Below are 66955 nucleotides of genomic sequence, written 5' to 3'. Positions count from 1 at the left end.
GTTGAGGACAAACCCATACCTCAAAGAAAATTCATGCAAAGCATGCACATTTTTTTTTAATTCATTCTTCAATTTTCCCTTTTTGTGTGTTCCCCAGCGTGCCCTCACTTGCATGGGATGTGTCCAGGATCAGCTACCCAAGAATAAGCTTAATCACAAAATTACCTTACAGTCACCCCTGCAAAACCTCCTTCTAGGCTGATCTCCTTATCTTGTGACCCAGAAGCTGCAAATACCCACCATGACATGACCTGTTTTGGAAGATTCTCACACATTGATCCCTGAAAACAATCCAGAGGTCTGTGCACTTGGTGCTTGGCTTCATGCTTCCCATCAGCACTGTATGAGGAATTCCCAGGAGGTGCTCCCTAAGACATGGTCACAAAATTCTGGGTGACACATCACCATCCTCCCCATGTTTCTCAGGACAGTGGAGAGGCTAAGCTGCTCACTGCCATGTTGGATACTGAACCTTCATCCCCACTTGAGCCTTTGCTTCCCTCTCTACTTTATTCACCAACTACAAAACACTTTTATTGTTGGGGAGACCTCTTTGGCATTGTGTTCCTTCATTTCTTTGCCTATGCAATCACTCAGGTGTAATTCGACTGTGAATATAAAACAACCCCTCATTTTTGTGTCTTTGAGGGAAGAAAAAACCCATATTGCATGTTAAGCAACATTTTCCCTCCCTGCTAAGTACCCACCCTTCTATCACACACTTACTTTCCCAAAATCAGTACCTCAGTGGCAAATGAAGGCAGTTTTAATTAAGGCAGTGAGTTGAGAAATGAACACTCATTTAATATCTGCTGACTATGGGCAACAACACAGACAGAAAAGTAAATTATAAGGAAGGAGCTGCAGGTGTCAGCCTTTAAAAATCTTCCCTGAATTCCACTTGTGAATCAGGTAAGGTTTCTGGAGGCTACCTCAAGAAAATGCATGTGAATGAGTCTTTTAAGATGTATTAGTTTAATTTCTTCACACTTTTATCTGGATATTCTCATTCAGAATTTAAAACAAAGTCCTAAAGTGGCCTTAATTTAATTTATTTCATTTCAAAGGAGAACTAAAGCAGATTGAGTTAAGGAAACTGAAATTCTGGCTAATACTGTTCATGTAATAGTTTTTTAATGCAGTTTAATTCTTGACTTTTCAAATTCACATCTTTAATTTGTTGGGGGTGCTTTTCCAGTGCAGCCCTGAGAAGCCAAACACCAAATGCATTACTGAGAAGAATGTCATGATAGTCTGTAAAGCTAAATATATCTATATTATTTTTGTCCCTGGTTAATGGAGTCTACAAATATTTCCACAGACATCGCTACTCAGTAGAGGCAACTTCATCAACACATGCACCGGTATGCTCATATGGCCCATATTTTTGATGCTTCTGTTAAAATTTGAATTTTACTGTAAATTGCACCTGGAGTTTGCATAGAAAGTGTGTTATATAAGAGTATTCTTTCAGCTGTGTATGATATTTACCTTTGCACGAACTACTCACTTCTATGCAAACTTGCTCAGTGTAAACAGATTAGTTCCTATTCATCAGATAAACTGTTTTTAGTTGTCTGTAATTCCCTGACTGTCCAGACCTTCTCAGACAGCAATCATTATCTCTAAAACCCCTCTGAGATTCTCCAGTATTACATACAGACCAGCCACAGTGTAGGTCAGGTAGCTATGTTGAAAAAGCCGTGGGGAGCACTCAAGCATCATGGCATTTTCTAGTCATAATATTTATATCCCCAGTTCGTGAAGTTGATTTTGGTAGGCTCTGGCTTCTCTCTGTAAAGCATTAGTCTGTCAGCAGGTATCTCAGAGGTGTTGGCACTGGATGAAAAAGCCCTTTACAGCTGTGGTCCATCAAAAGTCACAGTCCTGGCAAGCACAGCCAGCCAAGTAGGGAGCCACCCTGGGCTGGTAGTAAGTACTTCTTCCTCCCCATCTTCCTTCAGACATAGCGTTGCTGGTAGTGCCAGAGGCCACACAACAGCAGCACCTGGGGACTCTGGAGTATTGTGAAAGAGGAGCCTGGAGAAGGATCTGTGGGCTGTCCATGAGCAGGAGTTATGGACTTCAGCCACTTTGATTTAATGCTTTTTTTCAGTGTAGTCCATCTCTTCTCATGAATACCAGATGAAGAAGTCAAACTATTTTGAGCAGTGAGATATGTCTGCCTCAAATGTATTTGCCTGGTAAAGACATCTGTTTGCCAAGCACTTATCCATCTTTCAGGTAAGTGAACTTCCCAATTAGCTCCTGAGCATGGTATTTGCGTGAAAATCATTCCATTAACAATGCTCTCTTTGTCTCCAGCTGCTGCACTTCAAATTTGATGGCATTGTGTGTTGTTAGAAATTTGAACAGAACAAAAAGCATACAGAGAGAACAGAAGGCACACAGAATTAGCAATTATTGTTTGATGAATACAAAGTGATAGTGCCAGCTATAAAAGCTGAAAAAGTTGTGCTTACAGTTCTTTAACAACTTGGAATTAAATTATACACAATGAGCATCTGTTATCAGTTGATTTTCTCCCACACTCCAAAAACTTCAGTCAAGATTGTTTGCCATTTCTGGGGCCAAGGCTGAGGAAAAAATATATCACTCTTTTTCTTCTGCCTTATGTAAAGTACCAAGACCTTCTTCCAGCTCTAGCAACCTCAGATTTCTGCACTTTTATTCCCATGAAAATCCAGGCAAACATTTCCAATAAATAAAAAAGTGATGATTGCACTTGTCTGCTTTGCACAGACCAAGGCCAAAGCCTCCTGCCTGTGGTTATTCCCCAGCACCCAGGACAGGGCAGCTACAAAATCCCTTGGGGCACTCCAGCCCAAGCACCTCAGGGTGACCATGCCCCATGCTGCTGGGTCATATCCATGAGGATGTTCTGCTGGGCAGCAGGAAATCCCCTGGAGCTTTTTAAATAGACTTCCTCCAGCATCTCACCCTTTCCCGCAGCATTTATAGCCAGCAACAGGGAATAACTTTTCTGTGAATTGGAGGGCAATAAAAGTGCTGAACAGCTATAAAACATGTGTCAGAAAATGACATCAGAGAAGAGCCAGTTAGAGTAAGATGCTGGAGACATGCTCTTTGTCTCTCCTGGTCTGTCACAACAAAATGTAAATGTAGCTTTGGGTCATTCCTTCTAGCTGTAAAAAGCATTATAGTCATCTTCTGACTTATGGTGAGTGGTGGTTGAAAGAGGGGTTATACTGTGTCTGCTTTGGACTACACATTAATTTCAGAGTGATTCTAGGGATAGAATTAAAATGACATAGTATTACTGGGATATCCGAGTAAACCTGATTTTTGTCTTAGTGTCTGTTTTAGCTCCATGGCATTCTGTGTCCACAGCTATTAGACACAACGTAAAAATACTGCAAGATACAAAATAGTCCATTCCCCAAAGTGGAGCTAAGCAAAGAAGTAAAGAACCCAATGGAGTGCTATATCTTTTTGGATGCAGTTGTGGGAATGACGCCTTTAAGGAATTCAAGGAGCCAGATAAGTTCAGTCAGAACTATGCACTGTGCTCTCCCCAGTATGTGTCTGCTGGTGGTGAGCAGAAGAGCAACCTTCCTGCTCCTAATGCTCGTTCTCAGTTTGAAAAATACCCAGCCTGGGGCAGCTCGCCGCCATACAGTGTTGGAAAACAAAATACCCAGCCTGGGGCAGCTCGCCGCCATACCCACTGTTGCCTAGAGTGGGTGGGTCTCTGGTGTTGAAAATTTAAAAAAAACCCAACTCTTGGAAAGAATCTGAATGTTTATTGAGGTCAAGAGCCAGCAAAACACCGAGCTGGCCACAGCACTCTGCCAGTGCAGCTTCCAGCTGGGCACTGGGCTCCCCTCTGGGCCTGGTGCTGTGGCAGTGGTGCTGTGAGGGACCATGTACTCTTTATAGTGGCTGTCTGTGGCCCCGAGCACAGGAGCAGCTGGAATGGCTGCCAGCGGAGCGGGCACATCGCACTCTGGCAGGCCCAGTGCTGGATGCAGGCAGAGCAGAACCCATGGAGGCAAAAGGGCACACAGGCTGAGTCCTTGACATCTTCCAGGGAGAGGGGGCATTGATGGGCTCCTCCAGGCCTGTCTGTGGTCATGCTGCTGTTCCTTGCTCCTGGAGGTCGGGCTCAATGGTGCCCAATGCCGTGTCCTGCCAAGAGAGACATGCAGAGTGCTGGAGCTTTTCTGGTGCTGAGAAAATAGGAGAAGAGAAAAGCCCAGAGAGCTGGGGGGGAACCCACATGGATCTCCTCAGCAACTCCCCAGCTTTCAAGCCACCTGGGGCAAGATGTCTGGGGCAAATTGTGCTGAGCTGTCAGGGGGGACGTGAGAGGAAAGATGGAGCCTCCAAGCCCCCAAAGCACCATGCTCTTTACCAGACACCGGCTGGATTAGCACAGGGCACAGTGCCTGCCAGAGGTGGTCAGAAAATCTGGGCAATGTTCAGCACTACTGAAATCCCTGGCACTCTTTGTGGTATGTCTGGTCCCAGGACAGGCACCAAGGATTCTACCCAGCCCTGCACAGCTGAGTAGAGAAGCTAGAAGTGCTGGAAGTGGCTTTGAACCTCAGGGTCAATGTGTGATATGGGGCCAGTGTACTAAAGATGGAGACATGGAAAACAGGCAGCCCCACACTACAGTGGGGCAGCCCTGGTGAGCTTCCGAGTGCCAGTGGAGCAACTCAGCTCTTCCAAGGGCTTCACTGGGGTAGAAGTTCCTGACCCTTGTCACTGAAGGGAAACGCTCTGAGATGACAGTAAAGGTTGGAAGGGACCTCTGGAGGTCACCATGTCCAAGGTCCCCACTCAAGCTAGGTCAAAATGTACAAATACAGGTATTAGAGAGAATTTACTTCAGAGTAAAGAATTAAAGTTTTTATCTAATAAAATTTTTATCGTATTCTGCCAGGTTCCGTCTTTTTGGTCCTCCTGGTGCTAGTCTGCAATTGAGTGATCAACAAAAAATACAATTAATTGCTGTACTGGAAACTGGTCCTGCCATATTCAGCATTTATCCTTCGTGAGCAGCAGCAGTTGTATGCTGTATGTGTTAATGAATTCTTCATCCACCAATGCTGAAGGATGTGAACATCCTCAGTCTAAATTTGAAATAGACTAACACATACCCTGAGTAATTGCTTTTCCCACTTTTCTCTGTCTTCTGCTCTGTTACTGCTTGCCCTGTTACTACTTCCATGCAGAATTGGTAAGAGCCAGCCTTCCCTGCCTGGGTAACCAATGGCAATACTCAGCACCTGATGTGCTCACTCATATGTAAAAATATATGTTTATTAATTATTTCAGTAATACAACTATTTGTCTTTCTACTACTACCTGAACTTCTGTGCCCTGTGAAACTTATTTTCATGCTTCTGTAAATAATATTCTTAGTAGCTATTAAAATTATTAATATTTACATTATTATTTTTAAAGTTATTACCTCTGATTAGCACTCCAGAACTTAGTGAAGAACTGTGAAATATAAAACTTCTAAATGTTTCTATTTTCTATCTACTCTAGAAGACCAGTAATTCAGTAACCTTTTTAATAAATATAAATGGATCTCTCATTATCTGTTCTCCTGAGACACTGAAAGTGTTAGTAGAATTCTTAGGTCCAACCTTACCTTTTCCAAAAATCTATGTGTCCCTATATGTCCTTCTGATTTCCATGGGTCCCTGATGACTCTTTGAGACATGATGCATATAAGAACACTTCTTGTCTTCAGTTTTTTCAATGAAAACTCCAAAAAGGAAGATTCTTTATAAGGAATAAATGTTACATTTCAAAGGACATTTCTAGATTTTACAACCCCAGAATATAAGACTTTGAAAAACATTATACTTTTAGGAAAATGGAGCTTTATCAACCACATCTTTTATGAAGTGGTTGTTTTGTTGTACCACAACCAAACACTGCCTATTTACTAATCATGTCTTAAGGCTCTTGAAAATAATTTCTAATCCTTTTCCTTATTGATCCATTTAGGCTTTGAATTATGTGCCAATATGCTCTGATTTTCATCACAGTCACAAAGCCTACAAACTCATAAACAGAGAATCTTGGACAAATCACTTGACTCTAGAAATTGAAGATTTATATGCATCTATTTACAAAAAAGTAACACTGCAAGTAAAAGCCTATAAACTAAAGGGAAAGAAAATTGTATTACCTATTTCTAATGAAATTCAAGGAGTAGCGAAGAAAATAAAGGAGGAAAACTAGATTAGATACTATAAGTCTTTCTTTTTTCTGTAAGAACTCTTGGTAGATAAGATGAGGATTATTTACATCTGAAAGTATAATTTAATTGTTTAATCTTCACTGTTGTGGTTCCACAAAGAGTTCCTAGTCACATGTGTTGGCCATGAAACATGTATGTCTTGGAGGACGCGTAAGCAATGGAAATTGTATAGCAATTCCTAAAAAAAGTAAAGCAAGGCTTCTTACTTCATATAGAAGTACAGAAAACCTAAGCTCACTTCACTGGAAACAGAAAAATCTCTTCCCTTTGGTTGTTTCTTTAGAATTTATAACATTTAGAAGAAGGCTTGAGTTTAATGACAGCAGAAGGGATCATAACAACCCTACACAGTGATGTCTGCTGCCTCAGATCTGCTGATGCTCCATTTTGAGGGGGATTGATCACCACATAAAAATCAGTCCTGTGAGTTATGACTTTGCTTCAAAACTGTTTTGTGGTTATCTGATGTTTCCCACTACATTGCACTGTTGCAATGACAGACATTTTACCCTGAATGAAAAATAGATGAAAAGTAGCTGGAAATGCAGTTTCTTTGGTTTTTTTTTCCTGAACAATATCCATTTTTTTCGCTATTCATAACCTAAGTTGTTCAGCTGATCTTTGCAAAGAGCAGGTATAAGTTTTCATAGTGCTTTTGTGTACATCATGCATCACTTTTTACATAGCTTCAGTGACATACTATAAAATGGGAAGATAACTTCCAAACAATGCTCACAAGTTTACCAACTTTTCCCTGGTAACCAGCAAATTTGGCTAGACATTTAGTGATTTTCTTTCCAGTGCCATATGTCAACAAAGTATGACTCATACCAAATTCACAAAGCCCCTAAGAGGATAATATTAACTCTGGCTGAAGCCAAATAACTCAAAGTCTTTGTGTGTGAGCAGGAAACACAAATTTTTGTTAGATTAACATAGCAATGAAGGGGCTACAGCAAGCAGAGGAATGAGCTATTGGGTTGGATATGCCTCGTGGTTTCTGAGAACTGACAAAATGTCTTTCAGAGCTATGGGTATTATCACAGAGTCAGTAGGTCATGGCAAAAGTCCTGCTGATTTAACTGAACTGCTGCTGATTGGATGGATGTTCCCAGATATTTAACTGCTGACTTGCCTGGAATTCATCCTGATAGGTCAGCCTGCAGGCACTGATCCTGAATAACACAGGAGAATTTACGATAGCTACATTGGCTGTGCAGTACATGTTGTGTACTGCAAGCATAATAATAAAATTGTGTTACATTGCCAATAACCATAAAGAACATACACATGAAACCATAGTAGCTATTGAGAGTTCGCAACTTTTAATCTTTCTCCGTTGTGCCAGTAAAGCAGAAGTAGCTTATTAGTTCAAGACGTGCACCTTTTTTCTAGCATAGCTGCAAAATATTTTTAGTGCATCATCACAAAATTCAAGAGAAAGTGTATACTAGTTTAAATAACCATATACTGAACATACAAGCTATGCAATAGTTCTTAATGCAATTCTTAGCCAGTAAGGAGGAAATGTTAACACTATTAAAGGAAATCACAGCGGCTTTTAGCTCTTGTACAGTCCCCTGCTAATTCCCTGAAATCTTTTTAGTTAGTAAATATTTTATTAAAGCTGGAGTATTTTCACCAACACGATTCTTTTTTTCACTCACAGCTTTTACTGCTATTACACAATGAAGTCACACAGCCAGCAGTCACTTGCCCTTATCTGTGATGCTCTGTGTACCTCTGCGAGGCAGAGGGAAAAGGGCGTGTGCAGGAAAGTGAAGTGTTTGGTCTCCCGCTGCTGTTCATACTGCCCCTGGCTCCAGGGTCCTTGGAGGCCTCCAGAAAAAGTTTAAATTCAATTTCTTCTCACCTTCTGAGTATCTAGATAGGCATTGTATAAATACATAGAGATTGAAGCTTGTTAGGTGACAGCATTATAAAAAAGAATATTGTAATGGGGTTCATTACTAAGGGGCTCACCCAGATTAACTTTTTCACCTCAACTTCTGCCTGGCAGTTATGATAAATGAAAACTCAACACTACCAATTACTGAACAGGCATCTGATTAGTTTTATACCATACATTTCAATATTTTATTTACCATTGTGGCTAATGTGTTATGTATATTTTTCAAAGTAGTACCTGGGAATACCCTACTCCTCTATGATTAAACACTTGTAAGAATTGCTTAGCTTTGCTACTAGAGCACAGGAGCAGAGTGTTTAGTAAATGTAAATTGGTGTTTCACTGAAACATATTCATGCAGAAAGTTGCAACAAACAGGTACTGAAACTAGTCAGCCCCACAACTGTACACTCAAATGGGGGTTAGAAAGAACACAAGGCACATATGTGCTGAAAGCATATACCTCCAGGATTATTGTGGCAGCATGAAAAACTAAGGATATAGCTTTACAGCATGGTACCGGGGAGATATCTGCAATAGCTGAGACATTTGAAGCAGCATGTTGTAGCTCAGGTCACATATCATGTTCCCTAAGCCCACAAACGCTTCATACTGTATAGACAAAAGCTCTGTTTAAAAAAATTGACTTCAGTTTAAGAAGTGATCAACACCACAGAAACTGTGCTCAACAGCTTTGCTTCAGCTTTGCCCAAAAGCCCATGCTGACCCTCTATGGGACCTGTCTTGCACAGTGTAGGGAGGACAGTCTACAGTTTCCTAAATTCATGGGCCAGACTACCTGAATGTCTGTGATTCAAATCACCACTGCTACAACCTGTCATAATTTCTTTGCTGAGTTTTGCTCTCTTGTCCATACTTCCTTTGACCTCAGTGCCTAGACCTCCATTTGTTAAACTCATATTTATGGGTAAAGCACCCACAGGACAGCACAAGGTCAGTGAAGTGTGTCAGAGAAACATATGCAAAGCTACCCAACACATCTGTGCACTCACTGGGATATGTAGCCCCACAACAAAATCTGGAAATGCGTGGGACTTGCCCACGCACACATCAGGTTATCATACTCATCTCCATACTCCACTTCTCCTCTGCTTTGCAGGCAAAGCCACAGCAATTACTCAGTCTCCTGAGAATCTGGTCTCAGTGTGTATTTAGCTGCACAGGTTGCCAAGAATTTTAAACCCAGAGACCTTTTTCTATGCTTGCACGACAGAAGGCTTGGTATGAAAAGCCAGTGAGTGCACACCCACCATTTCAGCTTCCACTGTATCCTGATATTGCAAACTGCTTCTGGACCTGAGAAGTCATGGCAGAGACAGACTATTGTTATGAAAGTAATCTGAAGCTAACACATCCCACACCCACAGCCACCACTGCCAATACCAAACAAATGGTAAATGAAAATAAATGAAAGGGAAGTGTGTTGTAAGTGAAATATTTGCAGATTGTTTATACACAACAGTTAGGTACTTTCCAGAGATGTAAAACAGGATCATCTTTTTCCTGAAGAAACTAATAAACAAGGGCAGAGAAATGCTGGAGGATTTTTATGTACAAGATAAAGTAGAAAGTCACTGGAAATTATTTCATTAGAATGTAAAGAAAAAATATTTTTTATTATCAGGGAGAAAGTTGTTAAACAACCTCTGAATGCAGGCAAATTATCTTTCACCCAAAATTACCCTTACAAAATTTGTCATCACATACCATGTTATTAACTGCCATGTTTAACAGGGAAAGAACTTCTTGTTTTTAAATTCTACTAATTTAAAATTAATCAGTAGATCATCAGCTGCAATAGCAAAGGCCACTGCAATGTTGTAAAATTAGTACTTTCCCAGGCTGCAAGAGAGATTTCCTGCAGAAACCTGAAGGGAACTGCACAACAACGGCGCTGCTCTGCACCTTCTCCAGGACATACACAGCATGGAACAGACATCAAGATCTGTCTTCTGCAAATGTCTGCAATCTCACTGCTTGCCTTGGTTTCATCTAGGATATCAACTTCTGATATGGTAAAAAATGTTTACAAAAAAGCTTTATGTGTATGAAATTTAGGTACCAGTACTAAGGGCAACTCATTCTTGCTATCAAACCCTAAGTGTATTTTTATTTCTGTTACTTTAAATATTTTTCATCTGCAGGTACAGACCGGTTTCCCCCTGGATTTTAGAGAGAACACTCTCCCAAAATTGCCGTTAGTTCATATTGATCAGCAGCTTATAAACTGGCCATTTGTGTGACTGACCTGCTGCAGTATCTGCTGCCATACTGGAAAGAAAGTTTGATGGCATTTTTCTGATCCATGTCCCTGGGAGGTGATGGCTTGTCCTAGCTCATTCTGAGCTCCTGGCAAGGTCTGGGATGACAGTTTCAGAAGAGAATAAATGCCAAAGAAGAAGAATTGCTGGCCTCTTTTTGTACATGATTGATTTGATAGTTTGGAGCACGGAATCGTTTTCCTTTGTGTATTACTAGCAGAAAATTAATAGCCCCTTTCTTTTGCCATAAGAGCGTTAGGTGCTTGCCCCATGGACTCTGCCCCCTTTCTCAGCCTAATTAGCAGGAATGAGTTCAGATGAGAAGCACTTTGGATCTTAAACCTTAGCTGATGATTAATGCTTTTGGGAAATTTCAGCATGGTAGTGTTTTAGACTCTCCTCCAAAACATTTGTGATGTGTTCACCCGTCTCCAAAACATCTGATTCCTGAGTAGCGTGACATGCAGTGACACGCTACTCATCTATTAGAGCTGCTGATTTTCACAGTTGTGTATGCCTTGCCTTGTAGTACTCTGACACAGGTAAATAAATATCCACTGAACACATTTAACAGCTTTCTTCTTGTACTTATCGAAGGCTTTTGTGGTCTGTTCTTGTTCCCTGACAGAGGAGTTAATCAATGTGCCAAGCAAAGCTGCTTTGACATCTCGCTGCTGAAATGTAAAGCTGTAATGTACTTAAGAGTTGATCCAACTTTCCTGGTTTAAGGAAGGCTACTGCCTTAAATCAAATGCCTTAAATCAAAATGTCTGAAAGAGAACAGTTCTTGCCTTAAAGAGACTGAAATCATGCAGCATTGCAAAGATGTAGTTACAGAAAGGTAACTACAAAATACCAAAATAAGTATTTTGGGTACCATTCAGTAAAAAAGTTAATTTGTCCAAAATCTACTTCAATTCTTTTTAATTTTTAAATGAGGGTTCATATGTACTTGAAGATGTAAGTTTGAACAGATAGGTTTTAAGTATGTGTGAGAATGAAGCTTGGTACCTACGCTGTCTCTCAAATGAGTTTTGGATCTGCTGAGTTTACAGCAGGTCAAACAGTTCTTACATAGCCAGCCCTGCAAAGCCTGCCAGAGAGCTGTCAAATTAGGGGGGTTTTGTTGGTTTTTTAATTTTTTTTTAAATCTTCATTAATTAAGTTCCCACAGAAGAAAAGGTTTCCATTTTTCAGCAGCAGAAATTGTATCCTATTCGTTATTAAGCCGTTTAAACTGTACTGAAAACTGTGAAGTGGCTTGAGGGTTTTTGACTGGCTTCCTGATTACAAATAACATCGATTCTTGTCCCAAGTGAACTTGCAGTAGAAAAATAATTTGTTGTGAGCACCTTGGTTTATGGGTCTTGCCTACAGTAGGGATTTTTTAAGACAAAAATCCCCAGTCACTTCAAGTAAAACTGAGAAGATACATAGTTTATGTGCTGTTGAAAAAAAGTCAGGTGCCCAAGTTTTGTATTGGCAATATATCCAAAATTAACATTTAGAGATGTGATCTCATTAGAGGGAAGGTAAAATATCTAATTATAGGTGGGATTTTTTTACATCAGTATTGTATTGCTAACAACTCTAAAACAAAGAAATAATTTATTTTCATTTCTAAAATATGCATAATTGATTTCAAATATAGTCTAGATGCAAATTTACTGACACAGAAAACATCATTCTTGTTGTCATGTGCAAAAGAAGAATTGCTCTTTAAATATAATTAAAATCCTCAGAGAAACTTGTTCAAATATTTAGTGATTTGCAGGTGTTGCTAAAGTAATGCTGATTATTCTTCCAATTCTGCAGCCTTCTAGCTTTGGGAGACATCTTTGCTATGAGTGTTACACGTTCACATAGCTATCTCATGACCACTGAGACTGAAATTTAAATATTTGTTAACCCTGCCTTTCTGCACATGCTGAATATTCTGTGAAGAAAACCACAGTAAATAAAAAGAGTAAAATGTGTGGGGAGGAAGATGGGGGCAGAGGGAGAGGCAGGAGCAAGCTGGAGGGAAAAATGAGATGATTTCTAATGACTGCAGGTGGACAGCTGGTCCCTGGCCTGAGCTGATGCCATCTCTCTCAGCAGGACATGGAGAAATTGCTGGTGGTGACAGATGACAGTGGAGAAACTGGGTTTCACAGGGGACTGGGGGGAAGGTGTGTGAGCAAGGGGAAGATATGACAGCTGATGGTTGTGCTGGACTTTTAGGCACATCGTATCTCCCAGGAGCTGGGGGATCCACTTTGGTAATGCCCTCCAAGGCTGAGGATGTCACCAATGGCAAAGTTGAGGTGGGATGCAGAAAACTGGGAGCAGTGAGGAAAACGTGATCTGGAGCAGGCTGTTTATCTGAGTGAAGATAGGGAGAAGTGGGAAAAGGGATGTAAGACGGAAGTTAAAAGGTGATCAAGAAAGCAAAAAGGAAAGGATAAGAGAGAGGAAGATAAGGAATAGAAACAATGTTACCTGGAGGTAGTTGCAGAGCAGCCCAGTGCTTGGCCACAGGCTCACAGCATCATTCAGGAGGTCTCAGCCCAACCTCCTGCCCACTGTCCTGAGGTCAGACTTGGATCCTGCTGGCTTTGTCCAGTAGAATCTTGAAAAACTGGGGATCATCAATACCAGGATGCCTAAACTATTATGGATTGTCTCACACACACCAAACTTCACCCGTGCATCCACAGCCCAGGTGGCTGGAGGCAGTGGGGTGCCTCGCCCCTCCAAGAAGCTGGACACATTGGGCATGAACCTCCCCTTACCAAAGCTGCACATTGGTAAGGGAGATTGCAATGCAACCTTCCAAAACTGTGCTTGGCATGTCCCCAGTGGCTATTTGAAACCATCCTTTCTTTCAACTCATCCTTTCTGCCCCTCCTTGTCCCCATATCTTAGGTCATCTGATGGACACAGACACAGGGCAGGGGTTGTCAGAGGTGCGTGACCATACAAGTTGGGATCAACCAAAAATTTGCCACCATTCACCTCACTTTGGCACTTTGCATCAAGCCTTTCCTGCGAAACTAAGGATAACATATAAGAAAGTGTTTTAACCAGGATACAAGCCATTTATGCAAACCAGGCTATCTATCCAGTGTTTCAATTTTAATAAATTGTGACTATTTCATAACTTAACTCATTAAAAATTTTGGTACCAAATCATGTAATCACTCAGTTCTCTGCATTTGTCAGATTAACCAGGATTAGAGAGGCCCCATTTCCTTACATTTCATTTTTGATTGACTGTTTACACGAAAAACTCTGTGATCCCAATACCATCACCTCATCCTCAGGCAGCAAACTTTATGATTTAACCCCAGGAAATATAATTTGTGCAGCCATAAGGCAGTAAAAGACCTAAAGAGGTCAGTGAGTCTAGGTGCTGTGTCAAGGCCAGGGAAAATTACATGTAAAAATAAACTGCTTAACCTGAACACCTTTGGCTGTTTTAGCTCCACAACCAGCCATGCAGGCTCTTCCACCACTTCATATCTTTGGGGTGTCACTGCACAGTTGGACCTGCAGTACCCAAATGTCCTCTGATCCTCCCCTGTGCAGTGACCTTACACAGTGAGTCCTGCCCAAGTGTACCACTTTTCTTTTATCACTGTGATAAAAGTCATCCCTCTATCAAATTTCTCAACATTTTTTAATTCTAACCTTGTTCCCCTCTGTTCACAAGGTGTCACATCTTCTTGTGGCCAAGAAAATCACCTTAATCTAGGTGTAAATTACCTGCTCTCTAATCTGGTGTGAGACACCAGTGAAAGTGTGGCTAGGTTCTCTCCATGTCAGCCTCCCACAGGCATTCTGTGTCCACACAGACTCTGCTAGTGCTCTGATGCCTTTCAGGGCATTCTTTCATGAATTTTCCTTTGTAGCTATCTAGTTGTTTTTACAAATACTGTCAAACTTAGTATTTCCAAAACCTTTTTTCCCACTGCCAAATTCATTAGACAATAGCCAATAATTAAATAATTATTCAGGGGGAATAATACAGACTTCTGATGCCAAAAGTGGCAGTTCTTTTGAAAATAATAAAAGGTTGGTTAAGGTATTTTGTGCCTAGGTATGATACTCAATTTAAGAGGTAGCCATTTTCTATCCAGAATACCAAACTAAATGTAGAGTGTATTTAGTGCAAAACTTTGTTTCTGATTTTAAAGAGTTACTTTGAGAGTAGATTTTTTGATGATTGATGTGCAGGTTTGTTTTGTTTTGGGGTAGTTTTTTTTTTCTGGTTTTGTTTTCGGGGTTTTTTTTAGTGTTTTGTTTTGTTTGGGTGGTTTGGGTTTGTTTTGGTTTTTTTTCAGACAACAATAAGCTTCTGATTCTCTTTTCTTCCCCTCCCAAAGTGCCTGTTCAAAAGAAGGAAGAAACTACTACTTGTACTGTGCCAGGACTTTAGATATATATAATAATCTGTAGTTGGCATATTTCATCACTAGAGGGAAATCATTACAGTGCTCTTCTCAGCAATGCTGGTAGACGCACTGTTCTCTAGAGTTGCAAAACGTGCAACAGGTTTCAGTTGGGATGCAAAAGTCAGCACCTGCCCCAGGCCCTGCTCCAGCCCTCCCATCCCTAAGGGTGATCTACATTCCAAGGAGAAAGACAGAAATGAAAGAGAAATGCTAACAAGGGAGCAAACCTGATTTTCAGTGCTGTCTCTTTGAGATTTATAGTGCATTTTACCTTTGACTTAATTTGGTAGAAGTCAAAGTGAGTCAATGAGAGAATTTCTAGTGTAAATATTTAATTTCAAGATAATTTTGATTTCTGTCTTCAGAAACACCATTTGCACTGTTTTTACAGTGACCTTTGAAGGTCAAAAAGCAGTGAAGCACTACAGAAATAGGTATTGTATATGAATCTGGCATTAATTAGGTATTCAGTCAAATACTCATTTTTAATGGAAGAGTTGCCACAATTTAATTCTTACTTTTTTTTTCCTTTTTAAATAGTCCTGTGTTCCTTACCCTTCAAATGTTTAATGAAATCATAAAGATACTTCAAACCCTGGATTTGATGCTATGAATGAAAGAAATAATAAATAGATTTCTGAGTGAGTTTTTGATAGACAAATCCTTACTTTTCCATCTACGCTTTCAGGGTTTTTGAATTGCTTGGCTTTCCTCTCTGTTGCAGTACTACACACCAGTAACTGCTTTGCTGCTCTGGCATCCTACTCACAGATGCTGAAAGATTGAATACATCTTTGGATTGACACAGGGTTACATTGATTTATACTGGGATCACCCTAGCTCTGATCAGGCTTCTATATAATTTCCCAATTATATTGCTCCTTTAACCCACTGCGAAGTGATTTTCATCTTCTTACACAACTTTCTTTGAATGCAGTTGAGGATTAGATTACAAAAATTTTCAGACTTCACAGATGACTGCCTGAACCTAAGCCTCATTAAACCCTCAGAGATCAGACTGAAGAAACGTTTGCTGTAATTTTAGTTTCGAACAGCTGTCAAAATCCATCCAACTTTCAAAATTTCCTATTCTTTTCCAAAAAGCTGGAGTAGCTCTGTGTTTGCATGTTGAAAAACCAAGATGCAGTAATACATCATGTGACCTAGGGGGCTTTTTCTCCCGATGGTGTTTCATCTCCTATGAACAAATACTTCAGCAGACATATTATAGCCATTTAAAAATGGCTTAGAGGGGACTTAGGTTCTATTACTAGATAACAGCAACTAGCAGAGAGAAGAACAAGATGAAGGAAACCAGGAATAGAGGGAGGAAAATTAAAAAAAAAAACAAAACTAGGGAGATTGGAATCAGGTAACCAGCAACAGTTGATCAAGTCACACTGGTGGAGACACCAACAACCTGCTTCCACACTGTCTTAGGCTACCACATCTGTCTTGTTGCTGCAGGTCACTTTTTGCTGCACAGGCAGGCAGGACTTCTAAATTTACCTGTTTTGGAGTGAGAAATACAAAAAAGAAAGAAAGAGAAAGAAAGAAAGAAAGAAAGAAAGAAAGAGAGAAAGAGAGAAAGAGAGAAAGAGAGAAAGAGAGAAAGAGAGAAAGAGAGAAAGAGAGAAAGAGAGAAAGAGAGAAAGAGAGAAAGAGAGAAAGAGAGAAAGAGAGAAAGAGAGAAAGAGAGAAAGAGAGAAAGAGAGAAAGAGAGAAAGAGAGAAAGAGAGAAAGAAAGAAAGAAAGAAAGAAAGAAAGAGAATAAAAGAATTCAGGACTAGACTGTTTCTAGATTTTTCCCTCCAAAAAATAAGTATCTTGAGAAAAAGGAATTTAACTTGTAGAAATCTTAGAACAGTGGCCCTTTACTCACATTGGTGGGCTGCTCTGTAGCTGATTTAATTGCTTTTAATGCTTTAGAATTTAAAATGTAAATGCTTTGGAATAGCAAGATAAATAATTTTCTCTACTTACTGATTTAGCCAAAGTGCCATACAGTGACTTTCATAGTGATGCTTTCAGTATGAAACTTATATCCTTAGCCTGGAGCCAAGCAGTAATCTCTTTCAGTATTTTTTGCATACACACGTAAACATGTACACAAACTCATAGGAATACCTCAGTCAGAAGGATCCCCCTGATCCCATCAAGTCTGATCCCTGCTCAAAGCAGGGCCAACCTTGAAGTTAGAGTCAATGTTAAAATTAGACCGGATCGCTCAGGGTCGTGTCTAGTCAAGTTCTGATTATCTCCAAGGATGGAGATATATCTGCTCTTTCCATAACAAACAAGTGGCTTAGATCTAGAGCAAAGACAGCTCAAGGACTTAACCTTTTGGGGTTTATCTGCAAAATAAATTAAGGACACTAGTGGAAGGGATCACGTAAAAGCATAAACACTTCATTCCATTCACTAGACCCAGACCTGGGCTTCAATTATGACCTACTGCTCTGATGATTAATTTTGCTTTTTCAATTCCAGTGTTTTACTCCAGCCCTAACATCACAAAAATCATAGGTATTTTTCCCCTTAGGAGAAAAAAATTAATTACATTGTAGGCATTTTAAGGGTTAAACTTAAAATTGTATCAAGATGTTTCCTTTTACATTCTCTCCCACCCGCAGATGCTAAAACACTTCATTTACTGATTAATAGATTCTGGCAATGAAACAGTTCAAAGTTTTATTGGCAGGACTGAACTCTTTTGCACTTTTTCAATGATGAACCTTTTCAGAGAGCAATAAAAGTAATTAGTTAGGCTTTTTAATAAATTACCTAGGGAAAAAAGTCTTTTTCACCACCTCAGAGCTATTAGTAAGCAAAACAATAAAATCAATTGGTGAAAATATATGTTTGGTTCAAGGTAAGTTTCAAAATGTGGCATTTGATCAGTTCCACATTTATTTTGGAAAACTATGCAAAATGTTGATACTTTACATTAAAAAATATAATTACCCAAAAATATAATTGTTTTGAGAAAAAAAAAAAACTAGCACAGGCAATGTTTTAAACACACAAAATATTGCATAGCTATGTTAATGTTTTTTAGATAGGTAGGATCCAAGTAAAATATAGGGGAGAGGCTGAAAACAAAGATTGCTTTAACTTATGTCAGAGTAATTTCAGATGTTCTTTATCCTGCTAAAGGTCCTTCTGTTCACCAGCAAAGATTGCTGAGCCCATGGAGGCATTGTCCTGTCTCCATTCTTTATCCATCACAGTCATGGCCACTGAAAATTCTCACCTATGAAGATGGGTTTGTATTAATGTGCTGATCAGTCAACTGGTCTATATACAAACCTGGCACAAAGCTGACACCTCCAGCAGAATGGGGCTAAATCCACCCATCCCTGTCTTTCAGAGCTATTGGGATCAGCAGTATGCTTTAGAGCACTTCTCCCTAAATGAGGGATTTCCCCAAATTCCTCCTCCCTTTACCTGTCTCTCTTCTCTTAGAAGAAAAGTTCAGCCAAGTTTATGCCAAGTTCAGCCAAGTTTATACCAAGGCCATTCCAGATCATGCCCTCAGGGACTTTACACACAGAAGTACATCTATTTTATGGTTCCTATAATCAAGGTGTCAATCTTCTAAGCCTGGTTAATTCCTGGGAATTATCTGGAAATACATATAGATGCTACTGCAGTCATTCAAAAAACTTAAGTCAGATGGGAAAGGTTTTTTGTGGATACTTAGAGGCAGCACTTAGGCATGGCTTTTAGGACTTTTAGTTTTGGACATTGGGCAATACTTTTGTCTGGCTTCTGACACCTTCAGCAACAGCACATCAGCAGCAGGAAATAAAACAGGATCAAGGCCCAGGCCCCACTGCACAGACCTAGTCCAGGCAGCTCTGCTCATCTCAGGGGGTGTGGGTGGCACTACACCCACAGCAGCAGCCAGACTACCTGCAGACAATGAGCACATCCAAGGAGATCACTGCCACTGACATAGCACTCCATGGAGCGCTCACCCCATGGAGCAGTGGTCAAATGGGACAGCTTCATGATGAGATGACCTCAAACCAGGGAAGTCACTTCTGTAACCCCAGCTGGCTTCTCTCTGCTAGCCTGGGCCTCTTGTGGAGTGGAATTGCAATCAGCTTCTTTGTCCTGCCTTCCAGGCAGAATATCAGCACATCAACACATCACTGCAGCAAGAAGCCTGATCCTAAATTCGTCCTTTAACAAAGCCTCATTTCTTATTTACCTGAATAAAAGTAGCACTTCATCTGAACCCAACCCTAGCCCTAGCTCAGTCTGTGCCATACTGTCCTTGCATTCCACTTTCCTCTTGGGATATCAGAAGGCAGCCATGACCCTCCAAAGCATTTGTCCTGTGCTCAGTCTCTAGCTTCCTAAAGCTAAACCCACAAATGCAGCATCAGTCATAATCTTACCAAAATATCCCCTACTTAGAAATTGGGCTGATCAGGAAATGAAATGGGATAAAGTTAAGAATACAAGTTACTAAAACAAAGGCTAAGATTGTTATGAAATTAATGAATTTTTCCCTCTTGCCCAACCATATTAAAATTTACTGTCTGCAAAAACTTGGTCATAAAACCCAGAAAGGATCCCATGCTTCTTTACAAAGTTGACATGGCAAGGGGATCCCAGCACATGACCCATGCTGAACTTAGGCCAAAACAGAGAGAAAAGAGCATTATCTGGTATTGCCAGAGTAAAATTCATCTTGCTACCTCTGATAGAGGGCAGCATTTTTCAAAACAGCTCCCACTGTCTCTGCCTCCCTTTGAGGACACCGTGATTTGGTGGCTCCCTTTGAGGACACCGTGATTTGGTGGCTCCTGACACAGGAGAGCCAAAAGGGTTGGGGCTTCAAGTATGGACCTGAGGCTACAGAGAAGGTCTGGCTTCAGGCAGGACCTCCACCAGAGTGAGAGGCCCCAGTGCCAAGGACAGGACAAGGATGAGGTCACAGAGCCATGACTCGAGGCTGTTGAGAAGGCACCAGGGGCTGCCCAGCAGACTGGCACCTACAGGGGTCTCTGGACAAGCCTGGAGTCGCTCTCCTGCGAGGGCTCCCCACCAACCATCCCATGGGGGATGGTGTGCTGGGTCAGGGGCTCATCCCAAGAGTTTTGCTTTGCCTGAATTTGCCTAGACGTGCACGAGGCTTTCCTTTTACTTGGTTTGATTTGTTGCTTTAACAGGCATTTTTCTAATGACCAAGAAGCTACACTGAACTTGCATTGCTTGCCTTCCAAAGGTTAACCACAGCTTTTATACAGAGAGTAGCAACATGCAGCTCTTGTGTAGAGCATGAAACTTTTACAATCTTTGTAGAATGATACAGTGCAGGCCTGGTATGAGAGAAAAGGCTGCAAAGGTGGGCTCCTAAGAGGTGCTGTAGAGGAGTACACGCTCAGGATGGTGGAGATAGGGCATGGGCTGATGCTGAGCACTGCAGGGCTATAACCAGCAGAGCAGTGGTGAGCAACAGAAGTGCTGACCTGGAAGCTGAACAAATCCCATCATAGGAGTAATGAAACTTAAAAAAAAAAAACCCAAGGGGAAAAAAAAAAAAAAGAAAAGAACAAGTCTCTAACATAGTTAAAGTGTACCATATGTAGTAAATTCAGATACTTCAGACCAATGAAGAAAGAAAAAAGCACAAAATTTATTGGGAAATATGAGTATGGATCCTAGAGGAGGAGGAGGAAGAAACCACCACCACCCTCACCATACTTATCCCATTAAAGAATTCTGAATGCAGCTGGCTGGCCATACCCACTGCCCAAAGGATGAAGACATTGGCCCAGAGGAACAGTGGAAGAGTGAGTGGGACACCAGAGGAAAGGCGGGGAGAGCCTACACCATGTGTGCATAATAGTTTTGACTGTACTATTATTACTGAGGCTTTCCATAAATAATTTTGAAAAACAAAGAAACAAATTAACCTGAAGAATAACAACTTTTCTATCAGTCTAATAAGACTTCAGTTACGCTAACGCTAAATTCTTGGCTAAAGCTGGAGTCAGAGTTTGGTTTAGGGTTGGATTCATAGCTCAGGTTTGGAGAGTTTTTCTAGAAGAGCTTGGGTTGCAAAAGGACTGTCAGGTGTGGCTGAGCTAAACCCATTTCATTCACTGTAATCCCTCCTCATCTGTAGCTATGTTTTTGCATCCCTAACTCCAACAAAAGCATTGATCCCTGTTCAATGATCCTGTGCAGAGGCAAAGCTCAGTGACCCTTGCAGGCACCAGCTGACAACTTAACCTACCACCACCTTTTTAAACTTGTCAGTTGCCTTGGTATGTCCCAAATTCCAGCTGTGGCCAGGTTGTGGGTAGGGATGATGGCTCAGGCTTGCACACACCTCTGAGTAGCAGTAGGCTGGAGCTGAGTGTAACCACCAGCACTCCCACAGCTTCCCAGCTGCTGCTGCCTAAATCTGGAGGCTTGGAGCTTAGTAAAGGCTGGTGCTGGGCCAACAGGCAGGGAAATGGAGAGAGGCTTCCCATGGAGACCCCAGAACAGCTCACTGTCCCCAAAGCAGTCTCAGCTTTCCCTTGGGCTTCCTGCTCTCTGAACTTGGCTTAGGTCTGAAGGAATACATAACTCTGGGGCCAACAGGCAGGGAAATGGAGAGAGGCTTCCCATGGAGACCCCAGAACAGTTCACTGTCCCCAAAGCAGGCTCAGCTTTCCCTTGGGTTTCCTGCTCTCTGGTGTCTCTGAACTTGGTTTTGGTCTGAAGGAATACATAACTCGTAACATTTTTCCTTCCAGTTTGGGTACTGGAGCTTGACAATGGCTCTTAGGCAAGAGAAATAGTTAATTAAACTGTGAACTTCTGAATGGGGTTGTCATGCAACAGGGTCAATTTAACTCTTTTGCCTTGGACTCTGTCCCGAGACTGTTGCCTTCACAGAGTCCAGAAGGACACAAAGTTCAAGTAAACAAAAGATTATTGGTCTGCTTGGGCAACTGGGAAGGACAGGAAAGATAAATTAAACTGCCTGGATAACCATAAAAAGATTGATTCTTGCTACTAGTGCAGGGATAGAAAAAGGATAAGAGGTTTATTCAAGTTTTGTGGTGATAAAAGATAGAAAAGACAAGAACAAAGCCTTTTCCACTTGTATTTATATGAAAATTATTCAGCACATAGACACTGAGTTAAAAAATTTACTGAATATGTAGAAGGGAAAAGTTTCTTATAATTTCTTCTCTTTTTAAAAAGAAATCAAAACCAAATGTAAAGACCATGCTTACTTAAACGAAGATCAATCACCTTATAATCTTTTCTGTTTATAGTCTCCAAGTTTAAAAATAATTTCCTAAGATTAAATTTTTTTGACCCATCATTACACTGAAAGAAATAGATCTTAAGGGGTTTTTCCACTTTTTTTTTATCATTAAAAGTTTTAGTAAATAGTAATATTTTTAGAGAAGAAAAGGCAACACTGCTGTGATTCAAAATGTTTCATTATGTCTCTAAACTTAAGCCCACAGCCTGACAAAATTATATTCCTCATCTCCACAGAAAACCTTTCTGACTGTTAATCAACTTAACAAGACTCCTGCAAGGATCCCAGCATGTGGTCCCTTGGAACAACTTTGTGATGCCCTGCTTCTAAGGTCACTGAATTTCTCCTCATTAACATGTACTTGCGTGACACAGCTGATCCTGGCTCCTCTTCAAAAGAACCCCTCAAAACCCTCAGGGAAGTGCTTGCTCTGGGAGCTTAGCAGCCTTCAGAGGTGCCTGTGGAAGGAGTTTTGCAAATAAAGCCACGCTTGCAGAAAAGGAAGAGTTATGGACACACAAGAGGCAGCCTTGAGCCATCACCCTTATGACCCAACCCGTTACAGCCAGGAGTGTTTAAAAACCTTCAGCTGTAGTTTTTAAACCCTTGGCCACAGAGGAATCAGCAAATGCCTTCAGCCAACACACCAGGGCTGGCAAGCACTGTGAAAACACACGATACATGACACGAATTTTCTGTGGTGGGTGTGCAGCACTTTTTCCTCCTCTGAACCATGACTACTTTAAAACAACAAAATCCACTAGGAATGTAAGCATCTTCCAGAAACTCCCCTGGACACAGACCAAGCCCCTCCATGGCTCAGAGCCCTGTTATTTCAGCAAGGTCAGAGGGAATTAGCCTGAACTTATGGTCAAGAAGCCTTTGGACCAACATTTGTTAATGGCAGTTTCCTTCTGCCTGTGCCTAACTTTCCATTAAAGGTACAGCAAAACTGGGCAAGTGGGACTGAGTGGCATGCCACTCTGCATAAACACAGATCCCCTGGCTGCCCCTGCCCGTGGCATGCTCTGTATCACCCTGCTGGGGATGGAAAAGCTTTGAAAGAAGAAAACACTGCAGCAGAACTCACAAAAGCTATGTAATCCCATATGGTATAGATGGAAAAAAATTAATGAATCAGCTCAACCTCTTAGAAAACCTTTTGTTCTTTACTGCTCAAATTGTCTGGCACCAGAACAGCTCTATGTCTGGGCTGAGATTTTGTCTTCACTGTATTTTGGCACAGCTACAAAACCCAGACACAGGTTTTGCTCCACAGGAGAAGGCATTAAGGACTCAAAAGAATGTGGAAGAGAGCTAATAATCATTCTTAAGTAAAAGTGTGACCAGAAGTTTTCAAAAAGAAAATAACTGTTCAGTTCTCAGTACCCAGAGATGAGCTGTTAAGTCTGAGAATTTGATTTATAATGAGAGCCTTTTTCAGTTGTTAACATATATCTCCACATAGGCAACTAGATAAAACAATTGGCCTCATTTCAGCAGCACAGATCAATAATCCAGCTAGGCTGTGGCATTAAGTAACCTTAGGACTGACTTTAGCTCAGTGAATCTGTTTACTTTGCTCAAGTGATTCTAATAAATACAGTCTCTCTTTCATGTCTGTGCCTCCAAGAAGTGCAGCTACCTTGGCACTAGGTTTCAAGAAAGTTGGAGCATGGAAGAAGCAGGTGAAGGTGACCTTGTTTTACCAGACAAGGCATGTCGTGAATACAGCTTCACTGGTACAAAATATCTTTAAACTGAGTCAGTGGGGCCCATTTCAGAGGGACCAGCCTGGTCAATGCAACAAAGCACTGCCAAAATGCTCAGCATGAGGATGTACTCTGATGTCTGAGGAGGCTGCAGCAGCCTGAGCGTGGCAGCTTAGCTCACTACAGGAGCAACATGGGAGGGAGCAGCCAGAAAAGAACACTGTCACTGCCCAAAGGTGACTCTAGAGATCTTCTGCACCTGAAAATCAGCACCAGTGAAATGTTACAGGACACTCAGAAAGTGGCATAAGAAAAGCAACTCTTATTTATTGAGAAGAGTTTCTAAGATTTTTCAAATCCATGATCTTTGTCTTTGATGCCCATTGCCTGGGGCAAAACTTACTTTCATTTTACCAATTAAAAACTGTTAAGATTGCATTTGTCTTCCTTATTTTTTTTCTATTGGCAGCAATTTAAAGAGCCCTGGTGACTCTCATGCACTTTTCTATTTTGCTATCACAATTCTAATTGCTGAACTGCCTAGTGACATGTTAACTCATAATATAATTAAAAACTAGAGGACCTTTTGGATGCAAACCTCAGTATTTGAAGTGTTGGCAAACCTTCCTTTAGTCTTTAGAGTGGAAATCAAATCAAGTTCTCACCTTGCAAAGTCACAGAATGTACCCCACGACATTTTTATTACTAGAGCAGAGATATAAAATGCATATACTCTGACTTGGGCACATTAAATTGTAATAAGAAGGCTCACACTATTTCATTAAATGGAAGAACTGTGAGGTGGGTGATAACCAGGGTATATGGTGTATATATGTGTGAATATATGGGTGAATATATATTTATTTGTTTGTTCGTTTGTTTATATCCACTAAGGTCTGAGCCACCTAAACAAAAGCCACCAAAACTTGGTTTGATACTATTTTCCGTTTATGCCGCTTATAGTGTAACACATTGACAAAGATATGCTAATTTTGTTGTACACATAGGAGACAAAATTTGTCATATTCTGAGCAGCTGCTTGTGGTCTACACATCCTACAAGGATTTGTGGCCTACACATGACTGATTTATGCAAAAAAGATGCTAAAAGTACATATACCTAAGCAAATGTGTTTCTGAAAGAAGACTGTTCTTTTTCAGGACATTTTGATGGCACTTTGTTGCATAGATGGGGTTGGTCCCTCTAAGATGAACACTGTTGCCTGAGTTTAAAGTTTCTTTCAAGTTTTAAATTAAAAATAGAGAAAGTATATTTATTATATACTTTTGATATATTTTTGTGTTCCTTCATGATATTCCTAGTCACTGATCTCCAGTTAACATCTGAGCCAGGATATGATCAATGAATAATAGAAATCATTATATTTGTATGACATTTTCAAAATCTCTAAATCCTTTTTCATTATGTTAACAAAACAAGCATTAAAGTAAATTTAGCCTTCTTCTTCTAATAGCTTTGTACAAGTGGATCAAAATGAGGGTATTAAGGGAAGTTTTCCCAGAATTACCGGAGTGTTGTGTCCCAGAAGAAATAGAATGCTGACACACAGTCGCTGGCTTGTTTTTCAGTAACACTGCCCAGCACACAGCTGCAGTGCCTCACAGTACTCACAGGTCGGGGCTCAGTCCCTGCTCAGCTTCAAGACACAGCTTTTGTCTTAATTCATTCCATACTTCCAGTTTTTAACTGTGCTGGTAGTTTACTTAGTAAACAAAAGAAATACGTACAAATTTGTATTTATGAGGGAATTTACACCCGTCTGTTTGCTTGCAAGCTGCATTGCTGACACTCTTTTCAACAGCATTACTGGAACTCCTGAGCATTCCAAACAAAATCAGGATCTGTTTGTCCAGGGTTTTCTTTTACACACAGGAATGAAGTCCCTGCAACAATGAATTTAAAATATGTGGATTTTTAAAGTACAAAAGGAACATAGTTTGGTGACTTATTTTTTTAACTCTATGCTGCTTTGTTATTTTGTTTTATTTCATAACAGCAGTTGGAAGTAGGAAGGCTGTCTATTTTTAAGGGATTCATAATGAGCTTGTGATGACTTCAAGAAGAAACTGAAAGGTTCCCACATGAAAGTGTGTGACAAGTCTGGAGCTGCATTCTCATGCTTCATGCAAACCAGAAGCAAGGCCCAGCAGAAACCAGGGAGGTTACGCCCACAGGAATGATACAGACATATCCAAACTCACTCTAAACTAGGCCAGAGTCTGCCCAGGCAGTTTTACAAACTTTGTCCAAGAACCAGGATAAATATGCAATCAGTCCATCCCTTCCAGTAGAAACAACAATGCTGGATTCATAGCAGATAGGAGAGTGTAAAAATCTCTGCTCTTAGCAGTTAGGGCACAGAGCTTGGAAAGAAAATTGTGGACATCCTTGTTTCACAGGCTGTTTCTCTTTTCTTCAGCCACCCTTCCTGCTCTTCCTCACCTGCTGACACTTATTTGAAGACACCAATTTACTAAATGAAAAAGCATAGTTTGTTTTCTGATCGTGTAGATGTGTGTTATATGTGATCTGAAACACAATCCTAGATCTAGAGTCTCCTGGGACTTTGGGGCAGGATAATCTTGGCTGGCACATCCAATAGATGCTGAGCTTCTCAAGCCTGTGATTGTCTTGCCTTCAGCTAAGGTGCAATAAATTATCTTGCATGCAACCAAGTCTAAGAGCAGCCCACTACCAGGAGCTGCCTGAGAGCAGCTAGTTAGCTCTAAGTCTGCACACCCCAGCTTGTACTCTAGTAACTTGTTCATCCGTATCCTTATGCCTGAAGATCTCACCATGACAACAAAATATATAATAACCTGCATTCTCAAATGTCTTTGTGACTTCCACAGGGTCAAAAAGTTGTTCTACAGAATCAAAATAAAACAAGGTTTTCTCATTCTGACCCCAGAAGCCGTGACTGCTCAAATACAATCTTCCCTTGAGTGTTTTTAAATTGCTTGTCCTCCTCAGACTGATACAGAGAATGTTATCAACTGCAGACTACTCTGAAAATGGATCCAAATAAATACAAGCTGTGATGTATCCACTCAGTTGACAAATGAAAGGATATTTTTTGTTTCCAGGGACCAGCCCACCACCCTCCTTCTAAGGCTTCTAAAGCAGCAGGTTAAACTCTTCTTTCATGTCTACCCTCAAGCACCTACCACCTTCCATGGATATCTCTGCAAGCCATGTTAAGTGATACTAAAAGCATCAACTGCCTTCAGAAATCTGTGACAGGAGAATGATGTTTCCTTTTTGAAAAAAAAGTCACTTAGGAAAGCACACCCCTTGCTTGGTTTACCCTTTTCTCTATTCACGCCCCCCTAAACCTTGAAGCAGTTTCCAGTACACATTTCCCACGGCTGAGAGGTAAAACACCTATTAATTTCAAACAATACATGGCTGTTTTTCTCCAAGACCTAAATAGGCGAGACTCCAGAGACACCGTAGTGCTCTCACCCTGCAACAGGATCAATCAGGTTTATCCACGCACCAGGGTCTGTGGAAAAAGTGAAAATTTCTGTGGTAGTTGTGCTACTAGGCACAGCTCCTGGACTCTGGAGGTCTGCAGTAATTCTCTGGTGTTCTCTTCAGAAACACCAAAAAGCCTTCCCTGAGGCTTTCTTGTGCATAACTCTTTGTGCTACTTTGAGTGAGCACAACTGACAGCCATGGGCAGTACTTAGGCTGTGTCTGCCTAAGTGCAGCAACTGTTTAAGTACAGGCACAGGAATTGTACTACACAGGATAAAAGTCAAAATCTACTCCCTTACACATGAGACTGCAGTGCAATTGTGTTTATTCTGAGCTTTGTTTTAGCAGAATCAATATGGGCCATTGCAGGCTCCCAGTTTAAGAAAGTCACAATTTATGTCACCACTTTTAAAAAATTTGCAAAGAAAATGTCAAGGATTGCTTTATGCACACTCCTACATGTAAGAAGATAAAGAACAAGTCTAACTAGTTTTTAGAAAGAATAGAAAATCCAGCATTAATCATCTACCAAGATCCAATGTTCCAACATTTTCTCATTAATTCATGTGCTTGTCTGCCCACCTACTTAAAACCTCAAAATATTTCAACACATAACGCATAAATCACAGGAGGGAACGTAATGAAGTATGAAAGTAAAGTGGAATTCAAATGTCATCCATCAGTTACTAGCTTCACCATAGATGTGGACAGGCATTAGAGCTAAGCATGGAGGAGCACGAGTTCGCTCCTGCTTCTTGTTCCTTCTATTTCATTTTCTATGAAATTTTCAAGAAAAAATGTTGTAATACTGTTAATATTCTGTATGTTTTGTGCACACTGATATAGCTCATTCATTCCCACTAAGTTTCAGTTAAGACATTGCCAGCCTTGCAAATAAAAGAACAGTTTTGCTTCAAATGCCCATGAATTTATAAACAGTGTTTTACCCTCAGTGGTTAAACACAGAAAATAAAAAAGAGCACCTTTGCATTATTTTGTCTCCAAAGAAAACTTGTCATCAGCTTCCATTTGCCTAGCTTTCACACCCTTGCCAGCTTTCCTCCAGCATTCTGCACAATCCTGACTGCAGCAGGATGACCAGGGAAAGGCATTGGACCAGTGAGATGGAGCATGAAAGCCAGAGAAAGGAACAGCACATTGTTTTTGCCTTGTCATCTCAGGGGGAGCAAGTGAACAAGCTGTGCTGGCTTTACTCCACAGACACCAAGAAGCAGCCAAGGCCATCTCCATTTAAGGGGGAGCTCCCCATCACATCAGAATGTGCATTCTTGTGAACAACAGAGGACAGGCAAATAAAGGCCAAAAATGCAATGCCCAAATAATTTAAGGCAGTGTAAACATTACAAGGTTGTACAATAAAAGATGACAACTGATTTAAAGCATCAACCACTAAAACCTCTTTAAAAAAAATTATTTAAAATTAGTATTTATTATCAGACAATTAGAGCAAATACTTTCAGATTGGATCTGTGGACAAAGGATTTTGTTCTGAGAAGAAAGCAGACTGTCAATTATATTCTTTTTGCTGTCAGACTGTAAAAACATTGACTGCTCTTAATTCACTTGCTTTTACAATAGCACAGTCATTTACTCCTCACCACACCCATATATTTTTTCTTTTAAAAACATTGACTGCTCTTAATTCACTTGCTTTTACAATAGCACAGTCATTCACTCCTCACCACACCCATATATTTTTTCTCTTCTCCTATTCATACTCAAAAACTAAAGTCATCTATATGACACCTCTAAGGAAAGCAGCTCTAACCTTAAGAGTATTAAAAAGGAAAATAAGCCAAATCATTTTTCTAGTTTAGATCTATCTCCATTTATATTTTAAAACCCAAAAGGAATGTGTATCTCTGAGGAACAACTTGTAGCCATACCATTGGTGGTGAGTGCACAACCACATTAGCATTTTTACTCTATTAGTTATTGAAGCACTGCCTACTTGTCTATACTCACCATGCTTCTGGTTCACATTGTGGAAATTCCCTGCACATGCCAGCTTGAATACTTTTAGATGGCACTGAGCTTCCATAGTTACTCCAGGGAATTGTACAAATATCCAGTATACAGGACCAAAATAGAGCAACATTATGTTAAAATTCCAACAAACACAGCATGGGAAAAAAGCATTACACAGCAAGAGTTCCACATGACAAATACACTTTAATTCCACTGCTCTATCTGCTGATGTGGACATACTTATCTGTCTGAAATTATTGGAGGGGGAAAGCTAAGCTTTTTCTAAAGTTGCCTTTTTTGTTTTTTGCCTTGCCTACATATATGGACTCAAGTATTATTTTAAAAATTAAACTTGATTTGTGATTCTCAATACTAACTCTGAGTTATTATATCCTTTTTAAAGGTTATCTATAAAACTACCAATAAATCTTGAAGTTTTAAACTCCAACTTGATTTGTGATTCTCAATACTAACTCTGAGTTATTATATCCTTTGTAAAGGTTATCTACTACCTATCTACTAAAACTACCAATAAAGCTTGAAGTTTTAAACTCTGTTTCACAACATTCAGAGGGAAAGCCATGGAAAAACATGGACAAAAGTTAGTGCTTGATATGAAGCTGATGGGAACTGACTGATGGGAAGCTGAAGTGCACTTCTGACAAGTGTCTCAATAGGACATCCCTTTCAGGGCCTTCAAAGAATCTGGAAATGAAGGTGTTTGAGCCAGCAGGTGTAACCAATTAAACTTTTATTCATGATCATTTACATATGACTAAAAATGTTCACCACAAAATGCAAACTTGTAGTTATCTTGTATTCAGCAGTAAAAACAGTCGCCTCTTCACAGTAAAGCACCAAAGCGCATAACAGAAGAGTCAGAAATAGATTTATCATTTTTTCCCCTGAAAATGTACTTGACACAGCTGAAGACTTGATCGAAAATTTCTTCCAGAACAATTTTACAGTCACCTGAGTGTTTGGCAGGAACAGTACTATTTAGTAGCAGTTACTTTTTTCTGCCTTTTTTCACAAAAACAAGACAGACATAATTGGGCCAAACATTGAGTTTCACCTGAATTTTTGAATGGGAGACAAACAGAACAGTTTGCTAGTAGGAGTACCTACAAACACTATAAGAGGAGTTGTCAAAAAAAAAAAGGAAAAAAACCCAGCTCATTATAGCTGATTGGTAGGGCCCAACCCACTTCCAGGCACCTATAACTCCACTCAGTTTTATTCACTACATTTAACTTGCATTTCATTCATACTACATTTAAAAAGACAACATGATTTTTTTAAGTTAAGTTGTGTACATGTACACAGTTTTGGTAGTTTTTTAAAGCTGTAAAATGTATAAGTAAAGAGAGTACTAATGACCCTACTACAGATTAAAGAGAAATAACCAGAATCAATGTTACATACAAAACAGTATTCTACCACAGAAACCAATACAGTTATCAAGTAATTAATTAGAGAATAAAAGTGTTATACAAAAAGAGAAATGGTGCCTTTTTATCACTTCACAGCAGCATATAAGAAGGCAACATTAAGAAAAGTGCACAGCAGAAAAAGAATTGTTTCATTTTCTGAAAAACTTGAATTTTTCTTCAGACATCAGGCTTTTCTCCAGGAACATATTGGGTTAGGATTGCTTATATTTTCTTCCAGAGAAGGTATTCTCTTCTTGCATTACTTCTCAGTAAGGCGCTTACTCTGACATGTAGGAACGATACATCAGGGCCACGATAATCGCTGCTATTGCTGGGATCACCCAGTTGGACCATGAACTAAAGGGAAGGTTTTGGAAAAGCAGTTTAGGAAGTGACAACCAGCAAGTTATAACAAGAAAAAATAAAGTCATTGCTTAAAGAAGTCCTTTCTAGCTTCTCCAGGGCAACAGAGCACCTGGATTGGCTAGTAGTACTCAAGACAAGGGAAGAAGCTTCTACAGTAAGGCTTTGTACTAAAGCTTACAAAAAGTTGGCATACTAGAGAAGAGTAAAACCCTAGGCACATGTAAAATCATGCTGTGCTGCCCAGAATGTCATTCATCCAAAAGCTATTTAAGTAGCAGCATCACATGACTCTTCTAAACACCAAACTCCCCACCCAGAGGGTCACAGAAGAGTCCTCCAAGGTTTCAGCAGTAGGCATTGTCAGCAGAATGTAACTACACAAAGTTTTTGATTCAGTGGGATTCCAAAGAGTTTTGCACCCCCCTCCCAATTCTGACATATCTTCCTTCTTACACAAAGAATCCTCTTATTTCCCTTAGATGCAACAGCAGTAGCAAATTTTAAAAGTGAGGCATCCATGTCAGTAAAATAGTTGGCAACAGCACTAAGAGTCTTCCCTCTATGTGGCAGACTCCAGAAATAAAGGCCTGTGGCAAACAAACCATTTGGTAGATACTGACACCTGCCAATAAGAGAGAAGTAGCTACCTAGTAAGCTGCCACTTGTAAAGTGGTACATAGATGCCAACGGACTTTACAAAGAACAGAAATTTTCATGCACCACCCCCTGATAACTTAGCTTCCAGCAGATAAAGGCTATTCAGCTCCTTAACCTTCAGAAAATCATGAGGAACTTTGACATCAGATGTCATACTGTACCTGGAAGTAGACTGAACAGTGGTAATAAGGGTTTCCTGGAAAGCAAAGCATAAGAAGATAGTTACTTCAGGAAGACAAGCCTCTCCACCTTGACTAGCCTCACAGTTTCTCAAAACTCATCAAGTGAGACTAATTCAGAAACAACTCAGTGTATGCATTTGGGAAGCATTTTCTCCTAATTCCTACAGCAGTTCTGTTGTATTATAAGCTAGCTAGTAGCAGTTTCCATAGCTAACATTGCATCAAGTTCCTAAAACACTATCAACAAGAATTTTGCTGCAAGTTTTCTGTGAAGCTGACTTCAACCTCAGGTTACATTTGAAAAGTTTCAGTCATCTGTAAGACAAAAATCCTTTCCTTGACTAAAATCAAATTGAAAAAACTTGGAATTAATTCACAAATATTTTTTATATCAAAACAACATATAAAAGCTCCTAATTCACATCTATAAGCCTTATTAAACTCAGGGGTTTTAGTGTGGTGTTTCAGATTGTGTAAGAATCAAATTGTTACAGCTGTTCCTGATACTGATTTGGACTTGTTCTGTTTCCACAGAAAAAGCAGCACTACAAGGCCAAATCCCAGCTGGGTACATGTGCACAATTTATATGAAGACTTGTTAATTTGAGTAACTCTACTTGTGTATGACCCTAAGTTTATTTTAAAAAAACCAAGCATTAAAACCCTACCTAAATTTAGTGGTGCATGATCCATCACTGCAAAATTACTTGCTTTGGTACCAAAACATTTGCAATTAATTTAAATAAAAGAAGGATTTTACACTTAGTTACACACTTAGTAACCCCCAAATCTGAAGCCACACAAAGAAAATAATGGTTAAGGGAAAGAACAATTTGAAGCAGTATCAACAAGTCTAAGAGATTTAAAATCTGCAACATTGCACTTAAACTGGATTATTACTTTTTCTGGGGATATACCATTCATACACAGACAGTAGGTCACTGTTTGTAATGCCCAAAAGAAATAATGTGGCATTTCAAGAAACACACTTACTGTTGGTTTCTGAAGCTTGGATCTATCATCCTGCAAGAGAAAAGAGCAAGAAACATTTAGACAAAATATGAAGCATTGAAAACAAAACTAAACTCACACAATTTATCACTAAATTCAGTTTGCATTCATTCTGTTAATGTGTATGTATTTTTCCCTAGGTAAAAACAGACCTGAAAGGGAGCAGATGTCAGTGATTGATTTTGAGCTAACATAAACAAGATCACTTCCTTAAATAATACTTCCCACTATGCAATGAAGAAGTGAAACCTGAACCTCCAACAAATTTTATTATTTTTTGTGCCCATGTTTTCACATTTCCTTTGTCTCTGGAGAGTACATAACCTTAGCTTATACATTGACTGCAATCATATTGATTCTGCTTCCTGTACTTATATTATCAGGTAAAGTCAACTAACTGGTTGTGCCAATGTCCACTGGACCAAAGGTCCCAAAATCTAAGGATCTTTCATAAACTCAAAGTTCTGCTTGGCACAGTCACATTCATTAAAAAAAAAAAAAGCCTACCAGTATATAATCTTGTCAGTGCTGTATTTGTACATTACACTACCAAGGTGTTTCTTTCATACCAAGTGATAACAGGCACTTGCCAAACACAGAAGAACTGACTGATACCCATGTTAAGAACAACATTAGTGGCATCAGAAAGAGATGGCAAGCCTGCAAAGCCACAAATGCACAAATGTGCATCAGAGCTAAAACACTTCTTATTAGGACAAGCTAGACTAATAATATTTATCAAGAGATGACCTGAGACAAAGGAGACAAACAAGAGTAGGAATCTTACAGTGAAACAGGCTACTCGAGACAGTGATTTTTACCCCAAAACATACATGAAACAAGAGGAAAAGAGAAGAGGCAGGAGTGGGCAGTAAAGTGGAGCAGACGGGCACTCCAGCAGCCTAAACCTCCAAACAGTGGTTTTCAGCTATTAAGATGCAGGAGAGTTTAACTGTGGCCTAGCTGAAGGAAGCCAAGGCAGCAGCTCTGTAGCTAGAAAGAAATACTTCAGAACTTGAGACAGCAGAAAGGTGCTCATTAAAAGTACAGGAAATGGGATGGACAGTATAAAAGAGAGGATGTGACAGATGATCCAGTGGGAACTGATCATAAACAATCCTGACAGCCACTAGTAGGGAACCATGATACAGCTAAAAATGGCAGGTGAGAGAGAGGGGAAGACAGAGCAACAAACTAGAAGTACAATGCTTATAATAACCCTTTTCTGGATATTCAAATAAAGAGCCAGGATTGCACTTTTCAATGCAGGTGGAAGCCTGGCAGATAGGTATTTACAATGGTGAAGGCATGAAAGTGGTTGTTAAGTAGTCACTCTGCATAGTGGCATAAGAAAAGGTCTAGAAATTCTGACATACCACCTTCAGGGTTACAGAGTTTCATTACAAAGCTGACAGTGTATACTGGAAATGACACTATTCCATGTTCAGTTTATTCAAGAACTAAGCTGTAAGGCAATTTAAATCACCAAAAAATGTGACTATCCCTGTGCTAGACTAATCAAATCCCTTCACACTGGGGGAACTATCTCAAACCTAGGTCCATCCACAAACAGCTGCAGATCCAAACCAAACTAGCAGTTCTTGATTTTGAAGTAATTACCAGACAAGTAACTAGATGCAAAAGCAGTATAGCAAACACAAAAGTAAGGATACACACTCATAATATACTCACAGGATGAAGTTCCCCAACAATAAAGGATTCTGACAGTGTCCTTGCATCTGTGGAATGGCCAACATCTTCGAAGTTCTCAGTAGCATCTCCCCCAGCTTGCTCCCTAAGGACCTCTTCACCTCCTGGGTGCTGCAAATTTCAATGAGTTTAAATTTGTTACTGAAATACATTTCAAATTATAGAAATGTAAATTTTGCATTTTTACATTTCTAAATTTTTTTTAAAGAGCAAAATCAGCTGCTACACTTTCCAGAGCAAACATAAGCCTTTCTGAATAACTAGAGAGCTTTTTGTACTCTCTGAAGCCAAAACCAAGGAAGCTAAGTCTCTATTTCATTGGCAAAGAAATAAACTGAACACAACTAAAGCATTTAGAAAGCTGTGTGGGAATCAGTCTGTTTTTTAACAGCAAACTATCATCTGAAGTTATATTCTGTGTTTTCACTTATTTAGGAAACATGTATTTTTACCCAAGCATTGCTTTATACAGCAGAAGGATAAAAGCCAAAAAGGTATTAGCTGCAGCAAGAACATTCCAGGAAGATAAAAAAATCTGTTCACAACATGTGAATCAAGCATTGGCAAAACAAGCTGGCCAGGTGCTAAGGAATCTGACCTCCTAGTTAATCCTGGTTTTAGTGGGGAGGTGGGCCAGATAAGTTTAAGGGTCCTTCCAAAACAAATTATGGCACAAGTATCAAGTAAGACAGCTCCTTTGGAAGTGATTAAGCACAACTGAAAGCTTACTCAACACCCTAGAATAGCAATTTGGTTTTCACAGTCTACGGAATCCCAAAACCACACTGTTGATAAAACCCCTGAGATACAGAGAAGTCATCTCCCAGGATCTTCTAATACCTCAATCCATCACCATTCCTTTAACATGAGCCCCTGTTCTCCATTAACTTTTATTCTTCCCCAGGATGCACTTTGGGGGTTTTACGAATTTTTTATGAAGAACATTTTTATCTGTCAAATAACTCTGCCTGAATATACTGCAATATCTATTACAGATTCTAGTTCTGTGCATTTCCTCAGCTCCAAGTTACTTATTCGTGTAACAGGTAACATGCCACAAAAATTCACCACTCAACTTTCAAGAAGGAAAGTGTTACATAAACATTGGGAATGATTAGATAAACAAGTTAAAAGCACTTAATAGTACTGCCTTGGATTAAGCCAACCATGGAATAGATATTAGCATTTTACCAGTAATAGAGAAGATACAAGGCTTTTGAAGCTCAATTCAGGTTTTAATGCTTCTGAATGATATAACATTATGGAAAATGGGCAAAATTTCTACAATTTAGGTTGATCTTGTGGGGAGCACAGCTCACAAGCCAACCATGGAATAGATATTAGCATTTTACCAGTAATAGAGAAGACACGAGGCTTTTGAAACTCAATTCAGTTTTTAATGCTTCTGAGTACAAGATATAACATTATGGAAAATAGGCAAAATTTCCACAATTTAGGTTGATGTTGTAGGGAGCACAGCTCATCAAGAAGCCCACAGGTTAAAGAAATGGCATTTCTACTAGTCTACTAGTCTAGGCAACTCAGGTTAGCACTTCAAATCCTCCTATTACTCGCATATCAAACCTTCCCTTCTGACAAAACCAGTATTTGTTCATACAGTTGAACCAAACTACTACTATGAATTTCCAGCAGCACTGGAACGCCATAATCTCAATCTTCACGTTAAAGGCAGACATTTATTTTAACAGATTAAGGAAGTTGAGGAGAAAAAAAAAACCTACTATGAATTTCCAGCAGCACTGGAACGCCATAATCTCAATCTTCACGTTAAAGGCAGACATTTATTTTAACAGATAAGGAAGTTGAGGAGAAAAAAACACAACAGTTTTTAAAAGAGCCAAGATACCACAGTCATTAGGGCAAAGGATCCGTACCATGACTAAGCAAAAGCAAGATTAAGCAACTGATAGAGAGATTAGACGCAGCAGCTGAGCCAAAAAAGGTCAGAAGAGTGCTAGCAGAGTAAAGATTATGCAAGCAACCTGCAAATATGGCATGCTCACCAAAATCTGTCCTTGAATCCATTCTGGTAAGTATTCAGGGAAAGGACTGGACAAAAGTTGAGGGAGTACTCAAGTTCAATGCCTTGAAATGGCACTTGAAAAGCTGAACTTGGGTCTAACCAGCACTCCAAGACATGACCTCAACTAAATTTTCACAGAATTTCTTCAGCAATGTGGGTTTGGGCATTTTAATACCATGCTAAAGAATTGTGCCACTCCAAGTAGAAAAACATATGTACCAACTTCAGCAGAAAAGGTGGCACAACTCCTTGGAAAACATGCTTGACAAAACAAGGTATCAACAAGCAGCAAAAGGCCCCAAAGTTAAACCATCCATAAAGCACCAGCAGCATAAGCAGTATGTAAACTCTTACTCATGCACTACAATGAGCCCAAACCCTACTCATACAAGTACATAAAATACCAGTTACTCCAGCAAGTCAAAGATCACATGGTCTACCATACCTCACTAAAAAAAAAAAATCCACCATCCAGCCAAACAAGTGGATACCTAGCCAACATAACTGCATCTGCATGAAAATTACTTCATGGAGTACTTAAACTACTTGCAGGTTGCCAGCTACAGAATGCTCATGTACTAACTTGTGCTCCCAAATCCCTCCCTTGTGCCAGTACAAAGCCATCATGGAGCAGTATGGGCAGCACCACAGAGGCACTCCACCTTTTCTCTGTAGAACTAGTTTTTTGTCTAATTAGCAACTGATCCCTCTGTCTACAAAACCACAATATTAGTATCAAGACAGTGACTGCAACCAGTACTCTCTACCAACCCTCTGACTACCACAGGTCAGCCGAAGAAGAAAAATTCACCCTGACCTCTGCCACTACAGCTGGAAAACTGGTTTTTTTGGGGTTTTTTTGTTGTTTTTTTTTTTTTTTTTATGACATGAGCAAGGCTAAGTATGGAAAATCACACACAGCATTCCAAACTTAAGCCAGATAATGTTAATTACAACCTACTAGACATTGATGGACGTACTTTGAAACTAAACACTTTGCTTTTGATGCCACCTCTGCTTAATGATATGAACTTACAAACCCTCTGGAAATAACTAGCACATAATACACATAATTAATGAAAAGATTTCACCTCCCCTAATGAAAGGGAGCAACTGTAATGTCTCACACAAAGGGCAAGAGCTGACTCTTCTATCAAAAAATGAGCATCTTTCACGGTTGGATGAGTTTCCCAAAGGTTGTTTATACAAGGCTTTTGTTCATGATTCTGCCTGGTAAACAAAGCCTGCTACCAGAACTGCTACTTTAATGAAGATCCTCTGGATAGACCCTGGAACTGGAAAGCCCACAGGGCGATACAGATAATGACTCCTAAACCAAAATCCACTTGATAAAAATAAACTAAGAGTTCTTGCAGGTAAAAGTGTAGTTCAGGGGAAATGAAAAATTATAATAAATTGATGATAAATTAAGACAGCCTAGCTCATTGCTAGGACATTCCCAATATAATAAATAATGTAAGCTATATGCATAACAAATACCAATACAGAGCCAGCACAAGTGCAGAGCACAGACGAATTCCTAACAGCAGCACATTAGAAAGTTTTAGATAAGGCAAATATGCAGTTAATCTTGCTGCTCTCATCTGGGTCAAAAGTCCAACTCACCTCATCCTGAATACCACCTTTTCTCCCCCTTTTGCTACAGTCATGCAGATTTCTCAGTGTCATAGTTCAAGACTCTATTAAATCATAACTACCTTAATTTGCAACTCATGTGCCCTCTCCCTTCCTTTACTGAAGGAATGAAATCTAGGGTCCAATTTAACTTTCAGGAAGGTCAGCAAAGGTCTCCATTAGTGGCAGTCTCAAACTCACATTTCCTTTTCTGCACTACAGGAATGAAAAGCAGAAAAGGGGCAGTGACAGAGCCAGGAACACCCAGAGAACTACAGCTATATTATGCAGGACAGACAGACAAATGCTTGCTTATTTCAAGGGCATTTTCATTCAGTCTGAAAAGAGTCCTCCAAATTTTTTCTATCATCTATTTAAGTTTCAGGACAGAAAGTGGCAGCTCATGTAAAATGTCAGGAGTCTAGAAAAGAAGATCTCACTCTGAAAGTGTATTTTTGAAAACTAACATTAGGCTTTTAGATTAAGTGCAAATGAAATACCGAGTAGCTTGGTGCCTGCCCTGATTTCAGCTGGGATAGAGTTGCATTTTCTTCTTGGAGGCTGGTACAGTGCTGTGCTTTGGATTCAGTGATGTATGAGAATAATCAATGATAACACACTGATGCTGCAGTTGCTGCTAAGCAGCACTTACCCTAATTCAAGGGCTTCTCAATGTCCCATGCTCTGCCAGCAAGAAGGTGCACAGGAAGCCAAGAAGGAGCACAGCCAGGACAGCTGATCCGAACCAGCCAAAGGGGTATTCCATACCACAGAATATCATGCCCAGTACACAAACTGCAAGGAGCTGGCTGGGGGCTGCAGCTTGCTGCTTGGCAATGAGCTGGCCATGGGTTAGCATCTCTTTTTGCCTCCCTTTTAATTGCAATTATTATATTTTATTTTATTTCAGTTATTAAACTGCTCTTATCTCAACCCACACATTTTGTCTTTTTTCCCTAATTCCCTTCCCCATCCCACCAAGGGGCTGCACTGAGGTTAAACCACAACAGTGCCCATTTCCTGACTTACAAACAGTTGCAGCTTGCGGAGTTTCACATATGAATGCTGAAGTGCTATCTCAAAACATTTCCAAATTCTCCTGCAAGCTTCACCAGAGCTTAAGGATTTACACTGGATTCAATCCTCAGACTGCAAGGTTCTGCAGGACCAAGTCCCACGGTTCACTGGCAGGCTCCAAGTGTGCCAATAAAGGCATCTTTCAATGCAAGCCAATCATGACTCTAAACATGGAAGGCATTATGCTACTCCTCCACAACACCATCACACTGCATGAATGTAACTTATTGCCACAAAGGGAAAATAACATTTTTTATTCTGACACAATAGAACAATATTTGCTTTTTGCACTGTATTTAACCAGCATTACAAAACACATTTAGTGGCAGCTGTCCATTCTAGGAGAAGTTTAGGAAAAGTGCTATGGATGCACAAGTTCATCCTGTATGGAAAAAAAATATTTACCAATAATGTTTTTTCGGAATTCTTAGACCACCAGGTTAATTGAATTTAGGTTAATTGAATTAACATAAATAAATCTGTATTAGGTTAATATTAAATGAATGGCATAGTTGGTTAGCAGAACAAGAAACTCCTTATATATGTAATTATCTACAATACAGATATAGCCATGACATCCTGCTGTGAGTACACATGCATTTCTAGTAGCTATTTTCCTTTAAATGACACAGGATCTTATCCTGGTTTCAGCTAGGATACAGTTCATTTTCTTCTTAGTAGAGGGTACACTACAATGCTTTAGATTCAGGATGAGAATAATGTTGTTAATGAACCGATACTTTAGCTGCAGCCAAATAATGCTCACCTAAGTCAAGGACTTTTCGGTGTCCCACACGCTGCCAGTGAGGGAGCACAGCCAGGACAGCTGACCCAAAATGGGATATTCCATAGCACAGAATGTCACACTCCATCCATAAACTGGGAGGAGTTGTCTGTGAGCCACCAATCACTGCTCAGGAGCAGGCTGGCCATCAGTCAGTGAGTGGAGAACCCGTACATGCTGCACCATTTGTTTCTCTTGGGTTTTACACTTCTCTCTCTCTCCTTAACATTACAATTACTGTTACATTTACTTCATTTCAATTATTAAACTATTCTTCTATTGACCCACAAAACTGATCGTACATGCTGCACCATTTGTTTCTCTTGGGTTTTACACTTCTCTCTCTCCTTGTTATTAACCATTATTGTTACATTTACTTTATTTCAATTATTAAATGGTTCTTATATTGACCCATAAAACTGACCTTTTTCTGATTCTCCTCCCCATGCACTGGGCAGGAGGGCAAGTGAGCCACTGCATGGTACATGGGTACTCCATGGAGATAAAGCACAAGACCTGAAGCTAAGGAAAAGGTTTCCCAAATCTTCTGCAACACAGGTCTGACAGCCTTTAATGACAAACAACATCAAAGTTTCTGGTTTCTAGAATACTCTTTCTTGCCAAGACCTTTTAAATAATGCATTCTGAAAACTGAGGTCTCTTGATTGCTTTTCCCAAACTTGGAAAATCAAAGAAAATTCAGAGATGAATATTCAAGCTATGAATTTTCCCCAAGATCTGCCACTTAAAAAGTAAAAATAAAAAAACCAAAATAAACAAAACAAAAAAAAAATCAAACTGATTAAAAAAAGCAGCTGTTGGAATCTTCATTAACCCCATAGAGAAGATATCAAAGCACACAATTGTTTCCTCATTCAGCACTTTTTCTGTATTTCATATGATCTTTTTTAAGCCTTGTCCTTTAGGAAGCTAAGCTACTATGGGTCACACCATGCAATACCTCCACTCCCAACACATACCACGTGTCACCATCCCCAGCCTATTTCCTATCTCACTTCAATCAAGTGTTCACAGAGGCTGATTGTTCCCCAAAGCCAAACAAGTTCCACTGAACATCTACAAGCTCCATGAAGACCCAACAGCTGGACAGAGGGAGTACACCCTTTAACTACTATTATGGAGAGAAAAACAGCACCACACTTTCACTTTTTAAGCACAAGAGCCTCCAAGGTGACCTCAAGATTGAAGCACAGCAAAGTTTTCAACTTCATTATTAATAAGAAAATATTTCCATAGGTTAATGCAGTAGCTGAAAAGATGGCTTACTGGTTTTAGAAACAGTACGGGTGAGCTTAGCTGTGGTTCCCAGCTCTTCACTCATCAGTAAACTGATACTTATGTATTACTTGGGAAGAGCATGAGTGAGGTGACACTTTAGCAGTCCATCCTTTTTAATACTACTGGACTTAAATTTCAGTAGCCCTCATTAAAGTCTTAAAATGTGTTAAGCTTTTCTACTTCTGAAAGGAACTGCAAGAAATACATCTGATGCTATAGCTAACACAATCCCCACTTTGAGTATGGTTTACTGGATTCTGGAATGAACCAGAAACAGGATAGCTTCAATTCCTCCTCAGCTGTCACATGTCACATGCCTCAGGATGTCTGACAGTACCAAAAGAATTAGCATAACAACTGATCAGTTAACCAAGTACCAAAAGCATTCAAAAAAAAAAACAGGCTAAAAAAGCGCTATTAAAGATACTATCAAGTATCTTAATCAAAGAGTTCCAGAAGAAAAATCATCAACACAATGAATAGTGAAATGTCAAAGAGTTTTCCCTAGGACTGTAGCTTGACTTAAAACATTTTGGGTAACTATTTCAAACAGTCTCATTCATTATCTCAGAAGGTCTTGGAAATTTCAGCTCAAAAAGAGCCATGTTCTATTGAAAGCTGTCTAATGTGAAGTTGAAGTCTGACTTGTGCTTACCAGAGCACCTCAAGACATCCCCCACACTGTCCAAAACCCAACTTTTTAAATATTTACAAACTGAATTCTTTTGATATGCTGCCAAATTATCAATGTTGGCCTGAAGGATGAAAATGAGGTTTTCTTGGAAAGATTTACATAAGGTGATGCCTCTGAATATTTACCAATTTCACCATATGTACTGCAGGAAGAGGCTGTGCAACTACTTAAGCTCAAAAGCTCATTAGATCCTGGATTTTTTTTTGTCCAGTTTTTGTTTTTTTTTCTTGGGTGGGGTTAGGTTTAGGGTTTTTCTAAGGTGTGGGTCTTTTTGTTTCTGCCTCTTCAATCTGAACAATATGTACAAACAATATGATCATGTATCAATCAAAACTGATCAAGCTCCCAAAAGATAATTCAGTTTTGCAGACTACACAAAATGCTGCATTCTCCTCCAGAGCTTCTATAATTTGGCCCTGACTGCATAACCACACAGTGATGTCCATAACTAATGGATGAAGATGACCAGGGGCAGAGCTAGATGAGAAATAATGAAGGAAGAGTCACTAGATCAGTTTCATAATCTGCCTTGCTGAAAAGCCAAACAATTTGCATTGACACACAGCTTAAGAATGAAATACTACCTGTGCCAACACTGCCTTTGAAAAATCGCTTGTCAACCCTCCTCTGCAAAATGCTCAGTTTCTCCTTTGAATTGGAAGTGTTTACAAGCACAACAATCAAGATGGGGCTACAGAACTGCTGATGCTTAAAATCCATCTTGTCTCTACCCATCTAAATTGTATTCTTTAAGAAACTTCTGTGAGTCTACCATACACTTTTAAATTCGTTGCTTTTAGAAAGAATTTCTTCACAGAAAGGGTGATTAGACATTGAAATGGGTCGCCAAGAAAGGTGGCAGTCACTGTCCCGACAGTTTTAAGGAAAGACTGGATGTGGCACTTACTACCATGGTCTAACTGACACAGTGTTGTTTGGTCAAAGACTGGATGAGACCTCAGAGGTCTTTCCCAACTAAATTGATCCTGTGAGTCTACCTTAGATAACTGGAATACAGAGCAAGGGAGAAAACACAAAATAGCTAAATCCCAGCAGCATTCAATTACTGAAAAAAAAGTGGCAGTTTCATTCCTGCATTTCCATTGAATAATGTTTTAGTCCAACAACTAAAATGCTTGGTTATTAACCATGACTATCAATGATTACACCAACTGCTGTCTGCCAGAGATCAAAACCATCAATCACTAACTGGGAAGGAAAAAGCCCAACAAAACACAGCCGAAGGAACTGAACTCGACTCTAGTGTCTACACTAGAGCTGGAACTGGTGCAGCTTTGCAGCACCACACTGCATCCCCACACCGATTGGATCAGGGCAGCAGTGAGAGCCACCCTAATTTTCTGAAGCTGGCTGCCTGTATGTAATGCCATGTCCTGCAAAAAAAGACCACCCAGGTCTTAAGGGTACCCAGGATGTACAAATTTGGCAGATAGGAGCACAAGCCACTGTGACCAAGAGGCTTTACCAGCGACTGGATATACAGAAGAATTTTTTTACATTGAAGCAGGAGTGAGGCATTGGCGCAAGTTGCACAGAGAAGTTGGGAATTCCCCATCCCTGGACCTGTGCAAGGACAGGACTGGGAGCAAGCTGGTCTAGTGAAAGGTGTCACTACCCTTGGCAGGGGGCTGGAATGAGATGAGCTTTAACTCCTCTTCCAACCCAAACTATTTTGTGATTCTGTGACTGTCAGAGTAACCCCAAGACCTGTGATATTTCTGGGAACTTTGACTCTGTGAAGCCTCTTTCCTGTTCCACAATACAACACACACTACAATGGTGTCAAGAGAGGAGTTGCTGACCCTTTAGTTCATAAGATAATACGGCTCTGGGTCCCAGCTGAGTTTTCACTTTTAACTCGCTTTTCAGCTGGCACACCAAAGCAAGAAGCAGCCCCACTCATGGCAGCCAAGATTCACGCAGCCAGCCCACCCATCTCAGCTCTCAGTACTGACGCCAGTTTTTTCTCCTGGTCCTTTTTTACAGGAAATTCAGCCCCGAAAGTTTCGGGCGGGCGCACAGCAGCGCAGCCGGAGCGCGGCACTCGCGGGCTTCCCCTGCCCGAGAGGCGCCCGAGCCGGGCCCGCCCCGCGGCTGCTCCTCCAGGGCGCTCCCGCGGCGCCGAAGCCCGCCGGGGCAGGGCGCGGCGAGCCGAGCAGCCGCCGGGGAGCCCGCCCCGCGGGGCGCCGCTGCCCACAGCGGCCCGGCCACACGGGCACCCACCTCGTCCAGGAACTTGGTGACATCGTAGATGCGGTTGTGGATGATGATCCAGGTGCTCTGGCTGTTGTTGTGCTTCTGCACCTCCTCCAGCCGGTAGTAGCGGCCCCGCCACGGCTCCTTCCCGGTCTCGCTGGAGCCCACCATCGCCGCTCCTGTCCCGCACCACAGGCCGACAGCGCGCACAGCGCCGGGGCCCCGCCGCAGGCCCTATCAGCGCCTGCCGCCGCCCCGCCCCTCCGCCCTGCCGGCCTCCCATTGGCGGAGGGCAATGCCACTCAAAGCAGACGGGCAGCCTGGCGGCGCCCGTGGGAGGGACTTTGGCGTCCCACGTGACCGGCGGGCGGGGCGGGGCGGGGCGGGGGCAGTCGGAGCTTCGCTGCTGTCCCATGCCCGCAGTGGCCAGGCCAGCGTTCGCCGCCGCGGGCTGCGGGCCTGCTGTGACGAGCTAATCGCCAACTTGCAATGCATCCCGCATTGGGATGGTTTGGGTTGGAAGGGGCCTTTTAGGTCATCTAGTTCTAATTCCCCTGATACGGGGACCACTAGACAAGATTGTTCAAAGTCCGATCCAGCCTGACCTTGGACACTTCCAGTACAAGAAAGATAACGAAATGCTGGAGAGAGCACGGGGCCAAAAAGATGTTTAGGAGTCTATAGCACTTCTTATGGGAAGAGACTCAGGGAGCTGTCACACTCTTTTCAGTTAGACAGGATGAGAAGCAATGGCCGTAAACTAAAAACCAAAAAGTTTCACCTTAACGTGAAGACATTTACATTGAGAGTGGCGGAGATGGGCCGGTCGGGGCTGCCCAGGGAGGTGGTGGCGTCCCTCTCTCTGGAGACGTTCAACACCGACCCGTATCCCGTGAAGGCTGCTCCAGCTGACCCTGCCTTGGCGGGGGCGTTGGACTAGATGATCTCCAGAGGTCCCTTCCAGCCCTAACAATCTGTGCTTCTGTGATTCAGGCTCCCCGGGCAGCCTGTTCCAGTGCCTCAGCACCCTCGCAGTGAAGATATTTTTCCCTAACATCTAAGCTGAATTGTCCTGGTTCCGCTGGCGCCCCGGCTCGGCGAAGAGCCGCCTGTGCCCGGCTCAAGCGCCCTTGCCATGGGCACACGCAGCGCCGGGCGCGGGCTGAGCTACACCCGCACGCAACGCGGCTCTGCCGGGGCTGTGCCCGGCGCTTGGCCGCCCCAGCACCCTGCCCTCTCCTGCCGGTGTCCCAGCAGGCAGGGGCTGCCCGGGAAGTCACAGACCCTCATTGATCCCGGCAGGCGGCGGTGCCCGCAGGCGGGGGGAGCGCGGCTGCCGCTCTTCCCGCGCAGCCCGTGAGGCGATCCCGGCGGGAGCGCCCCTGCCACAGGTGCTTCCACACAGCTCCTCAGAACCTCCCGGCTGTCGCACGAGTCCCTCGCCGCGCCTTGGGAGAGCTCCCCCGCGGGGCTTGGAGCGAGGCTTCCCTGTGGCACTGCCCTGCTTTGCTGCCAGGCGGGCTGAGGGCGCAGGGAGCAGTGCCTTTCCCTTCTCTCGGTGAGGCTCTGTCCTCCTGTTTCCCTGCGGTTTTGGCTGAGGTAAAATATGTTTCCTTTGCTCTGGTCTCAGATGTGTTCCATGGCTTTGTCTGTGTTTCAGGCCAGTATGGGTCCCCACATCCCCACGTCACATCCATGCATAACTTGGGTCCCTCAGCAGCAATTAGCCCCATGGACACACTCAGGCTGGATTTGTGGGGATTTTTGTTGTAGCTTAAAGTTTACCCAGTGTGACCTGTCACCCTTCCTGAGTGCAGGACAGCTTCACACTTCATGGAATGTCACCACCATCTTCAGATCCTGCCTCAGCTTTTCAGTCAGCCTGACAGTAAGAGTAGCTGCTCTCCCTCAGATCGGTGTTGTTCCCAGTTTTAATGAGGAGGTTCTTCAGTACGACTTCCAGGTTGTTACTGAAAATTGCAAATACTGCTGCCGAGCTCTGGGGTTTAGTTGCCTGTTCAGACAGAAAAGACAGGGATAGCCATTCCTTGACTGATGTTCCCTTCAGCTTAGCAGGAGCTCAGGTTTCAGGTTCAGGTGCTGTGATTATTGGCACGTAAAGGTCCGATTTCTCCCACACACGTGAAATCCTCTTGTACAGAGGGCGTTGTGTTCATTTCCGATGATATATAACCAGTAGTTCTTTCTTAACTGGCAGCTCTGTGTTAACTGCTGCTTTTCTCTTTATCCTCTCCCCTGAAGGGAGAAGTCTTTTGCAAGCACTCTGTCCCATTAGCTTTTAAGATGTCTGAGAAGATTTAACTTAGGCTTAATACAGCAAATTGTTCCCACAGGGGGAGTCATCCTCAAACAGCAAGCAGGGCACCGGAGCATTGTAGCATGTGTTTTACAACATCTCTGCCACAAAAAACCCCAATAAACATTATGAAATCCTTGGACTCGGGCTTTCTTTTCTATGGTTGCAAAAGGACAATATTTTTTTTCTCATTTTTTTAAAAAATTGAGCTTTCCCTTGAGCTGTAGCTTTTGGAATTTTCTGATGAAGTGATAGTCTTGGCTGGCATTTTAAAAAACCTCGCTTTTCATGACTGCTGAAAAACAATGAAATGTGTTTTCCTTTAAGGGTAAGAAATAAGAAAGCATTATTTTCTTTTAAATGACAGTTATAAAACACTCACCTTGTGATTTTTCTTGAATATGATGGAGGTTAATCTGTTTTAAGTGTTACACTGTGAATAAAGCAGAGGAAAATCAGAACAGCGAAGTTATCTGACATTTTTTCTCCAAATTTGCTTCCTGTTCTTAATTGTTTTATCACAATTTACAAAATTGCTTTTCAGGTGAATACCTGGTGAGTTCATAAAATTTGGGATCAAAATGTTTATTGCTGTCCTCACTGTGCTGGTGAGACCATTTCCTAAAATAGTTTTAGGTTTTGGAGACGGAGAAATACTAAACCTTTTAATATACAAACCAGCTTTTTCTGGTGTGCAATATTCATTCCTGGCTTTCTAACTACCTGTATTTCTTTGAAATACTTTGATTGGAAAAGGTGATACAGTTAAAGGGTGTATTTTTCTTCAAGTAATGAAATGTTAAATTTGTTTTGTCATTACACTGAACCTGGCTTGTGCTGCAGGGCAAAAGAGCACACCACAGGCACTCAACAAGATGGGCAATATGAATTCATGTTATTCCCATTCACGTGTAATTTGTTAGTACTGCATCAAAGAATCATATTCTTCGTTTGAAATTCTGTTCTTTGGGTTCTTTTCTGTGGTTTTTAGGAAGTTCCGAAAATGACAGAGTTCCATTGCATGCACTCAGTTAATATGGCAAGCATCATACACATACTCTGTGTTCTTTTGTCTTTGTCTTTACTCTGAATATTTTGACTATTGCAAATAATTTTTTTTTTCAAGTATAATGCATTATATATACATAAAAATACATATATATATTCAGCTGTTTTAGGTGACCAAATTATGTTATATTTTCTCTATATTCTTAATCAAAAGATAATTGATTATTCATTTTACCTAATAACATATAAAGTTCTGTAAACAAATACCTACCTGCCTTACAAAAATGAATTTTTTTTTTTACTTTAAGACCCAGGTGCTGCTTCAGGGCAGTCAACAGCACACCATGAATAGCACCAGACACCAGTCTCTGTTCTTTGTCAGTCTGCCTGAGCTGCAAAAACTCTGTGCTGCTACAGTAACACTGAGTTCTCAGATACCAGAAACTCAGGCAAGGAGCACACAGATAAAGACTTGCAGGTAAAGAGTTTTGAGGGCTATTATTTCCAGAAGCTGCTAGTGGTTGTTTTTCAAATATTTTGTTAGCTGTACTAGAATTAACTGTAATAAAATCAGCAAAATTCTTATCAGTGGCAAACAGTACAAAATTGTTTAAAATAGCTTTTCTTTTTTTTTCTTTGGGCAGGGGACTTGCTTGTTATTGGGGAACAAAACCAAAATTTCTATTTTGTTCTAAATATCATAGCCTAAAACTAATGAATCCACATACTTCCAATTAGTAAATGGCTAAAATGAATCTGTGTTTACCTGCAAAGCTGGGATGATTCATGTAGGTTGAGAATAAGTGGAAAGACTATTTGGAAAGCAGATGTAGGCTCCTTAGCATTCACCAAGCATTATGTTATTCCCTTTAAAAGAAAAGGGCAGAAATGAGAAATTCTGCCAAAAGCAACACTTTTGGAGAGCTCCATTTGTGTGCTAAAGTCCTGTAATCTTTGTCTCAGACCACTGTGGGTCATCTAGAGTAAGTAACTTGGACTAATCCAATTTGTTATACTGAACCAATGGAAACTGATTAAAAATTGAATATATTGTGTTTGCAAAAGGTGAGGAAAATAAATTTAAGCTGAGAAAATAACATTTTAAATTTCTTTCTCATATTTTTTTCATAGGCAATTATTATTCCTGTATCAAGAGGTCCTTTCTGCACCTGTTATGGGGACACTGGATCAAATTTCGGTTGTGATGCCGGTCAGTATCACTGTGTAAATAAGTATCTGTAGTTACAGCCTGCTGCAGATGAGCAGGGTACACCTCACTCAAAAGAGAGAAGCAGCACTATGTTTTACTGAGGTAAAACAATAATTTGACAGAGTTTGATGGGTCTGATGGAATTTAGCAAAGTTTTAACAGTGTTCTGCAAGGTTTGGTTCTGACAAGGTTTGGTTCTGACAAGGTTTACCTTAATAATTACACATGGAAGAACCATGAAAAGGAAAACTGACTTAGAATGACTCAGAGAGAGACCAGAGGTCCAAGGAGTAAAGAGGGCCCTCCTGTGGAGAGACGAGGTTCAGAGTGGATCCCTTTTTGGAATTCCTTTTTGGAGCCTATGTGTGGCTGTATCCAATCTTTGTCTCAGACTTTGTTACCAATTGATGCCTAATGGAATTATCACTGCAATGTTTATACTATCTGAGTAGCTGCATGGATTAGTTATTCTCCACAGCATAAATTCAGCGTGCTTTCAGTCACTTACTGCAGATCACAGGTAAGGGGTCTCTTGACCTTTTGTAAGGAAGGTTCTTTTAATTTCCACTTACTGCAGATCAAAGGTAAAGGGTCTCTTGACCTTTTGTAAGGAAAATTCTCTTAATTTCCAGTATGGAATCTCTAAATTTGAGATGAGTCCCTGGTCAAAACAGAGTCACCTGCCATGCAGGCCAGCTGTCGAACAGTCTGGCATTCAGGGAGTGCTCAGATTGAGCCCATCCTGATTTTAATATTTAAAGGGTGAAGTAATTGACTTCTAATCAATAGTATGGGCAAGACAGGTGTCTTTGATTTAGTGCTGATAGCTCTTTCTGTACTTTGGTTATCTTGTACTTTCGGGTTTCGAAAGCATCTTTTTGAAAAATTTTTCAAGACACCTTCACTCTCTTGTAGATGAGCCAGGGACTTTCCAGTTTGCAAGTTCATCCCAAGGATGTGAGGCTTGTTGCTTCTTGGTCAGTCTGAACCAAAGGATGGCTAGGGGTCAATTGTATTTGTCACACATGCATGTTATGTTTTTCTAAGTGTTTTGTTTGAAGATCAAGGATAAGTAAAAATATTTCATTTAAAGCAGACTTCTTTATTTGTTCATTAGTGATGTAGGACAACTTAAGTCCTTTATTTTTTTTGATGAAATGGCCTTTTCAGATGGCAAACCAATCTATGGAATGAAATGGACTCAACTGGTAAGGTATCACCCAATTCACACAGAGAGGAGCAGGTGTAGAGTTCTGCAGCTTTGTTTTGGGCAGTCTTTGGCTCACTTGTATTGCTTGTAAATGTATCTTTATCTGGAAATGAGATTACATGATGATAAATGCCTGAGCTAATTTTAGTTTTCTCCTTTAAAACACAGGATAAATCATTTGCTTAACACTTAAAACACACACCCTTGCATGATTTTAAAAGGCAAAGTAACTGTTGTACCAGAATTTAACTTATGCTTAATACCAAACTCTTGATGATGACAAATGCCTGAGCTAATTTTAGTTTTCTCCTTTAAAACACAGGATAAAGCATTTGCTTAACACTTATTTATTTTTTTATTGTTACTTTTAGATACCATTTTATGAATCAGGAATATGTCAAGCCTATGCAGAGAGACACGGAGCTACTGTAAGTGCTGAAATATGACACAGTTCTCACACTTGTCTGCAACTGCTCTTGCCAGAGATGGGTATTTTTCATTGGCCCTGCAGTTTGCTAGCTACTGTAAGTGCTGAAATATGACACAGTTCTCTAGGCTGTTACACTTGTCTGCAATTGCTCTTGCCAGAGATGAGTATTTTTCATAGGCCCTGCAGTTTTCACTACAGAAGCCGAGTTTCAGGGTTACTAAGTCTGCCCCATAGACAAAATGTGTCCTGTGAATTGGGGTATAGTAAATATACTTTGTCAGACTCAACAGGTTTTAGAAGTTTGTGAGCAATACCTCTAGATTTCTCTGCTGCAGTGGCATCCTGCTCTTGCTCAGAGGCATTGGGGACTGATCTTGAGACAACCTTTGGGCCACAGACCTGCAGCTCTCCTGCTGGTGTCATGCCCTTCATCCAGTGGGAATGTTCAGGCAGCTGAACTGTCTCCCCATTCACCTTTGGGTTTACCCAGCCTGCACAGGGCAGTCTCAGGGAAACAAAACAAAAGCATAGAGAAGAAATGGAACCCTGAGCTTAACAGCTAATATATTTTAGACCATTATGCATATGATTTACAATCTTCTATTATGCAACATCTGTGGGGTTTATGAATGTACATGTGGATGCAGTAAGATTGGTGAATCAGAAGACTGATTGTAGCCAAAGCCAGTAGCTCTCATAATTCATTTGCACAGCCAGCTGGGTGTATCTTAATTTGTTCCAAGAAGTGCAAATGCATATGCAGATTAGTAAGACATATACTGTTCAAATATGCTTACCTTACAGAACTGCTTTATGTTGATATGTGTAGGTGATCTGTCATTTTTAGGTTTCCCAACACCAAGCAGTTCCTTGCAGGATTCATTGGAAACATCCCTCTGGAGGTGTATTACTTAACTCTTTTTAGCCTACTGTAGTTAGTTTCTTGGCTACTGCTGATGGTCAAGAGGAAGCTCTTGAGGACAGGCAGGCAAGTAGAGCTGTTGGGTGAGCAAAGCTGCGTTTATCTACTGTGACTGCCAGAAAATGTCTCTGGTCTTGACTGTGACAACAGAGATAATGTCAGCTTTGAATGTTGTGCCTGTTGCCTGGAGGGAGTTGCATATTAGTAAAGTGCTCCAGAGGGTTCAATTATCTTTTCCCCAAGTCTGTTATCAGCCCTGTGAAAGCATTCTAGGAACTGTCATGCACCTCACGTTAATGGCGCGTGAAATCCAAATGCCTGCATCAAATACTGTGCTAACTTCCTCTTGAAGCAAAGTAGATGAAAGCTAAACATGTGTGGCACATACGAGGATTTGGCTCCAAGATGAAGTAGCAGTATATTTGCTTAAATTTTGACTGAGGCCTTTAAAAAAATCTGTTAAGTTATTAAAAATGTATGTTTCTTTTTGTCACTGTTGTTATTAGCTGGAAGCACCGCAAACAGTTACTCCAGCCCTTCTCCAAACCTGTCTCTCCTACACACTTACAGCCAGGCTTGCACCTAGATGGAACAAGGCTGGTCATCTCTTGGTGCAAGGTACTTGACTCACTTGGGTCAGGGATCAAGCATTTAATTTTCAGTTCTTTATTGTAACATTTATTTTCCATCATTTAAATTCCATAATTATTTCATGCATTATAATAAATAGTTTCATTCCTTTATCCTATTAATTTTTTTCTTTATTTTCACTTTTATTGTTTTGTTATCCAAGTTAAATGACTCAGGTTAATATTCTGAATGGACATGCCATTCACCTTTTCATCTTCTTCCTTATCTTTGTAATAGATGAAATAATTATGTCAACTGAATGCAGCATACAAGATGAAACCAAATATTTTTGGAAGCAGAGGGTTAGAAGGAAAAAGTGATGTATAGATTGCTGCCCACTAATATACCTTTACATATCTCTCTTTCTTATAGATGTTACTGAATCAGTGAAAAGTTAATTGATATAGGGGATTTTATCTCCTTAAAAGGAACACACTTTCAGCATTTGTGATAGAAACAAAATTGTGTGATTTCTCCTTTTCTTTTTTTTCACATAAAGTCTTGAGACATGGTTTAGAAAATAATGTCTGTCTATTCTGTTTATTAAGGGAAAGACTTTTTGTCTCATTCAGGAAGGCAAAATGCTGTTGGTAAGTACAATATTCTGTTAATGGTAAAATTGAGAGAGCAAGGTAAAGTTAAGCACTTTCATACTGCCACAGTCTTGGTATTGCCAGCACAGGGTCTTTGGTTTTCATTCTGAAATAACTTCTGTCAAAATACTCTTGGTGGCAGGTGATGTTCTGTCTGTAATAGTTGTCAGCTCAACAGAACCTTTGAAAAATTACTTACAAAGATAATTTTATACTATTAATCTACAGCCATAGACTGACATTTGCCATTTTGAAGTTATAATTATTGCAATTAAATGCACTTGCCTTAAATTATGAGTCTTGCAAGTGATGTGGAAGTTCTATAATAATAGATAGGAAAATGAGCTATGGTGCCTGTCCAGTATGTACAGTTTGCTGTTCACAAAAGTGAAATCACAAAGCATGCTGGTTAGCTATTGCAAAATTTACAAAGTGGTACTTTTATTCCAGTATAAAAGTTAAAGACTACATTTGGCGCTATTGCAGCCTAAATTTGTAGCAGAGATATATGTTGAAGAGCTCAGAACTGAGTGAAAGTTCTGGAGGTGTGTCCATAAATGCTTGCCTTGCTCATTTAATCTTTCCTATTGACAGTTCCTGGATGAAAAATACTGTGCTGAATGACTCAGTGCAGCAAATGGTTATATATGAACTGCATTTGTGTTGTAAATGGGTGTTTGCTTGTCAAGGATTTGAGGATCAAGCACACAGTCTCACAGCCAGCCTTGAGTTTCTGAGTTACTGTATGACACGAATTCATTATTACTTTTATTTTTTGCAGTTAAAATGCACCTAATTTAATTTCTGTGCTGAGAAAGTCTAGCCTTTGGATTTTCAAACACAGCATTTTGACTAACAATTACCTTAAATAAATATTTGGCTTAGCTTTCTGCCTAAAAGATGAGCTGTAATTCAAAACAGGGCATTGTGCTTTTTTTGTTTTTTCCAATTTAGTTATAGACCTCAATGTGTCAGAGAGACAGCTTTGCATCAGTGTGGAGCCTTGCTCAGTTCGGCTGCCACCCCCCGAGGTAAAAGCCAGTTATATTTTCTATGACTGTGTTTGTTTTATTAATCTTAATCTTTTCTATTAGGTGACTTGCAGTTAGCATGATGGGGATAGAAGTGCTTGTTTCTGATTGCATTGAGACGTTAACCATACCCACTGACTATCTGCACAGGTTATAAAAGCATAACATCCATATTGTATCTGTATTGGTGCATTCTAGCAAGCATTGTAAAACTGAGATTCAAGGCTGAGAGAGCTTTCAAAAAGCTAACAGAATATAGCAGTGAAGTGTCTTTGTGATTCTACATTTCCTTCAAGCAGTGTTTTCTAGAAAGTTTTTGGTCACACTGTAGTACATGGACAGTTCTGAGTAACAACAGAGCAACTGCTGTTCAAGGCCCCTTTATATGGTTATCTTGGAAGCTGCTTAATTTCTATCCAGCTTCCAAAATATTGGAGCAGCCAGGACTATGCTGCTTGTAAGCTTAATATATACATTGTTTAAGAAATCCTGGTTGAAGTTGAAAACTTATTATCCTTTTTGACAGCCATGCCACCTGTGGTGAGTATATCCATACATCCATACATGCTGGGCATATTTATCAGGCTTACTGGTTTCTTCTAAAATAAATATTTCTGATTCAAGCTCTTTTTTTTGTTGAAATAGAAGAATAGGATTTCTTCCGAGACCTGCTTGGGACATCATAAATATTAAAGCTATCTGTAAGAAGCCAGTTCCCAAATTATATAGACCAATGATGGAAAACATGATGTGGCTTTATTATGGATTTGATCCTTTCAATACTCTTCTAAAACAGGAATGGCCAGATTTTCTTCTCAGTGAATAAATGCAAAACTTCATAGGTTATAGAAAGATAAAATGCTTCTCAAATCTCCGTTTTTGATTGTTCGTTAGAGTCAAATTCTGACATTGTGAAAAAGTGTGGTGTTTTTTGGCTTCTTAGAGGATGAAACTGCATGTCCCATTATTCCTATTCCTTGGATACTTGCCCATGTTTAGGCAAAGTGACACACACAGTTACTAGAATGTCAAGCACAGGTATCTGATTTGAACTTTTTAAAAATGTGCATTGAAGTGAGATAGCTCAGTTTGAGAAATTCCTTCTACACTCCTTTTAAACCATTTCAAATAAAGTTTAAATCTCACTGATTTCAATAAACGTTAAACCTTGTACTTGCATGGCTTGTGGAAGTGTAGGCTCTAACATAAGCTCATGTGCAATTTGATGATGGGAAGATCTTCTGAAATAATCAATCTGTGAGAGCTGATGAAAGAATAATAATATATCAGGTTTCATTGTATCATGATACACAATTATTTTAGAAAATTTTAAATTTGTACTGCTGTAGAATTATTTGCAAATAAAATTTCTTTTCTGTTTTAAGCTGGCAGATTTTGATATTCCAGCAAACACCGTAAAGCTGTTTGACAGCAATGAAAACACAGTTATTCAGCAACATTCCATATTAAGTAACTGGTGCTATGTTTTGCCAAGGTAGGAATCTGTTCACATTTCAGCAGAAATAAACATTTCTCAGAATGTTTGTCCTACAAATTGTGAATTTGATGCTAGTGATAAGAACACTTCTGTTTTACAGACTGTTTTAAATTTAAAAATTTGTTGTTTTTATTATCTCATTGTTAAGAAAAATGAGAAAATTAACCAACAAATCATAAATTACACAGTTAAATACTATTTCAATTTTACTAATCTTTGTGCTACTTTTATAGTAAGCAAGAGCATCAGTTTTTCTTAAATACAATTTTAGCAGAAAGTCAATTTAAAGAAAAAATATTTCCACCTTTGCCTTGAACCACCTCCATTTTTGCCTAAGATTTTTCATCATTAAATAAAAGAGGAGTAATGATGATGTTTGCTTTTGTTCTGCATTCACTGCTAGCGAGTATTGAAGAGAAATGTCATTTGTAGTTGTCACTTTATTCTTTACCATCCTTCAGGAAATATTGCTATTGTTATGTCATAAACTTATGAGCTAAAGATATTAGTCCTCAAAACATAAAAATAGTCTCTAAATACTTTGAATGCCAAAAATAAGATTTTTTTTTTTCCCCAAAAAGACCAGTATATTTTCAACTGGATTTTATGACACCCTTTCTAAGCACCCCTTCTTTACCTGTGCACAGCATGAAGATGGGTCAGATCATAAACATCAGCCACATAATTCCTCCAGAATCCCCTTTCCGTTCATATAAGGATTTTCAGATGCACTGGAAGAGTCTGGTAAGAAACACATACACTGCTTTCATTTTTCCCTCCCATTTTTTGCCTGTTGAGCTTGTCCTTGTAATACCTGTTTGTATTTGGTTTATCTAAGTATGGATATATTCTTCCTGAGGATCTTGAAGAGACAAAAATATACTTGAGTGTTTACTTCAAACCAATAGGGGAAAGGTTCTTCACGTATCCTTTCAGAATATATTTGTTATGTTTCCTCTCACACTTCTAGCAAAGCTCTGCTTTTCATTTTTCAATGTGCACATTTCTTTCTCTCATAATTTCACAGCAGTCAGTAGAGAAGTGTTTTATTAGAAAAATGAAAACAAAATGTTTAGTAAAGTCTCTGTCCCAGTATTGAATAATAGGAAGTCAAATAGAACAGTTTGCTTCTTGGCTTCCATAAATGTGATAATGCCACTTTAAATGTGATGTTAAAGGAAGTGTGTAAAAGAAAGTAAAATTGTGTAAAACTGTGACCAACAAAAATTCCTTTTAGAGAGAATTTTCCTGCCAGGAAACACTAGACTAAGGATTAGTTATATTGAGTAATCTTTGCTGTTGTAGGTTAGAGTGGTGTAATTGTGCTGAAGTCCTGTAGCTTTATAAACTTCAGGCCAAAAAGGAATTTAGTGCTTTTGTTCACTGTTTTCAAAAACATTTAGACAAATCTTTGTTTTCTTCTCAGCAAAGATGATTAATAATTATAGAAAAGTAAAGAAATTTGTTATGTATCCTTGAACACTTACTCAGGTACCCTTTAAGTTGCATCCGAAGTCAGCCAGTGCAGTATTTCCCCAGAACAGATGCAGAAAGTGTAGTGAACTCTTTTCTTTCTGACATGAAGAGCAATTTTTCACAGCTGTGTGGATATCCAGTAAAGATGACAAGTAAAGCACTTTATGCCACAAAGGAACTCTCCAGGGCTTCAGTGCATGTAAGGCTTTCTTTGTGAACGTATTAGTGGCACATACTTTTTCATTGTAGGAAGTGGTCTTTATCATATTCAGAGCACAGTATTTAACTATGCTTTTCACAACAAACTATCACATACTTTTTCATTGCAGGAAGTGGTCTTTATCATATTCAGAGCACAGTAAGAGCATATAACTATGCTTTTCACAACAAACTATCCATCCTGTAACTTTTAATTATCGTGTAAGTAAGAGCTCCAGTATTTGCCATTGTAAAGTTGTTACTAACATTACAAATACATTAAAAAAATAGACTTGGTGTTAATTAGTTGCTATCAGTATTTGCAATTCTGTAGAATTTTTTTTTTTTTACATTTGGATATCCAGAACTTTCTCAATTATCTTCCATGATAATAAAAACAACAGTTATAACAAAAATAATGACATTACTATTGTTACTGTTACACGGGCATGTAATGACAGGACAAGGAGGAATGACTTTAAACTGACAGAGGGTAGATTGAGACTAGATATTAGGAAGAAATGTTTGTGGTGTGTCTTAATTAGTTGCTATCAGTATTTGCAATTCTGTAGATTTTTTTTTTTTTTACATTTGGATATCCAGAACTTTCTCAATTATCTTCCATAATAATAAAAACAACAGTTATAACAAAAATAATGACAGTAACATTATTACTATTGTTACTGTTACGTGGGCATGTAATGACAGACTTTAAACTGACAGAGAGTAGATATAGATTAGATATTAGGAAGAAATTTTTGTGGTGCGTGGTGAGGCACTGGAGCAGGTTGCCCAAATATGTGGATTCTCCATCTCTGGTAGTGCTCGAGGCCAGGCTGGATGGGGCTTTGAGCAACCTGGTCTGGTGGAAGTTGTCTGTGCCCATGGCAGTGGGGCTGGAGCTAGATGATCTGTCAGGTCCCTTCCAACCCAAGCCATTCATGATTCTATTATTATTATTACTAGCAGCATATAATATTATAATTTATTTAAAAATAAAAAGAGGTCTGTGTGGGTATAAGCATTTTAAAACACTCAAGCTGTAAGATTTACTCCATGTCTGGTGATGGAAAGGAAGCAAGTAATCAAAACTCCTACAATTTGAGGTTGTGACGAAGACTAAGGCTCAAATTTCTTTGGTAGTGGTGTGTGATAGAAGAAATGAAGTAATTAATTCTGAACAAATAATAGTGACAGGAGTTGCAGAGGTTCTAAAATACTATAATCCTCTTTCAGAAAGCAGTTTCTGTTTATGTCTCTCCAGTGATCAAAGCTAGAATGGGTCCTCCGTGTCATCTGCGGTTTTTACAGACATCCAAACTGTCTTTTGCTCAGAATACAGATGCTCTTAGAAGTCTGAAGAGATGAGGAGCCCTGTCAGTCAAACCCTCTGCAGAACCCCTCAAAAGGGGGTTCATTATCCATTTGGAAATCACTAAACCAAGATAATTACTGTAATTTAAGTCTTTCCTTCTGAGAAATATTATATTCTAGCATCGTTTGTAAACAAAGAACTCGGGGAGGATTTAAAAAACCCCCTTAATTTATAGTGGCAATTAAATATTGTTTTAAAATATAGTCATTCTAATCCAAACCACAAAATTGTATTCTTATATATTGTGGTGTGCATTAGGCTGATACCATATAGCGAGGCATTAGGTGGCACTATCAGATCGTTAAATCCAGTTTATTCAATTTAGCAGCTCTTGATATGTTGCAGGAAATAAAACCTAAGCATACGAAATTGGACGGTGAGATGGTTTGTGTAGTATCTCTATCGGAGGCTCCTCCAAGAAAACCTAATTTGCCTGGAATTCCTTCACCGTGCAGTACGGAAAACAGCCACTGGATGGAGCGTTTGATCAAAGAGCCAGGAACACACAGATTTTCGAGTGGCAGCAAGACTCCAGGAGGGGTTAGCATTGAAGCAACAGAGAAAGCAACGAGCAATAAGCAAATACCAGGCGTACCAGAGTTACCAGCTGCAAAATCTTTAGGAACATCTGTAAACTCAGCCCTTGAATCCATGCTCCCAAAAGTCAGCAAAATTATACCAATTTTCAAAGGCAAGTTGATGCAAATGAATGGAAAGATCACAAATCAAACAGATAGGAAGAAAAAGGAAAATGCTGAAAGGCATTCACCAATAAAAAGTGTGGGTGTTTCATCTTCTTTGCTGTCTGTGCACAAATCCAGCATAACTCAGGTTTTCAAACACATTCAAAATATGCCAGTCAAAACTCCTACTGACAGCAGCGTGCTTCAGGTAAAGAGCATGAAAACACACACAAAACATGGTACACCCATATTCCGATGGAAAACCCAGTCTAGTGGACAAATTACTAACTCTGATTTTTCTGAAAACTCAGCTTCAGGTGGGAGTCCAAGTGAAGTCAATCACAAAAAGGCAAATTCTCCATTTGTTCTTAAGAATGTTGGGCCAGTGCTTCAGAAATCAAACACCAGTCCATGCCTGAACACACATGAATCTTCTACTTCCAGTGCAAGAAGGGGGAAAAAGTTTACAGGTCAAAATACTGCTCAATTTCTTGAGAAACAACACCAGTCAATGGAAGTGCATTTGCAGATTTGTAAATCAGACAATGAAATGACAAATTCCAGTTTGTCACTGCTACAAACAAAGAGATCAAATAAAGGAGCTGGGTTAAATATTAATGAATCTGTCTTCAAAGATACAGTGTGCGTGGCCAGAAGTGAAGAAAACAAAGCAGCATGCCACTCTCAGGACTGTACTGCTGAGAAACCTAAGTTTGAACAGGTAAAGGGCTCATTCTCACTGCTTCTCACAAATTCAAAAACAACATTAAGCAATAAAAAGCATGACTTTCATCATGTTCTACCATTGTTCTCAATATAGTTTTCTAAAATTCTACCATATAACTTAATGTTGCTGCTTTTTTTTTTTGCCTTTTTTTTTCTGAAGGTGAAGATGATTTACTGTGCTTTGTGAAATAAACACCTCTTTAATTTGAGACTTTTATGGTGGGGTAATTAGCTTTCCTTTGTTTTAGACAGTTTATCCAGGTCTGTGTGAGGTTAACATGGTGACATTTTTTTCGTGTTCAGTCTCTCTCCACATAAAACCATATTAATGGAATAATTCCTTCCTCATGGAAGGAATCTCAAACCTCATCAATTGTGTAGTGCTGACAGTAGTTGTGTGTAAGGCATTGTGCTGTTGAACAAACACAGAAGTTTTGCAAATACAAGTTTAATTACAATTTCACAAAAAGCAAAAGTTGCAACAGCAAAAAAAATCCCACTGGACACGAGGAAAAAATCCTGTGTGAGAACAACTAGTAAGCTACTTTCTAGTAGCTTACTAGTTGTTGAAACAAGTTGCAGAGGGAGGTTTTTGGGTTTGTTAGCCTTCCATATTCTCAGAACTTGACTGAATGGGACCTAAAGCAGGGTGATCTATCTTTGAAGTTAGCTCTTTTTTGGGTAAAAGTTATGATTAGGTGCCAGCTAGAAGTACTTTACCACCTATTTTTTCTGTTCGTCTCTCTGCATTTCAATCAAATAAATACTTGAGCTGATTTCAGTGCAATTTTTATGATCATGATATTCCATATATTGGGTACATGGATTAAATGTTTTGGGCTTATCATGTTTTTCACCTATACAACGTAATTTGGTGGGTTATATCAGCTTTGTGTGATGAGGGCCCCTTTTGAAAAAGAGGGTAATTTTAAAAGTTAGAGATGTTGTTCAAAATGTGGGGTTTTTTTTTAATGAGGGTATAAACTTCTGTACTTTAAGATGATTACAGGGAACAAGTATCTGACATGTGAAACACTGACCTCAAAACCGACTTTGCCAGTCAAGGAGAGCAACATGGAAGCATCTGTAAAGAAAACTTGTGCCAGAAGAAGACAGGTAAACCCCACACACATATACACTCCTTAATCCAGTCCAGAAGGATGTGAATTAAGGGACAAAAAGATATTTTAAAAATTTTAGTATGTTCCAATTAAATTGGGCAGGCTAAGAAATCTTACGGACCTCTCTGGATAAAATTAACCTTAACCAGGATAAAAGTAACAGTAACCATCAGATATGATACTGTCACTTGAAGAGTTCATTTTAAATGTTTGTCTCCAGCAAAAGATGCTACTGAAATGTTTAATGATGTTGCTGTTTCTGAAGCAGATTTTCTGATTCTGCAGAAAAGTTCTACCCTGCCCAGTATAACTCTGGGCATTCTCAATGGCTCTGGGAGTTTTTCATCTCAAGGACCTGAATTTAGCAACATTCTGTAGAAATGACTTCTTGTTTTGTTATGCTTTTAAAGCCAATTACAAGGCACTTCTGGACATTTTAACTGTAACTGAAGGAACACAGTCTGTGCAGATCAGCAAAGGCCAGTGCAGCAGCCCCAGGGGCCTGCTGCAGGAACACGCTCACACCCCAGGGCTTGAGCTGCAGCACGGAAGAGAGCAGTCTGTGTGGGAAGCGCCAGCCCAGCTGCTCTGAGCTGGCCCCATCCCTCTGCAGCTGGGAAAGGCCCTTCCACAGGGCCACAACCCAGTCAGGGGTTACAGGCCCAGCACTGCAGTGCTACAGCAGCGGAGTCACTCTCACAAAGAGAAGAAAACCAGCAACTAAAATTAGCTGTTTATAGGAATAACAACTCCAGGGGTCTGGGTGTTGAAGGGAGACCCACCACAATACGAATTAATGAAGTCCTTTGCCTGCTGCTGGGAATGACTCAGACACAGCAGGGCTTGTGAGCATGGAGAGCTTGTAGCTGGCCTGACAGCAGTCTTGGCATGGGGAAGGGGCACTGCCCTGGCCTAGTCAGGAGTCACAAGTGCCCCGTGCATTCCTCACTCTCCAGGCAGGCTCTGAGTAGCTCAGATACCTGCCTGAGCCCTGCAAGCTACTTTTGGGAAGTGTCAGGATGCAGCGATTTCTCACTGCCACACTGCCACTGCAGTGCTGCCACTGCTGGACTCAAGAGAGGTGGATGCACAGCTCTCACGAAGTTTCATTGGTGTGTCAGGAATAGGAAAGACAAGTCTCTTTGGGTTGGGATGGACTCTCTGATGCTCATTAGGCTGATTCCTCCTGTCCCCAGATTAAAATATGATGGTGCTAATTGGGGACACTGCTAAACACATCTCTGAAGAATCAACCTTTGTCATTACTGATCATCAGAAATGATAGCTGGTTTTGAAAGTCATGGTTACCAGCATGTAAAGGGTATTTTCAAACTAGCCATGGTCCTAATTATTTAGCCACTTTACTTATAATCATACTTTAAATTATTTATATTGGAAAACAGAAATTGTTATTAATTACCTCTTATTCAACTAAGCATTTCACTCAGAAACATTTTTTTTATAGTTGAATATTTAGCTTAGTATTGCTGCTTCATTTGCTTTATTGGCTTTTGCCCTTTTCTGTTTGTCTGTTTTTTCTAAGCAGAAAGAAGAAGGTTATTCAAAGTTAAAGAGAGCCAAAAGAAGTAAAACTTCTACTTAAGGTGTTCTGGAGCATTGAAAGAAAACAGGGTACGTTTATTAGAAATTTAAAATATTTTCTTTTATTAAAATAATATCGCATGTCTGTAATAGTTCCTGCACTTTTGGATCATGATGATGATATCAGCTGTCTGCAAAATAGTTACTTTACTGTAGAAATGGCTTCTAGAGCAAACTGATGATGTAACTGAGGTAACTAAATTGCAAAGAACACTAGCAAATAAAGCATTGTGCTTTTTATTTTTTTTGTGAAACAAGCAATGTTAAAAAAAGGTATTTTGTGCTTACTAGAACTTAGAGTTTGACATAAATTTGTACTTTGAGTGGCTCATTTTTCTGTCAACATGATGATGATATCAGCTGTCTACAAAAGAATCACTTTACTGTAGAAATGGCTTCTAGAGCAAACTCATGAGGTAACTGAGGTAACTAAATTGCAAAGGACACTAGCAAATAAAGCATTGTGCTTTTTTTGTGAAACAAGCAATGTTTAAAAAAAGGCAGTTTGTACTTACTAGAACTTAGAGTTTTACATAAATTTGTACTTTGAGGGCTCATTTTTCTCCCAGTCTAAAATAAGCCTGGTTTGTGGGCTTCAAAGTTTCCCTTGAATCTGAACTGAAGTTTAAACCAAAGACCATTAAAGTGGAGCTGTGTATATTATTTGATATCATCACAAGAAATGTGGCTAAATGCTCTTGTATTGCCAAGATCTAACCACAGGACAAAATTGTCTGTCATAACAACTGAATAAATTTAGTTTTGTAACAGGATATTTCAACCCACATTGTGGGTGGTTGTCAGTAATAGTCTTGCTGGATAAAACAAGCTTGTCCTTTGAATGTTCCTTTGAATATCAAGAAAACAGCATCAGGACATAGTATAAGGAGCTCACCAGGTTTAAGGACCAAATGCCTCTCACAAGTTATCAGTAGTAAAACATGCAGGAAAGAGTAGCCTATACAGTTAACTGTTTCAGAGATTAATGGAAGTATATTTATTAGATTAAAATATTGATGGAAGCAAGATGGTCACACAGACATAGCAGCACAAAAAATGTATATTATACAAAGCAAATAGAAAGTCAGAGCAATAAAGATGCAAAATATAAACTGTATATAAATATAATCTTTTAATCTCGCTTTTAGCTTAAGTGGAAGTGATAACAAGTAGCCAAATGTGCATTTTGTCTCAGGGATGCACTTCATGTCCTTCCTTTCCTTGTTGGGATGTATTTCCTCCAGTGAACAAATATATTAGTTGTCTGCTTTTCCTAAAGAAAATCTCTGGTATGGATGGAAGCTTTCCATCTCTGGCCTTCACACTTTGGCGTTCAGCATATTCTGTCCCTGGGTTTAGCATTTCATCTCTCCTGCCTCGAGCCAGGCAGTTCAGGCATGGTCCTTCTTCAGAGGTGATCTGTTCTAGTGATCAGCACAGATATCCACAGGTCCAGATTCTGTGACTTACACTGAGGACTGTTGAGCAGAAATGGTGTCTCTGAGAGTGGTTGGAACTTTATTTTTGTAATTCTTTTTATTTTTTCTTATTTATGAATTAAATGCCACAGCATCAAGTTGATCATGGTAGATAATGCTTAAACCCTTGAGAGAAAACAGTGTTTACCATACAGTGTTTAAAATATGATTTCCAAGAATCCCACTGGTAAGGGGTCTTCATTGGTGTTGATGATTTAAAAAGAAAATTAGAGCTAAAACAACTTCTGCTATTGGACTCTTGCCTACAGTTTTGATTCTGAAAAGCTGGGCTCTAAATTCCTTTATTATGTATTACTACACATGCATTCAGAGTGCATGTTTTCATTCGAACACTTGGGAATAACTTGTGAGTTTTCAAATTTACTGCGCAGCAAGATTTATGTGTGAGAAGTCCTTACACTGGAATTCAGTGATGTAGTCAGCAGGAAGGACTTTGTTCTATAATTCATGACAAAAAAAGCATTTTTTACAATTATCTCACAAAAAGGGTTAGTTTTTATGACTTATGTGCCAAGTTGCACAGCCTCTTGACTTGTCCAGGAAATCACAGCATAATTCTAATTTTTTTTCTTTGTTTTGTTGGAGTGTGTTAATAAAGCAATGTGAGAGAAGTATTTAACATTTTAAGAAGCTGATTCTAATACTAAGAGTCTCAAGCTTAGTTCTTTATTAATGGAAGTCACCCTATCATTTTCACGGTCAAAAACTACTGTGAAAGGGAAATTTGTTTTCTAAGACAAATCAGAAGTGCAGAGCTTCCAAAGGACAGCACATACTACTACAGAAAGGTGTTTTAAAATAAACTTTTGCGGTATTGCAATTGTTGGTGGAAGAACAGACATATTAAAAATATCAACTCTGAAGCTTCCAAGCTTTTTCCACTGATCTGCAAAACTCTTCCTGTTGTTCTGCTCCTGTGTTGCAGTGAGATACCACTAACTTTTGGTTTCAGTTGCCAAATTTCATTTAGCAAATGCAAAGATAAAAATTCATCACAGACAATAAACAATAGCAAGATTTCACCTGAAAGTACTTGCTGCTATTACTGTCAGGATATTGTGTGAATATAAGAGTAAGGTACAAGGTACACACAATTGGAATGATATTAAAAAATTCTCAGCAGTTTTGGGCTGAGATCTATTGGACTATTTCTTCTAAAAGATGCATCCCTCAAGGCAACATTTAGGAATTTATCTTATAATTTGAAGGCTATTTTACAGGAATTTCCACAAAGCTGTCTTTCAAATGCTTTCTTCGTGTGAAATTGTAAGCTAAAATAGTATCTTTCCTATGTAGTGAAAATATTTGGTTTCATTAAAAAAAAAGATTCTGAAAATGTTCAATCTTTCAATGAAAAAGTAATTTCTGTTATTATAGGGGGAAATAGCCTAATCAAATCTAGTAACAGAAATAACCTTTAGACTGTGTACATCAGTAGGTTGATGGTTCCTCAGTACAAAAAAAGAGTTACTATTGCAATATTTTTTCTGTTATCCTGTCCATTTTCCATTTCTGTGGGATTGATTCAGGTTAGTACTTAATTTATTGCATGGTTGACCATTTATAAATGCTAATGAATGGTATCTTAATACTCCATGTCTTACTTTGGTGTAGAGTTAAGAATGTGGTTTAGCTACCTGACCTCAGCCAAAGGTTAAGAAAGTGTGAATAAATTTTTACAACAGAACTTCCTTCTTCCAGCACCACAACTGGATGTGATATTTTGAGGGTTTTAAATTTAAAAAGCCAAGATCTAAGAGAAATAATGAATATCCTTTGTGCATATGTGTGCACATATATGTGCATAATACCACATATTTATGATGGAAAGAATTCTTCCTTGTTCTGTATAAAAATGCAGACATTTAATTTGAATGCCCTGAACCCAAGCTTTGTGAACAGAATGTAAATACAGATATGGGAATACAGCAATATTTTTTTCCCTCTATATTAGTCATAGAGTTGTCTTTTGTTTTCTTCTATGATGTAAACTTCTTCTGTGTTTTCCTCCATTCAGGTTTCCAAGGGGGCAGTAACATACTTGAGAATCTCTGAACTTTGTGTATTTTGCTCTTTGTCATTGGTAGCTGTTTCTGGAGGAAAATTTGAGGGTTAAATACAGTCAAGTGAATCCATGTATCATCAACTTCTTCAGACAGTTCAGGTTAATAAGCCTGTAACGCATTTGAAAATTTAACTAAATTGTTTGGTTTTTTAATCACATTTTGTATGTCCTGCTACTTGCTAACACAGTTAATAATTGCTCCAAATTATATTATTGTTTCTAGTTGGGTTTTAAGATAAAATATATCATTCTTTGTTACAGTGTCTGGGCCAGTTTGATTAATCAGTAAAACATTCCCAAATAAGTTTTCCTTGTCAAGTCAAATGATTAAAAAAGAAATAATTTTATTCTTACAGGAATAATTTAAAGGCTGGATTTGACTCAATTTTTGTTGTATTTCTTGATGACTTTTCAGATATGAAACTGCTCTGTAAAATATTTTTTTTTAAGTTTGATTGACAACCCCATTCTTCAGGAGTTCATAGAGAACTTGTAGTTGCCCTTTCAGTAATTTTATTACTGTAAGTGTGACTTCAGTGACCTACTTCAACGTGCAGATACAAATATATACACATATATAGGATTGTTGCCTCATAATCACTTCTTTGAAGTGAATATTGTTATGTTAACTGGAAAATAAGAATCGAATGTCACACTAGCTCCTAAACCCAAATCTTACAGAACTGTCGTTTAACACTTCTTTTGGACATACACTTGCAAATCTTTTTTTCTAAAGGGCTTGATACAATGGGACTTTATGCCCTTCATGAATTTGGGTTTTTTATGTTTATGTTCCAATAGTTGTATTTCTCTTCACTTCATTTTTCCAAGTTGGATTTTGTCCTACTACTATGACAACTTTTGTTGGTTTTTTGT

The 66955-nt window shown here is 39.7% G+C and overlaps 2 protein-coding genes across 2 annotated transcripts; one reads left to right on the top strand and one right to left on the bottom strand.

Annotated features, from left to right (window-relative positions):
- Positions 1-30110: 30110 nt before the first annotated feature.
- On the bottom strand, positions 30111-44727 carry LOC120503005 (cytochrome b5). Its single transcript, XM_039711103.1, has 5 exons — positions 44513-44727; positions 34718-34846; positions 33008-33037; positions 31994-32028; positions 30111-31166 (listed from the first exon to the last, which is right to left on the bottom strand). Exons 1-5 carry the CDS (start codon positions 44654-44656, stop codon positions 31088-31090), a joined length of 417 nt encoding a protein of 138 aa, XP_039567037.1. The 5' UTR covers positions 44657-44727; the 3' UTR covers positions 30111-31087.
- Positions 44728-48154: 3427 nt separating this feature from the next.
- CUNH18orf63 (chromosome unknown C18orf63 homolog) lies at positions 48155-66160 on the top strand. The gene is made up of 14 exons (XM_039711141.1): positions 48155-48288; positions 48942-49020; positions 50602-50658; positions 52089-52200; positions 52761-52802; positions 53760-53836; positions 55222-55331; positions 55982-56078; positions 56173-56258; positions 56826-57009; positions 58729-59787; positions 60792-60908; positions 62457-62545; positions 66032-66160. Exons 1-13 carry the CDS (start codon positions 48155-48157, stop codon positions 62514-62516), a joined length of 2214 nt encoding a protein of 737 aa, XP_039567075.1. The 3' UTR covers positions 62517-62545; positions 66032-66160.
- The last annotated feature ends 795 nt before the right edge of the window (positions 66161-66955 follow it).

This window comes from Passer montanus, unplaced genomic scaffold (genome assembly GCF_014805655.1).
Source record: "Passer montanus isolate IOZ18808 unplaced genomic scaffold, ASM1480565v1 scaffold24, whole genome shotgun sequence".
Taxonomy (NCBI): Eukaryota; Metazoa; Chordata; class Aves; order Passeriformes; family Passeridae; genus Passer; species Passer montanus.
The sequence above is the reverse complement of the archived record's forward strand: the minus strand, read 5'-3'. Positions and strand labels throughout refer to the sequence as shown.

Coding starts and splice junctions, on each gene's coding strand:
- LOC120503005 (XM_039711103.1), bottom strand. CDS start 44,656: ATGGTGGGCTCCAGCGAGACCGGGAAGGAGCCGTGGCGGGGCCGCTAC. Junction 34,847..44,512: donor TCACCAAGTTCCTGGACGAG/GTGGGTGCCCGT, acceptor TGAAATTTGCAG/CACCCAGGAGGTGAAGAGGT. Junction 33,038..34,717: donor TTGTTGGGGAACTTCATCCT/GTGAGTATATTA, acceptor TTTCTCTTGCAG/GATGATAGATCCAAGCTTCA.
- CUNH18orf63 (XM_039711141.1), top strand. CDS start 48,155: ATGAATAGCACCAGACACCAGTCTCTGTTCTTTGTCAGTCTGCCTGAG. Junction 48,289..48,941: donor ACACAGATAAAGACTTGCAG/GTAAAGAGTTTT, acceptor TTTTTTTCATAG/GCAATTATTATTCCTGTATC. Junction 59,788..60,791: donor AGAAACCTAAGTTTGAACAG/GTAAAGGGCTCA, acceptor CTGTACTTTAAG/ATGATTACAGGGAACAAGTA.